The following is a 72,089-nucleotide window of genomic DNA, read 5'->3' as shown; positions in this document are numbered from 1 at the left end:
GCATAGATATAAAGTAGTGTTGTGCGCCTTGCATATTTGTATACAACACATAAATGTGGTAAATGCAAGTATTCTTGGTTGAATTATTTAACAAAAGATCGCGCTCACGAATAGCACTTGAGAGCAGTTAGCAGTGTGCACAGCACATTTTTAATAGAATTTTCTTGAAGCATGCAGGCATTCGTATAGCAGGAATTCTAATACAGAAAATGTAGCAGTTCTCCTCTGTGATCGTTCCTGATGGTTCGTATAATAATTTAATAATAATAATAAGCAAATCAATCCATAAACACATAGCGACAATAATATAACATTATTGCACAGATTTCTCTACATTATACTAGCCTAGCGATGTTACACGTGGAGTTATGGAGGCCATTATGGTGCCTCATTATAATGAGGACTTATTATATATTTAACGATATATTATAGCGACATTAACGATCTATATAGAGGTCTGTGCATTAATGTTGTAATTTCCATTGAGCAATGTAATTGCAATGTAATATGCAATAATTACATATTGTTAAATGAGAAATTATATCATTAATGTTATATTATTGTATTGCTTTGTGTTTATTGGATTGCCCATGTTCATTCTTATCATTGGTTGCGTATATAAGAGAGAGATAATTCATAAAATATATATCTTTACAAATAAATTAATTCATTTAAAAAATAACAAGAATTATATATAGAAAATATTTATGAAATATATTACTTATTTAATTAATAAAAATTTAATAAATGTATAATACTTATATACATTTAAAGAATGTATTTATATACAATTCTTACATTTTTCGACAAACCAAGTTATAAAAGTGCATGTATTATGTAAATTATTCTGTATTATATGATTTAAGAGATATACAGTAATGAAGATAGAATCGAAATTATTAATCCAATTTAAATATTATGCATAAAAGCTTGCCCATATAGAAAATTTATATAATTATATATATTTATATAAAAAGGCTATTTATATAAATGGCTATTTATATTTTTGAAATTAAATAAAAAATAATTATATCCTCTAAGTAAGCATTTTAAAAAAATTATATATACACACGGGATTTTATTATCAGAATATTTAAAATAAGATATTTATTATGGTATGCAATTTTATGTGTTTCGAGTTTTTTTTTTAAATTTACAAAATGAGCAAGTGAGTTATTTGCTCTTTCTACGCGCACAAATACAGTTTTATAAAATTGTACAGAATAATTTGATCATTATTAAGCTACCTTCCCCCTTCACCAACGTCAAATAAAATTGTGTCTATCAAATAATTTAAGGCCAATTATGTATCAACAATTAATCTTACATTGCTTCTTTTCCTCACTAATGTAATTCAAGAATTCATAAAATCACTAATAAATATATTTTAATATTAATAGTTTTCATTATAAGAGGGAGCTACTTTACAAAAGTATTTTATAAACATACTGGCAATTTCATGAAAACGTCAATTATCAATTATTTTACCACGCAACATATGCAACATCAAAACGACGCAATCTTGTATATAAGAATGATAACGAAAAAATTCTGGAATATCTGGACTATTTCGTGTAAATTTGAAAGCGACAAAAAATTAGATTATTATTGCTATAAATGCTAAAACAAACGCTAAAACTTTCAAGTGAAAAATTTATATAAATTATATTTTATAAATACGGGTATTAAATAAACAATTAATTTTCCTCCTTCTTTTTCATACATATTAATACACATAATGTTAAATTAGTAATAATGTTTAAATTTTTTCAATAGATTTCTATAAAATATCTATATTTCCTATTCTGTGTAATTTCTGTTAAAATTTTTTTCTAAAAGTACATTTCTATTTCCATTTTATTTTAATAGATATTAATATTTATAATTTGTGAATTGTCAAAACATCTTGGAGAGATAGTTTAAACGACGGTTAGAGTGAAGTAACACAAATACTTGAGGTCAATATTTTCTTGTATCTATGTATACCTATTTGTCCCAAAGCGTGTGGATAATGTGACGAGAGGCAGTTAAGGGGATGCCACACCTTCCTTTTTTACCGACAAAATTTTGAGCACGCTATACTCTTTATTAGTTGCACAGAATAATAAATGCTTTTCCACAATTAAATTACACATAGCAACAAAGATGAGAGTGAACGATTTTTTGTTCAAAATGAAAAAAAAAAATAGAAAATTACAGTTTTCTTATCGGCTTCTGACAATATCAACTCGTAACAATATTAGCTGAATATAAAAGTTTTGCAGTTTGCACGTACAAAATAAGAGCACTCTCACCTCAGAATTTCCTGAAGGAATATACATGAACAGTCAGAAATGCATTTAGAAGCGTAGTAAAAATAATTAGAGTGCACAAAAATTTCGTGCATATGTGTGTGTGCGAAATCGAGGCATGTGAGTAAAACAGTCCTGTAAATTAGTTGCTTGCTTGCATGACAGACGGCGCTATAATCGGTTTGTGTGACAAGGAGAGTCAATCTCGTACCATCCTTCTCTTTCATCTTGCGTGTAATATGATACGTTAGTATACATGTACGCGCCCACTAAAGCATTAAATTCTTGCGTTTTTTTTCTCAAATTCCGCGTAGTAGATACTTGTTGTCCCACAACGACGTAACAAGCTGCGGGAAAACAGCGTTACAACGTGTTACGTAAAAAATATTCTGTGTAAGTTATACATATATACAATATATATATATATATATATATATATATATATATATATATGTGTGTGTGTGTGTGTGTGTGTGTGTGTGTGTGTGTGTGTCGGTGTGAGTGTGTGGGTGGATGTGAGAATGTGTATGTATAGACGCATATATATACAAAAGCGAAAATTTCGTGAAGAAACAAGAAGGTAATAAGAACAAGCAAAATAAAAAGAGCGAACAAAAAATAGCATGAGCAACGAGGACTCGAACTCCAAAATCGAATCTTCCTTTCACACTATTATTTTCCTCTCGCTCGCATCTATTACTGTCTCGCTCGCTCTTATTATTGTCTCGCTCGCATCAATTACTGTCTCGATCACTCTTGATTCTTGGGTCCGTTTATCTTTTCAAGCTGTCTATCATGATTATCAAGTGTGACGGAGAAAGCAAGACGATGAGTAGAGAGCGAGCAAGATGACCTATCATCAAAGAGTTCCGAAGGCTCTTACAATCGGTTTCTTCGCTTCCTCTATCCATTTCTCTAGCAATTCACGAAGATGTAAACATCTTATAAAATAAAAATTAAAACTTTTATTTTTAATTTCATCAGTTTGAAAATAATTTCAATGAATTAATGAGATTTTTGCGATTAAAATGATATCAAACACGGCGTAAATCGGGTAATTTTTAATTAGTCTGATAATACAAGTTTTATAATTATATATTTAATTAAATTTATGCCACTTATATCGTGTTTGATCTTATTTTAATCGTAACATTCTCATTATTCTATTAAAATTACTTTTAAATGAATAAAAAATGCATTTTCTGACAAGAGACTTTATTTATAATATTTACGAATATATGTCAGAAAATAAAATGCATTTTTTATTCATTTCAAAGTAATTTTAATAGAATAATGAAAATGTTACGATTAAAATAAGATCAAACACGATATAAGTGACATAAATTTAGTTAAATATATAATTATAAAACTTGTATTATCAGACTAATTAAAAATTATCCGATTTATGCCGTGTTTGATATTATTTTAATCGCAAAAATCTCATGAATTCATTGAAATTATTTTCAAACCGATGGAATTAAAAATAAAAGTTTCAATTTATATTTTATAAGATGTTTACATTTTCGAGAATTGCAAATGAATAGAGGAAGCGAAGAAATCGATTGTAAAAGACTTCCGAACTCTTTGATGATAGGTCATCTCGCTCGCTCTCTACTCCTAGTCTTGTTTTCTCTGTCACACTTGACAATCGTGATAGACAGCTCGAAAAGATAAGCGGATCCAAGAATCGAGAGCGAGCGAGACAGTAATAGATGCGAGCGAGACAATAATAAGAGCGAGCGAGACAATAATAGATGCGAGCGAGACAATAATAGGAGCGAGGGAGACAATAATAGATACGAGCGAGAGAAAAATAATAGTGTGAAAAAAAGATCCGATTCTCGAGCTCGAATCATGGTTTCTCGTGCTATTTCTATCTCATTCGCTCTTATTGTTATTTCGCTCGTTTTTATTATCCTCGCTTCCTCATGTAATTCTTGCATCACTTTTATACATACATACGTCCATACATACACCCACACTCACACCACCCATCCACACATACATACAATACAACACACACACACACACACACACACACACACACACACACATATATATATATATATATATATTATATTATATATATATGCGTACAGATTATATATTTTACCAGATTTTACCGGTTTGCATGTGCGCTCTAGTTATTAATTAAAAAATACTTTTTAAAAAATATTTATCCCAAAGGCGATTCATTCGTGGATTGGTAGTTTTTAGAAATATTTCATACCAGATGCGGTTTGCATGTGCGCTCTGGTTATTAAAATATTTATTTCAGAGGCGATCTATTTGTGAGCTGATTATTTAAAAAATTCAGAGGCGATCTAATTCGTGTGCTGGTTTAAGAAAAACCCAGAGGTGATTTAATTCTGATGCTGGCTACTCGAAAAGTATTCCAGAGACGATTTAATTCGTGTGCTGCTTATTCAAAAAAAATCTAGAGTCGATTTAATTTGTATGTTGATTATTCAAAAAAAATTCGAGAAGCGATCTTAATTTGTGTGCTGGTTACTGTTCAAAAATGATTTATCAGTTATGATTTGCATGTGCATTCTGGAAGCGAAATTTAAACAAAATTTAATTCAGAGATTATAAAGACACTGCTTCAACTAAAAAGCATATTTGATAAGAATAAAAATCCAGATAAAATAAATCATTGAACCGATTTTTACATGTTATAAGAGGATTCTTATTTTGAAAATGTGCTATATATTCCGATAATTCTTATGTAATTGTAGCATGTCATATAGCGACAAAAGCTAACAAATTATTGGAGCAAATTACACTGATCGCTGATGACTTTTTTTGATATCACCAAGCTTCGAATGTATGATAGCCTATCCGGCTGTGTGGTGTCTATTGGTGACTAAAAAAAATTACTTTCATTGCCGTTGCCTACAAATAATATAATATTTGAAAAGCTTCAACTTGATAGCATATGCTGTGGCTTTCCTTACACTACTATAAACTATAGCCTTAGAAGGAAATCCTTGTAAGGAAAAATATTTCAATAATGTGAAATGTACAAAGCAACATTTTTTTTAAATTATAGCAGAAAGTAAATTGCCTTTTCTAAAATGATAAATTATTCATATATTTTACATTTGACATATATCTTACATTTATCATATCTGATCAAGATATTCCAATGAATATCATTAGAAAAAGACGCCTCAGTACAAATCTCATTTGCATATATACTACAAATCTCATTTGCATATATCAGAGAGACGAAAAAAATATATTATGGTTGCGTCTGCAAATGGACGATGAAATCTATTATATTATCGATATAAATCTATTATTTCGATGCTTTTAGACAAAGAATGTATTATGAAAATATTTATATTATTTATAAATTTTCTCTGCGACATTCTGTATATACAATAAAAAAGATATTTGCATATAACTTTCTACAAATTATAATTTATGCACGACGTTTGTTAAATCGATATAATCAAAAGTTAACAATATAAAATGTTTTATGCAAATTGATGTAATGTCGTATTCGTAAAATTTATAAGTACATAATATTTATAAATATTTTCACATTATATTTTTATTATATATATATAAAGAGACATAGCTAAACGAGAGCAATGATATTAGAATTATGTTTAAATATGTACGCAGTAAAGACAGATCTATGCTGTAAATTGCTTGTGCGAGACAATAGAATGAAAATGCAACATATTTTTCAATAAATACAATTAACACAATATAAAGAAAAGTTTTCATATTGCTCTTTCCAAAATATGCATGTCTTTTTATATTAGATAAGATTGTCGGTAACATAACTATAAGTGTTGGTAATGTACCGATACTTTTAGTTATGTTAAAATGAGGGCGCCTACCCGTCGGAGTTCGGCTGCGACTCCGGCACAGTGATGGTAGGCCGGGTGATTTTTTGGCGCATGCGCAGTAGAAATCGCAAAAAAGCAACGGTGTATCGGATAGCGGATTATGGGCACCAAAGTTACATGAAACTAATCACTCGGTCATTAGCAAACATAGATTGGAATCCGGACATGATTTTGACTGGTCGAAACCTAATATTTTGCATAATGAAAAATATGTTCGAAAGAGAGAAATTGCCGAGATGTTCTTTATCAAGAAATTTAATAATTTAATCAACTTACGGAAAGACACGGATAGTTTAAACAACATTTACGACAAAATAATAAAGGTCACATAATTTCGTTTTCTTCTGGTTGTGTTTAGTTTCTTGACAAAGTCTGACACGGACGCATCAATTTCTCTCAAGTTCAAATCTAGTTAAATAACGTTTTTTGTTAATGTGATTTGTACAGTTTACAAGATTATCGTCTATGCCTGTTTCCTGATTATTATTACATCGGTATAAAAATTGTTCACACTTTAATTCGTTGAGTGTATTATGTATTCAAACCGTTAATTAATTAATTTATTTATAAATCTTTTCCAGTATATACTTGATAAGGATCACACTTTTTCGACTACACTTTTTTCAATCCTTTGATATCTTTTGATATATCCTTTGATATATTATTATAATGGAGCCTACTATTTCTAAAGGAGCTATTAAAAAGCGTCGAATTAGACAATTTCAAGCTGCATGGTTAGATGAAAATGTTTTTAAAGGATGGTTGGCTCCTCATACTTCAGAAAATAAAGCGCTTTGCATGGTTTGTAATAAAACTCTCATTTGTCACAAAGCGGATTTAATTAAACATTCACAGAGGGTAAAACATATCGAGAATGTTAATTCTTCAGATTATAAAACCATCAATAATAATGATAATGATAATAATAATAATAATAATAATAATAATAATAATACATGGTCGCATAAAGATAGAGTCAAACGCGCAGAAATTAAATTAGCAGCTTTTTTCGCGGAACATAATGTCGCTTTTTCGATCGTAGATCATTTAATTCCGTTATTAAAAGATATTTGTATAGATCCTAAAATTGTGCAAGACCTTTCACTTGCTCGAAAAAAGTGTTCATCTATAATTAAAAATGTAATAGCTAAATGCGAAACAGAAAAAATTGTTGAGGATTTAAAAACTAGCAGATTTTCTATTTTAATTGACGAGAGCACAGATATATCGGATACAAAATTAATGTGTATTCTTGTTCGATACATTTCTCCTTTGAATAAAAAAATTACTACTAAATTATTAGAATTATATCCTTTAAACGCAACAGATTGTTCTGCAAGTAAAATTTTCGAGTCATTTAAAAATTGTATTGAAGAAAAAGAAATTCCAATTAAAAATATTGTCGGATTAGCATGTGACAATGCATCTGTTATGGTAGGATGCAATAATTCTTTTATGAGTCATTTAAAGTCAGAAATACCAAGATTAAGAACAATGAATTGTATTTGTCATTCATCTGCACTTGTAGCAAGTAAAGCTTGTGAAAAATTACCTTCGTCTTGTGAACATTTGATTAAAGGAGTTGCTACTTATATTTCGGGCAGTGCAAAGAGAAGTGCAATTTTAGTTGAATTTCAGGATTTTTTAAATGCAGAACGACACAAAATATTAAAATTATCTAATACTAGATGGCTTAGTTTTCACAAATGTGTCGTTAGACTTCTTGAAAATTGGGAAATCTTGAAAAATTATTTTGTTTTAGTTGTAATGGAAGATAAATTAAAATCTGCAGAGACTATTTTAAAACATTTAAATGATATTTCTATTAAAGCATATTTATTATTTTTGAAATATTCTTTGAAGTTTTTTAACAGCTTTAACGCTTTGTTTCAATCTCGTAATGTTTTAATACATAAATTATATGATAATAGTCAACAAATAATGTTTCAGTTTGCTCAAAATTTTGTAAATTTTGATGTTTTAAATAATATTTGTAATTTAGATTTAAATGATAAAAATAACTTACAACACATAGATAATGTATATGTGGGACCAGAATGTGAAAGCTTTTTAGAAAATTTATCTTTAGAATGCGCGCATGAGATTAAATTAAAATGTTTAGATTTTTATATTACTGCAGTTCAAGAAATGCTGAAACGTTTACCGTGTACAGATATATTTTTTAAACAATTAACATTTTTAGATCCTCAAATTGCTTTATATAATGAAGGTAGAAATAAAATTAGAGATTTGACTTTTATTGCAACGCGAGTAGAACAAATTAATTTAACACAATTAGCTTTTGAATGGAGGATTTTGCCATCAATTTTTGATGAACCAAAGAAAAAAGAGTTAGCTTCTTTAGAAATAGATGAGATGTGGAAAAATATATTAAGTTCTAAAAATTTTGACGGGACAAAAATATTTCCAAATTTAGAATCTTTAGTTTTGATCGTTTTTTCTCTTCCACACTCTAATGCTGAGGCCGAAAGAATTTTTTCTATAGTAACAGATGTAAAAAATAAAAAACGAAATCGTTTATCTAATGATACAGTTTCCGCGATTTGTATAGTTCGTTCTAGCTTTCAAGACGAAGGTATTAATTGTACAAATTTTGAAGTCGATGCAAGGCATTTAGAATTGCATAATACGTCATATGTAGAATAGCGCACAACTGATAGTTTTTAATTTTTTAATATTCTTATATGTTAAATATTATTTTGCATGTGAGCTTTTACATTATATATATTTCATATTTTGCCATTAGACTATGGAGCCATTTTCTTCAATGCATGCTGCATATATGTTATTAATTGTTATTATTTTTCAGAGTTTATATATTTATTTTCTATATTAATGTAAATCCTTATATTTCTGTACAATATTTATGTGCAACATTTTTATTTTCTTTATGTTGAGTTTTTATTGAGTTTTATTTTTAATAAATTTTTATTTTCTTTATGTTGAGTTTTTATTGAGTTTTATTTTTAATAGATTTTAAAAATGTTATGTATAACTTAATTTATAACTAAAATTATTTAACAAATGTGATATGTGTAATTAAAATGTGATAAATTAATGTGATAATTAATATAATGGAAATTATTAGCATTTTAATTTTAGAAATTTAATATTATATTTAAGATTATAATTATAATAATAATTATAGTTTAAAAATTAATTATAAATATTCTTATATTATTTTATAAAGTTAATTAATTTTCTGTTTTTGTATATTATTAAGTACATTTTTTAATATATATATAACATATTATTTTTTTATATTTATACATAAAAAAGATATTTATTTATTTATTTTATAAATGTATTTTTGTTTTATGAATACTGATAAGATTTTTGGCAGCTTTCCTTATCCTTGCAACAAATATTGGTATTCTATGATATTTCTGCCAAATAAATTATGTTTTGTTAATATAAAAATTGTGTTTTGTTTTTGTATCTTTTTCTTTTTTAGCTTAATTAAATGTTTGAAAATAATATATATGATAGTGTGGTGTTGGTCGCTCGTAAAAATTTTCTAAAAATTTCCCTTCAGAAATTTATTTAAGGGCGACGAGTGACACACCTTTTTACTTCTACTAGATACTTCGGTAACGCCGCGCGGCGCATGCGCGAAAAAATCACCTGGCCTACCATCACTGCTTCGGCATCCCCTTAATAGCAGTTGCGAGTGAGAAGCGACACGTTACACATATCGAAAATCGTGTATTAACAGAGGTAATAGATAAAGAGACGAGTTTCAAAAACAAGAAGTGTGAAAATATTATATATTTTTATCTCTTACATAATTTACATATAAATTATATTCTATATTCGTAATATTTTTATTAATATTTAATTTCATTTAATTCAAAAATTTCAGGGTTCAACGAAGCTTGAAGTTTATCGAATTTTATAACGTAACACATAAAGAAAAATTTTTAATTAATCAATGAAATAACAGAAGACAATATTATCAAGAACTGCGATTATGCGTGAGGTTTTAAGTGAAAATAATATAAAACTATAGCTCTTCTTTATCTCCAAACTCCAAGTATCACTCGCGTTTCAAAAGATCATACATCAACAAGAATCTAGTTTCAATAAATTAAATTTTAGCCATAAAAGAATGTAACATCAACAAGAATCTAGTTTCAATAAATTAAATTTTAGCCATAAAAGAATGTAAATACTTTCAGTAAATTCAACTTTCCATAAAAAGAAAATTTTAATATATTATTTGATTATATACACAATAACCTTTCATTTATAAAAGCTATACATACCGAAAAAGAATCGGTCACTCGACTTCATCATAAAAAGGTTAATGTATAATTCGGAACGGTTTGTCAATATTTATGTAATTTTGTTCCTATTTACAGAATCAGATTTTGACAAGAATCCGATTTTGGCAAAAAAATTCTAATTAAAATAATTAACAAAATACAAAAATATACTATTAAAGAAAATAGACACAATGAGTAAAAATACAAAAACGGATAAAGAAATAGACAAGACGACTGAAAATACAGGAGCAGAAGGAGAAATAGGGAGAATGAGCAAAAATATAGAAGCAGGAGAAAAGAATGAAGAAGACGCAAGTAAGTAAAATAACATTTTTGAAGTCAAAAATCTAGATATAAGAAGAACAAACTGTACATACAATATTACGGCATTAATATTTATTAGCATTAAAAATAATATTAAATATGCGTACATGTGTTTTGTAAAGATAAATTTTATAGATAATTGTTTTTAATTTCTTTCTTCCTTTGATTCAATAGGAGGAGATGTAAAAGAGAGTCAAGCGATGAATAAGAATACAGAAGTGGACATAAAGATCGAGAAAATGAGCGAAAATGCAGAAACGAGCAAAAAAATACCGCAGATGAGTGGAGAAAGAACAGAAGATGAAAAGTACGAAAAAGATGAGGATGACGAAAGTAAGTAACAAGAAAATATATTTGCAAAGCAAGATCCACACATACATATACACACACACGCACACATACAAGTATAGAAGGACGAAATGTACATACAACATTATACGTAGAATATCTATTTTTCTTTTCATCAAAGATAGCATTAAGTATGTGTGTATATGTGTCTCATCAAAATAAATTTTACAGTTTATATTTCTGAATTGTGTTGCCATTTCGTGTTAGTACCAGAAAATATAGAATCGGACAAGGAAAATAGCGAAGAGAAAAGTAAGTAATATATATATGTTTTTGCATAAAAAGATATTTGGTATAATATATATAAAAGATATATATAAAAAGAGCGAAATGTATATTATGGAATTAATATTCGTTAATATTAAGTATAATATTACGTATATTAGGTGTACAACTTTGCTTCCGCCGTTTTCCTGTAGATGACTTTAGCGGTAGGTGGTGGTCGAAATAAATAGATCATAGATGTCATACAATATACTTGGGCATCTGTCAACATAACCCCATAGAAACATTAGTCGATTTGTGTCTCCATCATAAAGTTATTCTAATTGAAGATGTCAGTTTACGAGCCAAATTCTCGTCATTTGTGGGAGGTTTTAATTTTCTGCTTCAATATATATTTTGAAGAAATCTGCGGCTGAGGCTCATCGAATGCTCTCAAATACTTATGGTGAGGCTGCTATTAGTGAAAGAACGTGTCGTGAGTGGTTTCAACACTTCAAGAACGGTGATTTTGACATCGAAGACCGGCATAGCGGTGGAAGAAAGAAGGTTGTGTTAAGCTGTTAAAACCGACTGAAACAATCATAAGCGAACGGTATCGAACGCAATTGATGCGTTTGAGCCGAACATTGAAAGACAAACGGTCGCAATACAAGAGAGACACGATAAAGTGATTTTGCAGCATGACAATGCTCGACCCCATGTTGCGAAAGTGGTCAAGACATACTTGGAAACGTTGAAATGGGAAGTCCTACCCCACCCGCCGTATTGTCCAGACGTTGCTCCCTCTGACTATCACTTGTTTCGATCAATGGCATACGGCCTGGCTGACCAGCACTTCTAGTCTTATGAAGAAGTAAAAAATTGGATCGATTCGTGGATCGCCTCAAAATATGATCAGTTTTTTCGACGCGGGATTCATACATTGCCCGAAAGATGGGAGAAAGTAGTGGCCAGCGATACTTTGAATCATAAATGTATAACTAGTTTTTTACAATAAAGCCTCGAATTTCGGAAAAAAAACGGCGGAAGCTGTACACCTAATATAATATTAAGTACATGTGTTTTGTAAAGATAAATTTTATAGATAATTTTTCTCTTTTTTCAATTCAACAGGAGAAAAAATAAAAGAGAGCGAAGGAACAAAGGAAGTGAGTAAAGATACAGAAAATAAAAAATACGAGAGAGATAAAGAGGATAAATATGATAAGCAGGACGAAGTTAAATAAAAAAAATATTTTTGCAAAGCAAGATCCACACATGCACATACACACACACACACGCACGCAGACACACAAGTATAGAAGAGCGAGATGTATACATACAACATTATAAATTAATATTAATTTCCATTAAAAATAACATTAAGAATGTATGTGTCTCATCAAAATAAATTTTATAGTTTACATTTCTGAATTGTATTGCCATTTCGCGTTAGTATCAGAAAATATAGAATCGGATAAGGAAGATAGCGAAGAGAAAAATAAGTAAAATATATGTGTGTGTGTGTGTGTGTGTGTGTGTGTGTGTGTGTGTGTGTGTGTGTGTGTGTGTGTGTGTGTGTGTGTGTGCGCGCGCGCGCGCGTTTGCATAAAAAGATATTTGGCATATATAAAAAGAGCGAAATGTATATACATATAGAACTAATATTCGTTAACATTAAGTATGCGTACAGGGTGTTGCACTTGAATACACGGCAGTATGACGGATTGCCTATCCCGTCAAAATCCGATCGGTCGAGAAATACGCGTGTCGATATTATCGATGAATGCGTGTGCGGATTAAACAGAACAAGCGGGCATGCTGTATACGGCGCGAAGCCTACGAGTCCTAAGTTGTTTATCTTATAATCTGTGAACTCTCAATGCGCCTGTGCTAAATCCTTTTTTAATGTAGTAACAGTGAGCTGAGGAAATAGTGAGAACTTAAAAGTGTTAGAATCTTGTTCACAGTTTGAAGGAAATAATGTCACAAATAATATAAATAAATATAAATATAAATAATAATATAAATAATAATATTAATATAAATATAAGTATTAATATAAATATAAATATTAATATTAATATAAATAATAGTAAAATAAGTAACGTAATAAATATTAGCATAATATTACTATGTTTGTTATAACGCGTTGCGTAACACGGCTGCACATGTCGAAAAGCGTGTTGAGATGTTAAACTAAATCTTTGATTTTAGATCAAGGAAATGTTTGTAGCGAGGACAATATGAAGAACTTATTCGATGGAAAAAATGACGGAGGTAGAGAGGAAGATAAGAAAAATGCGGAGTTTTTGAGACATTTCACGTTCATATGTCGGCTTAGATTCATTTTGAAAAATTAGATTACAAGATTCAATACTATTTATTAAATTGCTCATCATTGTAATTTGTGAACTGTATTTCAAGATCGACAAAAGTGCGAGAGGAAAGCAGATATAAATAAGGACAACACGTTTGGCGTTGTTTATATTATAGCTTGTTGTTATATTATAAATACATTTATTTATAACAAATGCTCAAAATAATCACCGTTATTCTCCAGACAAATAGTCACTCGGCGCATAAAATTTTCGCGTATTTTTGATAACATTGCAGGTGTTATCGTAGCGCTTGTTCGTCGGATACGATCGATAAGTTCTTCTCTAGTACGCGGTAATGTTAAATATATTAGATCTTTAAGGTAACCCCACAAAAAAAATCGGAGTTATATATCCGGAGAACGCGGAGGCCATTTAAACAAAGGACTTCGAATGCCTATCCATCAATTGGGGAAAGTGCGATTCAAATGAGTCCGCGTCAAATATGATGTATGAGTCGGGTGACCATCTTGTTGAAATATTATACGTCGACGGATATCTAACGGGACATCTTCTAGCAACCCGGGTAGATGATCTTCTAAAAATGCTGAATAACTTTCCGCATTAATAGTCTCGCAAAAATGTGGGCCGATGACACACTCATCAACGATGCCTATCCATACATTAACGGCGAACCGTCCCTGCACGTGCACCTCTTTGCGGCAGTGTGGATTTTCTACGTATGAAAATGCCATAGTGATACAGATAATTGCTCCTGTGTCCGATAATCACGTTAAAGAGGAAAGTACAAAAAGAAGTGTAATGGCTCGATACGGGAACGGCGAACTTACTGACATGGTGTTCATTTACGCGCAATGTGAACGCAATGAAAAGCAAGTTGCAGCACTCTCTGCAGCGCGTTTTCCGGAAAGGCGCTATCCATACTATAGCATTTTCAGACAATTAGAGCAACAGATGCGCAGATGGGTCACTACATGCACCAAATCTAAGAATCAACGTGCGTCGTAGAAATGACGAAACAATTAATGCAGTCAGGATGGCAGTGCTTGATAATCCGCATACAAGCACAAGGGCTATTGTAAGAGAACTGCAAATGAATCACACGACGGTACATTGTACTATAAAAAAAATTTGAGAATGCAAGCTTACAAACGTCACACAACTCAATTGTTACATCGTGAAGATTTCCTTCGTAGAGAAGCCTTCTGTAACTGGATATCTGAGCAGGTGAGCAAAGTGCATCGAAATTATGTCAGTATAAAAGAAAAGAATTTAGCTAATGTAATGTAATGTAATGTAATAATGATTTATTTGCAGGTTGATATAAATAATATCGACAATGATACTTTCTTAAGACAAATTTTATGGACAGACGAATGCACCTTCCATAGCGACTGTAAAGTGAATCGTCACAACGAGCATCATTACGTCGTAGAAAATCCACACTGCTGCAAAGAGGTGCACGTGCAGGGACGATTCGCCGTTAATGTATGGATGGGCATCGTTGATGAGTATGTCATCGGCCCACATTTTTGGGAGACTATTAATGCGGAAAGTTATTCAGCATTGTTAGAAGACCATCTACCCGGGTTGCTAGAAGATGTCCCGCTAGATATCCGTCAACGTATAATATTTTAACAGGATGGTTACCCGGCTCATACATCATATTTGGCGCGGACTCATTTGAATCGCACTTTCCCCAATCGATGGATAGGCATTCGAACTCCTTTGTTTGAATGGCCTCCGCGTTTTCCGGATGGATTTTTTTTGTGGGGTTACCTCAAAGATCAAATATATTTAACATTACCGCGTACTAGAGAAGAACTTATCGATCGTATCCGACGAACAAGCGCTACTATAACACCTGCAATATTAAATCCGCGCACGCATTCATCAATAATATTGGCACGCGTATTTCTCGACCGATCGGACTCCGACGGGATAGGCAATCCGTCATATTGCTGTGTATTCAAGTGCAACATGCCCTGCACATGTGTTTTGTAAAGATAAATTTTATAGATAATTTTGTACCTAATTTCTCTCTTTTTTTCAATTCAACAGAAGAAAAAATAAAAGAGAGCGAAGGAACAGAGGAGGTGAATAAAGATATAGAAAATAAAAAGTACAGGAGAGATACTCTTTATCTTTCTCTTAATAAAGATGATAAGCAAGACAAAGGTGAGTAAAAAGAATATTTTTGCAAAGCAAGATCACACAATAAATTAATATTCGTTTCCATTAAAAATAACATTAAGAATGTATATTTCATCAAAATGAATTTTATATCTTCTATATCATATCTTTATTTCAGAGTATTCAAAACCAATAAGCGCAAAAAGGGGCGAGCAAAGTGAAGAAGGCACAAGTAAGTAAAAAAATATATGTTTTTGTATAAAAGGATCTTGAAATAAAACAGCGAAATATATGTACATATCATGGTATTAACGTTAGCATTAAAACTAATATTAAGTATGTATACATGTGTTTTGTTATATTCATGCACACACACGCACGCACACACACAAGTACAGAAGAGCGAAATGTATACGTACAACATTATAAATTAATATTCGTTTCCATTAAAAATAACATTAAGTATGTATATATGAATTTTAAAAGAAATTGTACAGCTTGCATTTCTCAAATGAACTCCCACTTCAAATTAGTATTACCAGTTTTTGCATAGAAAAATCTAGGTAACATATAAAATCTAGGTAATATATAAAAGAGCAAAATGTACATACAATGTTATTTCCATAACATTTGTTAGCATTAAAAATAATGTTTAAAAGTATGTGTATATTCGCATTTTGTTAAAATAAATTTTATAAACTATTTTTCATTTCTCGCTTTTTTCAATTCAGTTGGACAAAATATAGAAGTAACCAGAGAAACAATAAAGACAAGTGAAAATACAAACATTGACAAGAAAATAGAAGAAATCTGTGAAAAACAGAACAAAATAGAAGAAATGAATGAAAAACAGAACAGAAAAATAAAAGATATGACTGAAAAATTGAGTAAAATAATGTCAATTTTAAAGAATACGAGCAAACAAGAAACGACGACACATAAATGCGATAAAAACTTCAAAGGTAAATAATAAAAATATATTTTTTTGAACAGATCCAGCTATAGAAGAGCGAAATGTGCATGCAATATCATAGAATAATATCATAGAATATCATAGAATAATATCAGAGAACAATATCATAGAATAATATCATATTAATATTTGTTTGCATTAAAAATAACATTATGTGTACATGTGTATTGTTTAAGATAAATTTGATAGACAATTGTTCTTTTCTTCCGATTTAGCCGAGGAAATTACAACAGCAGGCAAAGAGAAGAAAAAAAATACAGAAGCGGCCAAAGGAATAAAAAATATAAGTGAAAGTACCGATATGGACAAAAAGATGAAGATATTGAATGAAATTATAAAAGTGCAAATTAAAACAATATTCGACATAATTACAAATACAGAAGATATAAAACAAATTTAACTTTTAACTTTTTAATTACTTTTCATAGTTAACCTAACTTTTAATTAAATTAATTTTATTATAGGTTAACTTGTATCTTAACTAAGTTAAATTTTCAAGACTATTAACTTTAACTTAACTTAGTTTAAAAAAAACATAACTTACCCAACTCTGCATTTTGTGAATATTTTTAGCAATTTAAGAGACCATGCAATATCAATTAAAGGAAAAAAATACTTTATAATAAAAAAATAACGAGTTCATTCAAATATATTGCAGTTATTGATTCGAAAACAATCTTTAGAAATTAATATATATATATGCACATTTTCTTAGAAATAATAATTTTTAAAATCCATTCGTGTGGAGTTTGATTTTTATGATAAATTTATATGTATCTCGCTTATTTTGCTATAAATACAATAAAGCCTTATAAAAATACAGCTTTATATATTCAATAAATTTAATAGGCATGCTATATTGTTGTCACAACTCTATACATGATATATTTATCTTTTTATTCTACTAATACCCTACTCGATTCCTTAAACAATAAACAGGAACTCCCATCTTTTATTGTTAATCCTATACAATTAATTAAACTAGCTTAGTGTGTGTAACTGTTGAAAATATGAAATTAATTAGAAAATAATTCCAAAACCCGACGAATCACACGACTAGCTTAAATAAATTACGAATTTATATTTGAAAGCCACAGAATTTACTCTCCAGACTCGTCATTAACGATTCACGCATATCATGTTTGTTCGGGATAAAATATGGTTGGAAATATTTTCAAAAATAACGAAAAAAAAAAGAAAAATAGAAGTTTTAATACATTATTTATTTTATTGTGCCCGAAACGGCACGTGGTGTGGGGTCCAGTCGGGAAATGTGAATATCTCAGACCGCCGAAGGAGAGGAACTGAGGAACGGCTGCTTTCTTTTAACAATTATTACTCTTCTTTTCTTTAGAAAGTTTCATCAAATAAGTTGTAGTTTTAATACAAGTATCTATTCGTTAATACAAAGCTTGTCTTATTTAATGTCCTTATTTAGTTGAATTCCTTTTCTGTCCTTGCCTCTTCCGCGTAGACTCAGTAAATGTTCTAAGTTTCTCGTACGCGTACTTAGTTCGATCCGCAGTTACACTTGGTTACGTTACACTTGGTTTTTCGACTGTCCGTCATGCTCTTGCGGTGGTTCGTATTTAAACCCTTGTTTTGGGAGAGTTTTTGAGAGGGGACCGCTTAGTAACATGGCCATACGGGGTCATGGTACGGTCAAGTTGAAATGCAAGCGAAGGTGATTCGATGTCGAAATCCTTCGTTGCACTTCCGTGTTTCCGGCGAATTCGCGCGTGGTACGCTGAGACAGTGATTCTATGAGATGAATCTTCTATATCGCATTTACCAATAATATTTTATGCTGACACTTAATACTTTAATTATGTATAGGTTATAGTCTGTGAGATTATAACACCCCTCCCCCGTTAAAAAAGAAAAACGGAGTTTGCACATAAAAAAGGAGTAATTATTGGCTCACAGACAAAATTTTCAAATTGTCACATCCTAGATATCATGAAAAGAATTTCAGCATCATCTCTGAGATCCTTTCCAACAATGGTTATCCGGCGAATTTCATTTTCAATACCATCACAGGTAGAGTTAAGTTCCTGATTCATAATCATTCTGTGCCTCATGCTACATCCTCCACCCTTCCTTCTCCATCGTGCACTCAATCATTTTTTGTTATTCCGTACATCAAGAGAGTTTCCGAACATTTCAGAGACATTGCTTGCAAACTCAATAAATCTTTGGCCCATGTTGTCTTGAATAAATTAAATTGCTTTATTAAAACGCATAAAGATCCTCTTCCAATGGATTGTCACACAAACGTAGTATACAAAATTTCTTGTTCGGACTGCTCAGCATCATATGTAGGATAGACGAGCAGAAAGATTTCGACTCGTGTCCGCGAGCATCGATCCAATATTGATCGACCCTCAGTAGGAGTATAGGGAGAGTTCTAACTCAGGTCCTCTCAGGGGGAGTGAGGCGCGCGGGGGATTACGGTGGCGCGGGGGAATGACGTCACGCGGGACGGAGGGGATTTCGGCGGCGGCGCGTGTCAAATGTTTTATGGTAATATTATATTACATGCCCGGCTGATAAACAGTATTGCGTACGGATATGTTCGGTTTATAAATAATATAAACATCAGCATTTTTTGAATTGAGATTATGATCGTATAATATAGATGTGACATTATCGCCATATCGTCGTAAACGCCTCGTAAAAAGTACGCGCGGTCCCATATATTTATCGAAAGTATAAACAATATTGTGTCGCATGCCCGGTTGATAAATAATATAAACAAATAGTACCTCAGAATCGTCTTTCACGATTTTTTCTCGGAAGAATTTTTAACATATCAACGCCGATGTTTGGCTGCTTTGTACCCTTGCTTCCACCGCTCGTATATCAGCGCTTTCGCGGTACACCCCTCACCCCCGATATAAGTAATTTTAGATTTTTTTCGTTCGACGTATCCTTATCACTCTTTCTTTCCTAGTGTTTGCTCTCTCATGATAACTCTCTCTCTCGCGAGGAGCTATGCATGAAAGCTGGGATGGGCAAACGCAAAGAAAGTACACCACGATATAGTAAACATAAAACTCTTTATTCAAGTTTTTATATATTTTTTTTTGTCTTACATATTATATGGACTAAAAGCTAAAGCCGCCAGCTCGCAATCGACGAGTTGATGCTTGTTGAAAGCGTCACTCGCGTATTACATTTGATACTTCTTTAGGATCCATTACAGTGGACGCGATATTGGAGAATTGCGTAAATTTGACATCGACTGTCTCGATCACTTTATTCAATCGATCAAAAGTTACATCTATGCAATCATCGAGATCGAACATACGATGTAACGTCGATTCGACCATCATCATGCATACGTTCGAAGATTCGAGATTTATGAGTTTGGCATCGTTAATCGTACGAACTCGCACTGTTAGCGGTCCAACGCTTATAAAATTATACATGTCGTGAGAGTCGTTCCGAAGGAGATTTAGAATATTGCGTCGTTGCTCGCAGAGTCCCTTCCACGTTTCGAGAGATAATATCAGTCCCTTTCCCCGATGATCTCCTATGACAATCTCCACGTAACTCGGCGGACCCACGTTGATACCGATTTCGAGGAATTTGAATTCCGTAGCTGTCAATGCGTATCGCATTATGCGAACCGCACGATGCTCCGACGAAATGCTACGGGAAAAATTAAAATTAAGTAATACTAATAATACAATTTGTAAAAATAGAAAAATAGAAAAATAGAAAAAAATGTTAAACGAAACTTACTCGTCGTATTTGTTCTCAAACAATGGAGTTTTATCACGACTCGGCACGTAATTATTCACGTGTCTTCCGATGCCGCTGCTGCTTCTATCATCGTACATTTCTCAGGGAGGTTATGAAAAGTGAATCCACGAGCGGTTAACGCGACACTGGTCGGAATTACAGGAATTAATCGGTTATACTCGACGCTCATCTACCAAAAGTATAATGTAATGGTGGGGGATCAATGCTTCTAACGCATTGAAATTTAGGATAAGAGGGAGGCGGCGCTCGAACAAAAGAATTCTTAGAAACGCATGCAAAGGATTAGGGTGGGGAAATAAGAGAGATAACGCATATTAATGTTTACATATTTTATTTTTCTCACAATTCTTTCTGGCGTCGCGACCACCAATTAAATATTTTGAATACATTTTGTAATGCGCAATTCTTAACATGTTTTCCGCATCGCATACTATTCGTATCGTCTAATTTATTTAGAGCATCGATATCTTCGTAATCCGCATCCAAGGTTTCAATAATATAGCCGTTCCTCGCATCGTCTAGTATATCGGCCAGCCATTTTCGCTTTTCAAGTCCTTTGACGTACACGACAGACGATTCTTCTTCTTCTTCTTCATGTATCGTACCAACGACAGCTGTTGTAATCGCACGCTGAGCCAAGCCATACGGAACGTTTCCGTCTTCCCATTGTAATCCGTGATGATTTCTAATCAGCCATGAGACTTGACATCGCTCAGATTTTGTAAACGTGTGCCACGGTACGGGACTTGCGAAAAAGTAATGCGATAGAACGTATCCCTTTTTCAAGACTGCCGCTTCCTTCACGACAAAATTTTTCCCAACGATAAATCCTTGCAAATCCACAAACGTTGGTACGGACATGACGAGATCTCTCTCTCTCTTCGATACGCCAGTCGAGAGGAACGACAAACTCTAAAACCATCTCGCAAGACTTTGATTTATATCACGCTCCTCTTCCCCCTGTCTCTTGCGTCGATGTTGTCGCAAACACTTAGGTGATTTTGCGTACAACGTTGGTCAACGGATTGTACTGGATCACGCGATCGTGTATGATGAGACAATACGCAGTGGTATTCGGCGGCACGTTCTCCTTACACTCGAATTCCAATCTCACATCCACAATTGCGATCTTGACCGATTCATTTTGTCGAGAACAATCGATAATCACGAACGGACCGTGTTGTAGAAACTTCAGGACGTTGAGACTCGGCTCGAGATACTCGTATCCGTAATAATTCTTGCAGAAGCGTGTGTACGTATCATACAGAATGGAATATCTGTTTTTATCTAAATCCAGATTCATATCGTCGTACGGATAATATTCCGAATTCAGATAAAGTTTAACGTTGATCAGTTTGCAGTGGTCGAATCGACTCGTATCCTTAGGCATGACATTCTTCCGACCTGTCTGCAGAGCGAAGATAACGTATCGTGGTTTCTCTAGCTGAGTCGCAGTCTTAATGGCCCACGAATGCTTGGTTGTAAGCTGCAATAGCGGATACTCGTACAGATCCCACGAGCGAAAAGCCATGCTGAGATATCGTCCGCTTTCCAGAGCACGCAGCATCGACAACTTTTTGATTTCGCTCAACAGCACGTGAGGCATTCGCCATTGTATCTTGAATATGTCGATCATAGGCTCCTGCGCCGAATTTCCATGCAGACAATTGTTGTCGTTGCGCGATCGTATCAAGATCAATTCGTGACGAGCGTTAATCACCACGCGTCTGTAATCCTCGCAAAATCCCAGCAACATGTAGAGCGGTACGCAAAAATTGAAATGTCCATTCGTGTAGGTAAACGGCTCCCAGCCAGCATTTTTCAAAATCGTGTCTCTATCGGATGATACTGTTACATAGTTTTTGAGCGTAGTAGTTATTCCTACGTTTCTATTGCGATCAATCTCAACGCCGTCGAGTTCGTATCGAATCTCGTCGAACATGAATGCGACGCAATTATTTCCCATTATCACATCATTTTCTCCTTCAGCTGGTGGTTTGTTTTTCGTTAGTTGTCCCTCGATGTATAGGAAACTCTCATGCGGCAGCGTATACAGATCCTGTTGTTGTATGGGTATTCTTATCTCGTCATTGTGTCCGAACGTTGTATTGGCGAATGGATTGTACGTGTGAGTCTCGATCTTGACGATACGATCGTCAAAGATAGGTTCGTCACCGATGTTGAGGATGTCGGTCATCGTTCAGCTGTTTCGCATCGCGAATCCCAAAGATTGCAAAAACGCAACGTTCGATGCGCTGAGTTTCTTTTTCTCGGATGATTGGATATTAGCGAACGTCGACGTTGATGTTGTCGGTGTCGCTGATTTCGTAAAGATTGCGTTATCTCTCGCGCCTTTCGATCCGTTCAACACGAGCATCTCATACGTCGCATACGTACGTTATCGCCGCAACCGTCGTACGTGCAATCTTACTGTGATCTCTTCTCCTCGAAAATCGAGCAATTGTCCGTTCTAGTCGACAACGCGTAACGTTAAATCCGTAATGCTCCGCGCGATTATCGGAAGGTAAATGATCTGCGCCAGCGTTTCCGATATCTTATATCCCGGCGGTACCCTTGGTTAAAATTCGTGTATCGTATGAACGAGTTTGCCGTTGTTGTACGCGCCCGCGGTCACGTTACATTCTACGCGGATAATATTAACGTTGATAATGTTAATCGGCATGTTCGATTCGTACCATTTTCCCGGCTCGAGAATACGATTCGAGAATCCTAGCACCGATCCAATGTTGTCGGGTTTGCTAAAATTTAATCTGTATGCGCATTTGATCTCGCTTCTCATCGTATTGTAATTAGCGCGGAGCACTATCGGATATTCGCCATCTTCGTAGTCATCGCCGTCAATGTGTTTCTTATCGCGATGTTTCCGTGAAATTGCACGTTTCAAAAATTCATGTATATCTCGCAACTCGTACGATCCCTCGGAAATCGTAATTTCCACGTCGTCTTTGCCAAAGTAAACTTTATTATTCGAGGAATTCACATTCGGTATCGTGTGATAAGTCTCAAAATCCGTTAGACCGAGTTCGTATTCATCGTCGCTCAAATCTACAGTGGGAAAGAAGTTTACCACGAGAACGCTACTCTTCCCAGTCAACGTGAATGTCATAGACATGTCGACGAAACTGTTTAACGAATACTGAGTTAAATAGCGCGATATCCGTCTTTAAATTCGCACGCATCGACCGTTTGAAGAAACTGCAAGCACAATTGTCCGCAGATGCTCTGATCGTGAGTTTGAACAGGCGTGTGATTGTACTGTATCTTCGTTACGTTTCGTCCGAAATATCGCACAAGTTCCTTGGGAGGTCGAAGATTGCCAAAACTGTCGAAATATACGACGCGATTCCCCTCTTTGCGTACGCTACGCAATGAGTACCCGATCCTTCGACGCTATCTAAATTTACGATGCCGTTCTCGTTTTGATAAATACCACCGATCGGTAAAGAGTCGCGCATGAAAACACCTCTAAAATATGGAATGCGCATACGTTTCGCCAGTTGTAGCAATTGTACGTTGGTAGTTGCGCCCTGCGGCATTTTTAACGTCTCTTTGACGTTTTTTTTTTCTTCTTCTCGTTGAGACTCCTCGTCCGTATTTGTAAGGAGCGAGATAAAATCCGCGACCTTCCATGGCGCGATTGTGACGTAGTATCTCCTGCAACTGACGTTGCGCGGCTTTTCCGTCGTTCACCACCTTCGCTACACCCGCCGCTCCGTCGATCAGGGATCCGAACGCACCCAGCATTGGTAGAATCGGCAATACGCCGCCGCATTTCGCAACCGGAAGTATCCGTTTCTTCGCAGTTTTCTTCTTCTTCGTCTTCGTCCTCTTCAGGCCCATACCGAGCTTCGTCTTGGCTTTCATCGCCGCCCAGACAGCTGTGGCGGCGGCTCTCTCAGCGAGAGTCGAATCTCTCGCACCGATACGATTTCGCGCTTTCTCGGCGAGTATCCTATCCGCCACGTGTCTCGGTGAGATCGTTGCTCCGAGAGTACGCTATATCGTGTTCGCGACACGCCGCGTCCAATAAATTTATACTTCGATCGCCTCTGGCTAATCGCTTCCGCAACCGCGTGCCTGGGCCGCAAAACTGATAGCCGGGAATATGGAATTCGATCGGAAGCGCGTTTATCGCACGATTCAAGAGAGCTGCCTCTTACGATTCTCGCTGACATACGTAGCAATATTTTATCAACGGAGGCGGACCGTCAATGTGCGTTCGCTGCCACGGCTGGTTGTAATGTCGCATGCACGAACGATATTGTCGAACCTCCGGACCAGCTTTTATATATTCTGGAAGTTTGTCCCACAATAGTTCGACGTAATCACCGAAATTTTGCAGTAAAAGAATCTTCGGAATATACTGCAGCTGTTTGGCGGTAAGTCCGAGAATGTCTCTCGTCCGACAGAAGGAGAAACATTTTTGATACTGAGCGGTTTCGAGTCGCGACACCTCTATAAATAGGCCTCCTCCTCGCGATCATTCACAAAATTGTTTCTAAACAGAAAACATGCGGTTCGTACGACAGCCTTTGACGATATGCGTGACGAATTGCGACGACAGATTATGCTCGATGGGGGACAACGCGGAGATGCGCAGACACGGTACGATGTTACCGACTACTATACGCGCGATCGTTTGCGGTCCCTCAAATTGTGGTAAAACCAACGTTTTGATAAGTCTACTGGAAAGTCCACACGGTGTACGTTTCGAGAACGTGTACGTGTACTCAAAGTCGCTGCAACAGCTGAAATATCGATATCTGGAGAATTTATTGACGCCGATCGACGAAATCGGCTATTTTACGTTCTCGAATAATAGTGACGTCATTTCACCGAGCGAGGCACGTCCAAACTCGATTTTTATCTTCGATGACGTGGCGTGCGACAAGCAAGATACGATAAGAGAGTACTTCTCAATGGGTCGTCACTCGAACTCGACTGCTTCTATCTTTGTCAGACGTACGCGAGAATACCGAAACATCTTATACGCGACAACGCGAACCTGCTGATCTTGTTTAAACAGGACGGTACAAATTTGAAACACGTACAACGATCACGTGAATACCAATATGTCGTACGAGGATTTCAGTGAATGCCGTACTTGTTGGCAGCAAAAGTATGGATTCCTAGTGATTGATAAGGACAGCGCGCTTACGAACGGGCGATACAGAAAAGGATTTAACGTGTTCGCGATACCTCGAAACGATTAATCGCTGTCGACATTCTGTCCAGAAGGGTGAAACGCTCGACGTTCCGTCAACATGGCTGGAAACGATAATATTCGCGAGCGTGAAAAGATTGCGTGGGAGATTGAGAAAACGAGCGAATCGATCCGCAAGAAACATCGCGCTTTGAAGACCGGTTAGATCGACGAAGATATCGCGGTCACTGCCTATTTTAGACCTATTATTGAGCCACTGCAAAAGATCGTCGACAACTCTAGCACAATCGCGATGAAAAACGAGCCGGAGAGTAACGCTATAATTAAAACGTTACCCATCAAGCGATACAAGGAGGAAGAGGAGGAGGAGGAGGAGGAGGAGAAGGACGCGACACCGAAAAAGAGGAAACGATCGGTGAAGGCGAAACGTTTATCGATGTCGCGTATATCCGATCTATCGGAGACTTTATCGGATGAACCGCCGATAACCTCTACACCGTTCGCGCCGAAAATCGCGCAACCCGAATCACTCGCGATCGAAGATGTTTTCGAAACCACGGGCAATCCTCCCGAAACATCCGTTCAAAACATGTTACAAACGTCGGAAGGTCAAGAAGTGTTACGAGAGAACTTGGGACCACTGGGGCAAAAATACATGGGCGCTCTTCTTAGCGGTGACGAAAGAAAAAAAAAACGCGATCGATGACGTGTACGGCGTCTATTTCGACGAGAATGGAATGTGTCTCGGTCACAAACGATTCGGCATTGACAAAGATGACTCTATAATCATAGACAATATGAGATACATCGGTACACCGGGATTATACGAGTTGATCTTCATGAGAATTCCCAATGACGCCATATACACTGAGGACGATGCGCAAAAATATAAGAGCATATTGATGGCGACGAGTGCTCATAAACGTCGATATAATGCGCAAGGTCAATTAAAGAGCAACAAGGGATACAAGTTTAAACAAATAATCGCGCCGTTGATGTCAATCGAATCGAAAAAGAAAAAAACGGGAATGGGAGTATTCACGCCTCGCGCGATGACGCTAACCGACAATAAGATCGATTATGTGCATTGGGACGATCCCAACGAGCTAGTGGATCGCCTGCGATTGCTCGATGCTTCGCGTCGAGCTGGCCACAACGTTCACGACAACGAGATCTTGTCGATCATAGAGGAACTCCGCGAAGCCGGCATTATTATAAATTAAACGGCGCCTCGACGAAATTAATCAGTCGAGCGACGTCACTCGCATCGAAAAACAATGCCTATCAACAAATTTGGATTATTCGAACGGAGAAACGAAGAAATCAGCACGAGCGATCATTGAGGTAAATTGGTGACGAGTTACTTGCGTCAAAACGCTCTGTGTCGCGTCGCAACGGATTATGACGCGAGGTCGCGCAAGATTCGCCGTGTAGCGCAACCTGAGGCTGATACCGATGCGGTCAACAAACTGTACGTGGAAGAATACGTTAAAACGTTGAAAAATCAACGGAAAGAATCAGACGAGAAGCTGACTGCGTTCGAGAAGGACCTGCGAGCTTTGCAGGCTGCGATAAACGAGCTTCGTCGTACGATTAACGCTAATTCAGAAACGGCTGTCAACCTGTAATGTGCTGTAGTGAACAGTTTAGGAGCGGCTGTTGTACACTTATGAAACATCTAGAAAGGTTTACCGAACGGCTACGAACGATTATCCGACGATTATCGAGCTATAATGAGTGGCAGTGGTCGAAGAGGAAACGGTCTCGAACGAGACTACGAACGATTCAAGAACAACTGCGAATGAGGCTACGAGCATCTCAAGGACAGCTGCGAACAAGGCTATGAACACGTCAGGAACGGCTACATACGAGGCGATATACAAGTCCACAACGGCTACGAACAAGTCAAAAACGATTGTCAACGAGGCTACGAACAGGTCAGAAACGATTGCGAACGAGGCTACGGACTGCTTAAAAACGACTATCAACAGGGTCAATCGTGACAACAAAGGGATCAAGAACGGCAGTGAACGGTAATTGAACGGTTATTGAACGGCTACGAACGGCTATTGAACGGCAATTGAACGGCAGTGAATGGCTAAGGAACGGCAATTGAACGGCTACTGAACGGCTATTGAACCCCTACGGACGGCTATTGAACGGTTAATTCGATCGACGAATCGAAATAACGATGAGCTGACGATCGGGAATAACCAGGGAAGCGAAGAAACAACATAGTTTAGAGAAACGGCAGTTGGTGAACGAACTGCACGCACCGGCGAGAAAAAATTTCCCCCGAAGACACGTAATAGTGCGGGGATACGATGATCTGTGGCAAGCCGACATTGTCGAGATGCGTCCGTACTCTCGTTTCAACAGAGGTTACAACTACAAACTCACAATAATCGATGCGTTGAGCAAGCACGCGTGGGCCGTACCGCTCAAGAGTAAAGGCGGAAGCGAGACAGCTGACGCTATCGCCGAGATAATTCGAGATAGCGAGAGGTGTCCGAAAAACATACAGACCGACATGGGGAAGGAATTTTATAACGCCGACGTGCAACGGCTCATGCAAAAACACAGCATAAATCATTATTCTACGTATTCGGTATTGAAGGCATCGATCGTCGAGCGATTCAATCGTACGCTAAAAGAGGCCATGTGGAAGATGTTTACGCTGAACGGATCTTACAAGTGGGTTAACGTGTTGCCGGGACTCGTATCGGATTACAACGCGCGCAAGCATCGAACGATCAGTATGCGACCCGTCGACGTTATCCCCGCGATCGCCGAGAGACTCTTGGCTACTGTATACAACCGTGTAAATATCGCGGGTCCGGCGAAATTCAAAGTAGGTGACTCGGTACGCGTTAGCAAGTACAAGACAGTTTTCGAGAAGGGTTACACGCCAAATTGGACAACCGAGGTGTTTAAAATTGTAAAAGTGCAGCATACTAATCCCGTGAGTTATCTACTCGAGGATTATCGCAAAAAACCTATCGCTGGAGCGTTCTACGAGCACGAGTTGCATCGCGCGAATTATCCCGACGTGTATCTCGTGGAGAAAGTACTGCGCAGGAGAGGTGACGAAGTTTACGTGAAATGGCTAGGATTTGACAATTCGCACAACTCTTGGATACATAAGGACAATATGATTTAATTTATATACAGTGTTTATTAATATTTCTTTCAATAATACTATATATATATACAGGGTATCCCATTTTAATCCATCCAGTCGAATATCTCGAAAACCAAACCCAGGAGAGAAAGATGTTTCAGACAAAAGTTGTTTGGTTTCGAAGGAGCCATAAGATGGTACCATTGGTTTGATCTTGAAGAGTCATTTGAAGGTCACATGAAGGTCAACTCAATTTTTTTAAATGGCACCCCCTATTTTTTATTACATATTCTTGTAGCTGACCTCGAAAACTTTCCAAAACGCTATAATAAAATATTTTTTTATAGAATATTTTTCGAGTTATGAGGCTTGAAATCATTTCTTAATTTTACATAAACCGTAATATATCTAGTAAAATATTCATTTTTCGATTATCTTGCCTTAATACTTTTATGCACAAAATAATGTGAGAAATCGATTGGTGTAAAGAAAACACATAGTTATTTTTAAGAAAAAATATGTAATTTGCAATTAACAATTACATATTTTTTCTTTAAAACAACTATGTGTTTTTTTTTACACCAATTGATTTCTCTCATTATTTTGTACATAAAAGTATTAAGGCAAGATAATCGAAAAATGAATATTTTACTAGATATATTACGGTTTATGTAAAATTAAGAAATGATTTCAAGCCTCATAACTCGAAAAATATTCTATAAAAAAATATTTTATTATAGCGTTTTGGAAAGTTTTCGAGGTCAGCTACAAGAATATGTAATAAAAAATAGGGGGTGCCATTTAAAAAGATTGAGGTGACCTTCACGTGACCTTCAAATGACTCTTCAAAGTCAAACCAATGGTACCATCTTATGGCCCCCTCGAAACCAAACAACTTTTGTCTGAAACATTTTTCTCTCCCGGGCTTGGTTTTAGAGATATTCGACTGGATGGATTAAAATGGGACACCCTGTATATTCTTAATATAAGTATGTAAGATATGCGTTACATAAAATATAAATGTGTAAGATGTGTATTATATAAAACTACATGAAATACAAAATATATACAATAATAAATAAAATATATACATGTATTTACAAAGGTATCCTATAATGTCCCCATGGTAACGTGTCAGTCGAATCAGGTACGATATATCGCTTGTCATCGTACGGACTCAGAGCAATTTTCGTCTCGCGGACGGCATACACTTTGTGCAATCTCGATCTTATACACGACTGCTGTCGCGTCATTTCGATCTCTTCGTTTAAACACCGCGTGTAATCTTCGAAAGTTATATTACGCGCTACGACATTACTTTTGACGCCTTTAACTTTCTTCGTGTCTTTCTTTCCGTCCACTCGTAACGCGTACATCTTTGCCCTGAGCCCGATGAATTCGGTCATTATTGCACCGTTATTTTCATCCTTCATCAGACCCGGTACTTTTTTATTTACAAGCGGTATATCGTACGCATTGTCCATCGCATAATCGCTCGTGTCAAATCTGGCGATATCGCGCTTCATGTTCACACAGACATCCGCGCACTCAATGTGATATACGAGACTGTCCGTATCGGTGTACATGATCTTACATTTGTCGCGATACAGAGGAAATATGTACTCGTGATGAAATTCGTACAGACACGTCTTGGATATGTCGAGTATGCACATACCCACGTAAATCGGTTTGTAAAATTTCACCTCGAGTTTACGCAATTCTACCGCAATCAGATTTTCCGAAAAAACGCTTCTGCTGTGGAAATTCGGTTTCGCGATCATCGCTTCCGCGCCGTATCGTCCGTCCCATTTTGTTAATAATTTTACATCGACACGATTCCGCACATTTTCCATCGTTTTACCAAACTCAGCATTATTCATTAATTTGTATAAATTTTTCTCGAAATCATTTTTCGCGAGTGTTCCGAAATGTGTATTTAATTCTATGTAATTTCGAAGCCACGGAGATTGAGAAAACTGTAAAATTCTATGTATTTTTGTCACACGAAGACCGTGATGCGTACACTGCTGTAGGTTACGGTAGTATATCACGTAACGCTTCTTATCGTATAACGTTGCGAGCAGTTTGAATTCCCGCTTACCGGGCGGCTTGTCGCGCGTCGGGCAAAACGGTAGGTCGGTGTGGGTATCGTGAAGATGTTGCGGGTACTCGAGATCGACTTCGAGGATATACCCCGTGGGCGAATCTAACGCTATAGATGATACGTCAAAATTCGACGCGTCGTCGACCCATCGAAAATCGGCGTAAGGCAACGGTTGACACATTGCCCATCCGTATAAATTATTAACGTCAAAATACATCAAGTACGACGATGATTTCGATGGATCGTACGATTGTCGCATGTACTTGTTATTAGCGCGCGCGTATCTGTTGGAACATTGGCTCAGACCACCACGTTGTGACGTGACGCTTTTTGAGCTCCGTCACGGGTTCCCTGCCGAGGAAAACAGCGTGCGCGGGGTCGTCTCTCGCGCCTGAGAGGAGACTACCGTTGTTTATTGTTCAATTGTTTAGCCCTATCTTTAGCGAAATTTAAGACCCGCGACTCGAATACGGCTACCGTGCGTGCGTGCAAGATCGACAAGTTGTAAAGCAAGCTACCGCTAGATATCGAGGATACCGAAGATACCGAGGATACCGAGGATACCGAGGATACCGCAGTAATAAGGTCAAGTAGTAAGATCCCGCGCCACCGCGCTTTATAATGTAATAGGAGATTGAATCTGCATTATTTCAGATTGTAAAAGAAACGGCAAACAATTCCGACGACGGTGATGAAGGCAACTATCCAGGCAGCTGACTGGGAAAAACGGAAACCTCGGAAGGAGACGCGGAGACGGCCTGGCCAGCCGGCCGTGTCCCCGAGGATCGGCATCCCGAATTACCGTCGTTCACAAGTACTGGGCCCCTGTGCAAGGGCAACGCCGTACAACAGCAGCAACGTTCGAGGGGGCGGAGAATCAACCCCGTTTCCCCGAAATCGACAAGATGTGCGGAGGATCGGCGCGGGATTCGAGGGCCTTACAAGCACAGACGAAGATCGTCACTGTACGGCGAACTAGTGACCTGTGCACAACAACCAGGATCTAGAAGAGACGACCCTGAGGGAGCAGCCACCGGAATAAAAGTGTAAGCCGTCGCACAGGTAGCCGGTTAGAAATTTCCATCCGGGATCAGCTGGTGCCATCGTGCCGAGATACCGTCGCAGGGCGGCTATCATATCGTAGTAAGGATTACCGTTTGATATTTGTACCGTAGTTGTCGGACGCCAGCTGTCCCCGGAGTCGCGGATTTGTCCCTCTCAGGGGTGCTCGTGCCGTCAGTCCGTGGTTTCATGTAACGTTTCCGTGTAAAATTGTATCGTTCCCGTTGACGTTTTTGTTGTATCGATACTCCGGGCGTGACGCGGAAATTTTTGATCGAGTATATCGCATACCGGAAAGCGGGATTTGAGCGGGTAATTTCTTCGCGAGCGTGTGTTACCGGAATTAAGAGAACGGCTCTGCAGGAATATTGTTCTACGCGAAATCTCCGCCGAAAAGTATTTAACGTACCGCTTGTTCGAAATTTCCGTTACGCGGACGTCGTGCTATTGTTAACGAAACGAAAGGTCGTGCTGCGACCGTTACATCGGGTAAACAATTTCCGTCTATCTCCTTGAAACTACCGTTAGAGAAAGCTTTTGTTTCTTTATCAAGACTTTGTCGACAGTCACCGTTAATTGCCGTAAGAAAAGGTTCGATTCGAGTTATATCGAACTTTATTAAAATCCGTATACCGTCTATTTCGGGTTAAAATTCCGCTTATTTCGTCGTTATCTATTGTTCTTTACCGTTAATTGTCGTTGAGCGTAGAAGTTACCGTCACCATTGTGTGAAAATTCAGGTTCGATTTATATCGATATTGAGCACGAGGCTCGCGCCTCCAAGGGTGTTCGTAAACCGTCCGCGTATAATCGTCTGTTCGTAAAATCCCCGTACACTCTGGTTACCGTTAATTACGTGGATTACCGCCAATAAACTAGTCGAGAATTGTACCGAAATTTGTTAGCGAGACGAACGTCTCGGCGTGTGAGCCGAAATCAGACGTAATTCGTCCTCGAGTTGGGTAAAGATTTCGCCGCTAATGTTCTCGGCCTTCGATTACCGTCATTATTGAAAGACTAAAACTATTCTAATACCGTTTTTTCCTTGTCTTTTTTTTTTTTTTATTTCCGACTCAAAGTCAGTATTTCAAGTAACCTCTCTGAGATTATTGTATCTGACCTGCGCATCAGTCGTTATAATGTGTCCATTGTTTCCGCGGTTTATAAGATAACCGTTATATTTCAAAATTAATCTGCTTTCTTGTATTATTTTATCTTGTGCCTTGCGTTCTTGTATATTTACCGGTATATTTACCGAGTTTATCGCTATTATATTGAATTTATCGCTCTGATATCAAATTTACCGTTATTATATTAACTTTATCGTTATTATATTAAATTTTATCTATATTATATTAAGGTCGATTATACTGTTCATGGTGTGTGTATTTTAACATTTCAATATATGTAATTAATTGTGATCAACTAACTGAGTAATCATTTCTCTCTCCTAACGATATTCTAGCGCTCTCTTTCCCGTACGATAAATACTTCGCAAAGAACTCTGCCCCTCTGCCATAAACTGAGCTTGCCGTTACCGTTTCGATATCGTGCGGAAATACCGCGCCTGGCGCCCATATTCTATCTCCTTTTTGTTGGAGAGTCTGTTACCGTATTTTACCGCCATTTTAAGATACAGTTACCGCCATTTTAAGATCCCGATACCGCCAATTACCGACACCGCCAGATTTGCACGCTACCTCCTCGGGAGCGGCGTTCCCGAGGCGGGCGACGGCGTCGCAACGTATACCGCGTTCTATAAACATGACCATGTCGATATCTGTAAGCAACTCGAACGTGATCTTTGTATGCTTTAACATGGCGTCCCACGTGTATCCGGGGAGAGTATAGTAATACGCGGGGTCGAGTCCGTAACTTTTGATGCAGCTATCGCGAAAATTTTCGAAAATATCTGCTAATAACAATACGTTGATTTTGAGATACATGTCGCTATATTCGCCCAGCGTTCGAGCGTGGAGAATCGCGTCCAGATGTTCTCGGCGTGCGCGTAATCGCTTTCGGATATAGTTTCACCGGTCAAGGAACTGTAAAACGATTCGCGCGGTGATAAACGCGTATCTCGTAACCTATCTACCGAGTCGACGTATTCGTATGGAAAGACGCCTTTCCGTGTTAATAAACTGAAATTTTCCGCGGATAAATTTTCAAATTTCGATTTTAAAATTTTGAGCTTATCTCTGTCTAGATAAGATGCTAATTTGTCGAGACTCGATGTAAGAAATTTGTACGAATCGATGAAGCGTAATTTTACATTATTTTTCCAATCGCCTTCCTTAAGTCCTTAAGCCTCCTAAGGTCGACATTTTTTGTAAAAGAAATATCTCTTTCGTTATCGGAAGTAACTCGACGCTCCCTTCGAATGCTGTGGCTATTTCCTCGATAATAAAGTGTGAATCATAACCGGATAAATTGTGGAAAACTATCGGAATACAAAAAGATTCTTTGTAATTTAAATTGCAATTTGAATGCGCGGGACCTCTGTACCGCCCGGTCAGATGACAATGATCGCGAACGCGTGTATCGTCTTGCGCGAACGGCTTTTCGCATATATGGTATTGAGTGGCGTTGTGAAATTTTTCACACTCTTCGGACGTTAAATTAACCATGGGGACATTGGTCGTTAAAATATTCTTAACGCGAATCGCTAAATTTTTAAGATCTTCGACGAACCACGCTATACAATCGACGCTACGACGCGAATGATACGCCGATAAAGATTCATCGTACGAACAATGCATATAATACGCTATACTAAATACCCGATGATGCTGGTACAATTTTTGTTGTTGTTCTTCTTCCGTTTTGGTCAGAACGCATTCCAGATCGGCGTACACGACGAATGGAAACCGTTCTTTCCTGTTGTAATTGTTGAACTCGAGCCACTTGTCCTTGTCGCTCGGCAACCGGATAGCGCAGTCATTCATCTCCCCGCAGTCGACCGTATGCGACTGCAACTTGTCATCTGAACTAAAATAATGCAGGCATCCGTAAAAGAAAAATTTTTTAATTAAAATTAAAACAATTTGTTATATAAATTATAATTATTTTATATTAATATATACATACCGATCGCAGATATATCTTTGACCGTTGTGTTTGCTCAGTTGCGAGCTCACGAGCCTGAATAAATTTTTTATCCACGCGAAATGTCCGACACTGTTGCCGTCTTCCACGTATAGCAGATTCACGTGCTTATCTCGCTTCTGCTCCGAAAGACGTATCGGGACGATACTGTTCTTGTCTTCGATGCCGTACACGTTGATCGAGATATTGTTCGCGAGTTCAAATTTTTTAATTTGATTTAAAGTTACTGGAAACTCAATGTCCCGGAGATTCAGCACTGTCGCGTAAGGTGGATACGATGATTCTCGTTCCGCGTTCCTTTCTGCGGGATATAGAGCGGCGACCACTGCCCACGCGAAACACGCATTGTCCTTAGACTGTACGTTAACCACCGCTCTTTTCATCATAATCTCCCGCGACAATTTAATGTGGCATCCCGTGCGCATTGGATTATATTTATTTACATTAACAGTCAAATTCTGTATTCGCGACAATGCCCAGCCGCTATCGTGTTCCTGAAACTCTTCCAGAGACGCTAAAGTGGGCTCGATAACGCGGCGCTCGAACCACTCGCGTAAATCCGATGTGCGAAAGAGTTCACAGTTTCTCGTATTTATACTTTTATTCGCGCGCTTATCACCCGACACAAATTCACCGTTGAATATAGTATTTACTTTTACACTGTTGTGTCTTTTTAGAACGTTTTGCACTTGCTCGAGCACGATGTCTTCGGCATCCTCGAGAAATTGACGAGGTTCGATATAGTTTGCGTTAATCACGGCACCAGTCAGAATACGGCTGTCGAACGCCGTATCGATCTCTCGCCAAACGAGTCTTTCCGCGTTATTGTCACCGCTGTAATCACCACCACTGGGAATAAACCGTCTTTGCAATCGAGTCTTCGCACTTTCTAGTCGCGCGATTTTAGTCACCAGAGATTGTCTATTTCCGATCGAGAGCCGCGGACGCTTGACACGACTGCGTTCTTCGAGCTCTTTGATCAATTCCTCGCAACGCTGCAGCCACGCGAAATACTCGCCCAAGGTGGCAATCCCTCGGCGAGATCCCTCCACCAGATCGCGTTCGGTCGGCTCGATGTTTTCCATTTTCCTATCTTTTTCGCATTCACACTTTTAAAACACTATGTCACAGTTTTCTACGGATGACTTTTGCACGCGATAAACAATACCGTTCGCTATCTTGAACGTGAAATAGGCGCAAAAATCTTTCTAACGGGACACCGCTATACTTTTTTTTTTACTGCCGACGCGTCGATGGGCGTTCAAATCACATACTATGATGATTTGATGCGCTTCAATCATTCTTATATATGAAGGAGAAAACAAAGCAGCCAAACATCGGCGCTGATACGTTAAAAATTCTTCCGATAAAAAAATCGTAAAAGATGATTCTAGGAAGTGCCGTTTATATTGTTTATAAATTTATGTGCTGTGTAATTCAATGAGAGAGATAAGGATACGTCGAACGAAAAAATCTAGAATTACTTATATCGGAGGTGAGGGGTGTACCGCGAAAGCGCTGATATACGAGCGGTGGAAGCAAGGGTACAAAGCAGCCAAACGTCGGTGCTGATACGTTAAAAATTCTTCCGAGAAAAAATCGTGAATGACGATTCTGAGGTACTATTTGTTAATATTATTTATCAACCGGGCATGCGACACAATATTGTTTATACTTTCGATAAATATATGGGACCGCGCGTACTTTTTACGAGGCGTTTACGACGATATGGCGATAATGTCACATCTCTATTATACGATCTCGTTTCGAGATCTCGCTGCCTTGTCAGAAAGAGTTTGGCAGTGTGCGAGTCGAGAAATCGAAAGTGAAGAAGTGAATATTTTTTTTCATCGTTCTTGTGTATTTTATAAAATGGCCGAAGAAAATATCATTATCATTAATGATGACGATGATAATGTTATGATCATCGATGATGACGATGTGATGATCATCGAAAATAATAATGTGAGGATCATTGAAAATGATAATGTAATGAATATTGATGAAGATGACGAAGATGACGAAGATGACGCCGATATCGAAGTAGAACCCTTTGCGGACAGCGATTACGAGAGTGTCAATAATGATGACAGTGATGAACTATTACAAATAAAAGAACGAAATTTAGACTTACCGAGAATATTGACGATGAACGATACAATAAAAATATGTTGTATTATGTGGAATGTGGACATATCGTTCTATTATGTGGAATGTGGACTGAAATATTGTGCGGAATGCTTCCTGGAACTATCGTTTTTATTTCTAGAAGCTAGTGCTGTACGGGAACATCGCTGCATATATTATCAACATTTAAGCAATATGTCTTGCAAAGAGTGCAGAAGATCTTTGAATCAAATACTGCCGTGCGACATGTGCCCCATGTGCACACATTAAAACATTGTAAGTACTATTTTTTAAATCTTAACTCTCTCTAACTACGCTTGTATTAATTCAATATCTTTTTTCTGTTACAGGAGCAACCATCCCCCAGACCCGGCGACCCCCCCTTCCCCTCTTCCACCAAATATATTATATTTTTTTATATTTTTATATTTTAAAATTTTATTAGAATTTTAATTTTAAATACACACACACACACAAATGTATAATACACACATTTTATTAAATTTTATATTTTTTTAATTGGAAAAAAAATATGATTATTTACAGACCTCTTCTTGCGTTCCCACCCCTGCGCTAGTTATAAGTATCGTTCTCTCTCATGCGTTAATCTTAAGTCTCTCTCTCGCACGCGTTGTTCTCGCGCCATCACCTCCTCTCTCAAGCGTCGTCTTTCAAGCGTTGCCTTTCAAGCATTGTCTTTCAAAAGAAAGCTGCTGTTTTTTTTTATAGTGCAGTTGTTTGTAGACTCAATTCTTTTGTTTTTACGATGCGTTTTGGAGATGGCTGCATATGGTGTCTCTGCTACGACTTCGGACCGAGATCTCGTCATATAGTTCAGAACTGTGAACGTGAGTTCATCGCTCCACGTTATATGTATACCATAAAACGGTGAAAGAGTTTTTGATAAAACGGTGAAAGAGTTTTTGATAAAATGTATCAACACCTTACGTGGTTTAAATTGTGGAAGAATAGCTTTATTAAGTTATTCTTTAGTGTAATTTTAAAAATTACATTTGATTGGCGTTTGGAGGTAAGTAGCGTTTGCATGTACGTGTGATTTTTTAAATTAGATTATTAAAATAATTATTTATTATTTATTATTTAGTTTCAGAGAGAAGTTGAACTTCCAGGATTCATAAACATACAGCGTGTGTCAAAAGTTCCGGGACGGCTGGATAATTTGAAAAATACACACTTTTTAAGAAAAAATATGGAATTGTTAATTGCAAATTACATATTTTTTCTTAGAAACAACTATGTGTTTTCTTTACACCAATTGATTCCTCTCATTATTTTGTACATAAAAGTATGAAGGTAAGATAATCGAAAAATGAATGGTTTACTAGATATTTTATGGTTTATGTAAAATTAAGAAATTATTTCAAGCCTTATAACTCAAAAAGTACTTAATAAAAAGATACTTAATTATAGTGTTTTGGAAAGCTCTCGAGATAAGCTACAAGAATATGCAATGAAAAATAGGGGGTTCCATTTAAGAAATTGAAGGTAATCTTTATGTGACCTTCAAATGACTATCCAAGGTCAAATCTAAGGTCACCGTCGGATTGCCCAGGAAAAATCCTACAACTTTTGTCCAGGTCATTTTCCTCTGTGATGCGTATTTTTCAAATTATCCAGCCGTCCCGGAACTTTTGACACACGCTGTATATCATAGACAGTGGGTGCGGATGATACGTCGAGCTCGACGGGAAGATATTTTAGATATATGGGGCGACACTCCGGACAGTCGCCATCGTCAGGTCGAAGATGTCTTCGATCTGCGGCGGCTTTTCGGGGAAGAGCCCTATCTGAAAATCATCCACGAAGAAGAGTGGATCCTAGGTGGAAACGTGTGGATGCCACAGGACGATTTGATGGCTCTAGCAGGTTAATGTAAGTACTATTTTTATATTAAATAAATTATTAAATGTTTTATTAAAAACTAATAAAATGTATATCTTTTTTTTTGTTGCAGGTGCGGCCTCTCTCAGCTCGGCGCATTCCCCTCCCCATATATTTTGTATTATTTCTTATTTCATATTTTTTATATTTTTTATATTTTTTATTTTCTTTTTATCATTACTTTTTATTCTTAAATTTAAGTATACATACATACACACACACACACACACACATAAAAATGTATAAACACACATACACATTTTTAATAAATTTTATACATTCATTTAAAAAAAAAATATTTATTTACATTATCTCCCTCGCACGCGTTCCCTCTCTCTCGCGCCATCGTTCCCTCTCCCTCGCACGCGTTCTTCTCGCGCCATCGCTCCCTCTCCCTCGCACGCGTTCTTCTCGACCTTTCGAATCTCTATTCAGCCTACTGTCCTATCCCAAATCACCCTGCCCTCTTGACCTAGTTTTTTTTGCGTTACTTTTGTTAGTCCGGTTGATAGAAAAAAGGATTTAAGTTTCCTTTCCTTTTTTTTCTTTTTCTTTTTTTCTTTCTTTTCTTTCTTTCTTTTTTTTGTTTTTTGTTTTAAGTCTCTCTCTCTCTCTCTCGCACGCGTTCTCATCTGGAAATCATCCATGACGAAGAGTGGATCCTAGGTGGAAACGTGTGGATGCCACAGAACGATTTGATGGCTCTAGCAGGTTAATGTAAGTACTATTTTTATATTAAATAAATTATTAACGCCCGTTTCCTCCAACGTGGTTCAAAATTTGAACCTAGTTTAATCTGTGATCAACGGCATTTTACGTTCCATCAATTTTTTAGTAAAAGTTCAAATCAATTAAACTGCGTTCATCGTAAACGCCCATTTTTGGCCGGTTAACGAGTTTGAACGACGTTTAAGCAGAAGAAATTACGAAACGTCAGTATTTCAGGTTATATTTTGTACTTGATACTAGTGTACACAAAATTTTATGTATAAATTGTTAATATTTTAGTATGGCGTATTATAATATTTTATCATCATCCGATGATGAAGATATTATAAGACATATCGACAGAAAGCCCAGAAGATTTAAATTACGTATGAATTATTTTGATGATCTGGATGACATTGAATTTAAAATGAGATTTCGTCTAAACAAAAATTGTGTTTTATTAGTATTAAATAACATAGAAGAAGAATTAACATTTCGATCCAATAGGTATGTATATTTTTTATTATAATTATCTTTATGCCATATATATATATTTATTAGAAACTGATTAATAATATTTATTTTTACAGAAATAATCCTATAACTCCAATGCAACAATTTCTCTTAACACTCAGATTTTTTGCAACAGGATCTTTTATAATATCTGCAGGTGATTTCGCTGGGGTCAGTACTACTAGTGCTCACAGAATTATTCACCGTGTTACTAATGCAATCGCCAGACTTCGGCCACATTTTATAAAATTTCCTATCGCAAATAATGAAATTAAAAAGGAACAATTGGAATTTTATAAAATAGCTCGATTTCCAAGAGTTATAGGTTGCATAGATTGTACACATGTTCGAGTTCAATCGTTTGGTAAGCAGTTTTGTTTAAAATCTGTTTGTATTGACAAACTACAAACTACATAAATATGCTCGAAATTATCAGGTTTTAAACCAGTTTTATTTATTGTATTGTAGGTACTGAGAATGCAGAACTGTTCAGAAATAGGAAGGGATATTTTTCTTTAAATGTGCAAGTTGTGACAAATAGTAATTTGGAAATTACTGATAGCTCGATGGCCTGGATCAGCACATGATAGTACCATTTTTAATAATAGTCGATTGCGAGGAACATTTGAACAAGGAGTGTATGGGGATGGACTTTTATTAGGAGATAGTGATTACCCTATAAAATCATATCTAATGACACCGTTGTTAAATCCACGAACTTTTGCGGAGCAACTTTACAATGAATCGCACATACGTACCCGAAATATAATTGAGCGGCTCTTTGGAATTTGGAAAAGACGATTTCCAATTTTAGCATTAGGGCTACGTGTACAATTAGACAAAGTAATGGCTATAATAGTAGCCACTGCTATTTTACACAATATTGCTCGCCAAAATGGAGATGAAGAACCACCAGAAGATCCTAATCTAAATTTTCCAGCACCTTGGAATGAAATAATTAATTATGGCAACATAAATCCTGCTGATAATGCAGACAACAGAAATAATGATAATGCATCCGAGAGAAGAATACTTATTAATGACTATTTTCAAAGGTAAACCAAAAAAATAAATAATAAATATAATTGTACAAAGTATTGTACATAATATATTAATAATTCTGTTTGTTTTACAGTTTACTATAAGCTTGGGAAAAATGAAAGAAAAAAATTGCTACTGAAAGGAGAATATAAATATATGCATTTGCTACTGTTACATATTTAATTTTATTAAACTTATATTTGTTTTCTAAGTAAACTACTTACATAGTACTTTTTGTATCACAAATAAAAACAATTAACATTTATGATAAATAAATACAATTTCTTTCCTTATCACAACTCTAGCAAAACTGGTAACAATCTAAATTTTTATTTAGCACTAACTATATATGAAGCTATGAGTGCGATAATAGTATCTCAACTCAAATAATGTAGAGTACTATTGCATTTATGACTTATATAATACATACACAAACGAACAATAATATAAGCTTATATGTTAAACAAAAAAGATTCAATCAGGAACAATTTCAGGAACTTTTGGTTTTATCTTTGGTTTTTCAAAGAACTTATAGCTAAAAAAATTATAATAATAGAATATAAAAATAATAAACATTTTTGGAAATAAACTTCAAGATAAATAAGAAATAAAAAATGTTATTTCCATTTATAAAAATAATCAAAACTTAAAAATTCTTAATTTATTATAAAAAGATATTTATATATTAGATTTATGTTAAGTTATTTTTTAATCTTCGCTGTTCTTTTTCTAAAATCAAAGTTCTTAATTCTAATTCTTTTTGCATTATTTTAACTTGTAAATCTTCTTTTTGTAATTGCATTTTTAAAATGTCAATTTCAAATTCGTGTTTCTCTTTCCCGTTATTCATAATTAAATTTAGTAACTCTTTTTTATTATCCGCTAATGTATCCAATTTTACAAGCTTGTTATTGCTGTTATTATTCTTTTCTTTTAGTATATTTTGTGTTTTTTTGGTAATTTCCTTAACTACTAATGGCACGGAATCATTTTCTTTTAATCTTTTATTTTTGCTATTGGCTGAATGATCTACAAATGCTGCAGACTTTCTTTTATTCACAGATGTTCTGAGTGGCGCACTTATCTGTGTTAGTAGTTTTTGTGGATTCTAATTTTTCCAGTTTGTTTTTTCCTTTTGAAGAAAATTACAATCAAATATAAATAATTACAATTTATCCCATTTTTTTACTTATTGTTATTAATAAAATTAATTATTATAAACATACGTATAATACATCTTCTCCCGTATCAAATTTATTATCATTTTTCCTATCACCTTCATCATCAATATCATCCTCGTCTTTTTCTACATCTTCTGTAACACCTTCTGTAACACCTTCTTCTAACCATTCTTCTGCGAATTTTCCATTTCTGTCAAAATTGTCTGTAATATGAATAAATAATATTAATAAAATATGTAATAAGTATAATAAAAATGTATATAAGAAGAATAGCTTAATTAGATTATATCAATTGAATTTAAAGATTACTAGTATGTGAAAAATATTTTATGGCATTAACTAAATATTACAAAAATAAAATAAGATATAATTCATTATGTATATATACTTTCAAATTCTGCGACGCAATCATTGTCAAAAGTATTTGATAAACCTTCTACTGCTGGTCTTATTATTTCTCGAACTTGATCTGCTATAGGATCACTTACAGCTTCATATTGCCCTCCGCCTACAAAAATGCATTTTGTATTATATATGTATTATATAAACTAAAATTATTAATAGAAATTAATAGTTATTAAAAATATGTACTTTTTAAAAATTTTGCGTTAAAATAATTAAAATATTATTTAATTCTTATCAAAATACATAGTTTCTTGTAAAGTGTGTATATATACTATGTAGCAAATAAAGATATCAAACCTGTTTTATAAATTGCCTGTTTCTCTTCAGCATATTGTTTTTTGGTCCTTTTTTTAATATTTTCCCAGCATGTTTTTAGAGATTGTACAGTTCGTATAACTCCTTTGGAACGGGACATGAAATTCATTCTCAAATTCTCCCAACAATCTTCTTTTTCTTTTATAGAAACATTGTTTGTTGTTTTATTTTCTAATATTCTACGTCTTTCCTGTACTAATTCGATAAGAAGCATTTTTTCTGCTTCTGTGAAATTTTTTGTTCTTCCTTTTTTTTCTTGCTCCATTTCTTAATTATTATGCCTATTCTTTTTACACAAATATCATAAATTAGAATAAGGGGTTTGTACTGTTGAATCACCGGTTGGTGAAATAACGCCTTCAATCTCGTATTGAGGTTATATGACGTATAAATTAGAATAAACAAATTTTTGGGTTATGACACGCTCATCAGCTATGCACCAATCACATCACTTGATACAAATATAGTTTGAGTTAGCACACATAAGATATACGTTCAGTTGATCGGTACGAAGAATGAGTTGAAGGAAAGTAAAAGAAATTGACTGAAGATTAAACAGAGTTCAAAATTAAACGCAGTTCACAGAAACTCTGAATTGAACCATGTTGGTGGAAACGGGCATAAATGTTTTATTAAAAACTAATAAAATGTATATCTTTTTTTTTGTTGCAGGTGCGGCATCTCTCAGCTCGGCGCATTCCCCTCCCCATATATTTTGTATTAGTAGTTAGTACTAGGCGGGTTCTAACTCAGGTCCTCTCAGGGGAGGTGAGGTGCGAGGGGATCTCAGCGGAGCGGGGTATGACGTCACGCGGGGATTGCGGGGTGGGGGATGCACGTGTTGGATGTTTTATGACATGCATAAACAAAAAAAAGGGCGATATTCTTTTGAAGATGATTTTGGGCCTAACCAAAAAAATCATTTTTTATCATCTTATTTTATTTTATTTTATCATCTTATTTTTATATTTTATCATCTTATTTTATTTTATTTTATTTTTTATTTTATTTTTTAAGGAAAAATTTTAACAGCGCCAATGTTCGACTGCTTTGTCTCCCCCCGCTCCCCCGTTTACATATCAGCGCCGATCTTCGGCTGCTTTGTACTCTCGAGGTACACCCCCTAATATAGATAATTCCAGGTTTTTTTTCCCGTTCGACGTATGAACAATAGAGATTAAGCGGACAAGCTTTCAGAGATTGTCAGGGGGACAAAAAAATTTTTTTTTTGCAAATGGGATATTGTAAAAAAAAACCTTTTATACCCTTATATATATTTTTAATAACTTTATTTCATAAACTTATATTTTTGAGATATTTCGGTCCAACCTTTTCAAGCAATCTGTGTATCGACGTAATATAATAGCGCATTTCCTACGATAGGTACATTTACAAAAAAATTTTTGTCCCCGACAATCTCTGAAAGTTTGTTAGTCGAATATAAGGATTGAAGCGCATCAGATCATAGTACGTGATTTGAAAGTGCATCGACACGTCAGTAACAAAAGTGTTCTCTCAGAAAGTGTTCTCTCAAAAAGTACAGTGTTCTGTTAGAAAGTGTGATATATTGTGTGATAATATATATAAAATGGAAAACGAAGACGAAGATCACGTGTTGTCGTCCGACAGTGGCTGTATTAGTGACTGTAGTGAAGATAGTGACTCTGCACTAGTCAGAGCAAAAATAGTATCTATCGCAGAAATTAATGCATTAAGCGGACAAAAAAAATATTGCACGATATTCTTTTATTATTCGACTGGCGGCGCTTTAGCAGTATGTGCGTCCTGCATGATTAGGCTGCAAGGTGTAGACGCCCAAATGATGTATGCCGTACGAAAACATGTAATTCAGACATTGGATGCAACGGATGGACGATACTGTTCCAATTGCAGAGATCCGTTATATCTAACATTTCCGTGCAATATGTGTCCACAGTGCACGTGAAAAAAAATATTAAAAAAGTGTCCACAATGCACGTTGTGAAAAAAAAACATTAAAAAAGTGAATAAGACTAAAGTGTGCGAGCAACGGAATAAAAAATTAATGAACATGTCGGTGGTGGAATATTTAAGAAATCGCGAACTTGGCGGAAGAAATTCTCCAATCGCGACTTCCCATCTAAAATCGTATATAAAAATTAGAAAGAGGGATATACGGATTAGAAAGAGGAACAAATTAGAGGCAGCCATTTGCCGAGATTGCTGTTTGCCAGGTGGAAATCGAGAAGCATGTTCCGAAAGGATGCGAGGAATCCATCAGCATAACTATCTTGAATATATGATCAGTTATGATTCTGATTCGGATTCTGATATGGATGCTGATCAATAATTGGAGGTAGGTCGCATGTGTAGGTATTTATTTTCAAAATTATTCAAATAATTAATAAATTTTTTTTATGTGCAGAAAGAGTCACCACTCTTCCACCGGCCGCCCCACCATCGCCTCTCATCGACACCACCACCACCACCACTACCCCCACTACCACCATATCGTCGTCGCCATCGCCCTTCTATTATATTATATTATTCAATTATATATTAATCATTTATATTTTGTATTCTTTTTTATACTTTTATAATTGTATTATATATATTATATAATTGTATACATTGTATATTTTAACTTCTTTTAAATTTTGTTCATACATTATCTTTTACACATTTATATTTTAAATTCTTTTAAATTTTTCTTACAGTATCTTTTTTTACACACTTTATATAATATACATTTATATTTTAAATTCTTTAAAATTTCTTTTGCACACTATGTATATAATACACATTTATATTTTGTATATTTTAAATTCTTTTGCACACTATGTATATAATACACATTTTATTTTCTTTATTAAAAATTAATTAATTAATATAAAAAAAAATCTGATTTATTTTCCAAATTCCTCTCTCCCCCTCTCTTTTCATTGCTCCATTTATTACTAAATTATAAGAAAACTATTAAAAAATTATATTAAATTATCAAAAATAATTTCATTGCGTGATATCTCTTCTCTCACGTGCGCCGTATCACTTCTTCTGTCTCTTTCTTTCCTAGTGTTTACTCTCTCATGATAATTCTCTCGCAAGGAGCTATGCATGAAAGCTGGGACGGGAGAGCACGCCAAAACGCAAAGAAAGTACACCATAATATAGATTTATAACTATTTATTCTGCTTATATATTTAGTATACAAATATAATTTTTGTCTTACATATTAAGAATTAAAAGCTAAAGCTGCCAGCTCGCAATCGACAAGTTGATGCTTGTTGAAAACATCACTCGCGCGTATTACATATGATACTTCTTTCGAATCCGTTACAGTGGACGCGATATTGCAGAATTGCGTAAATTTAACATCAACTGTTTGGATAATTTTATCTAATCGATCAAAAGTTACATCTATGCATTGATCGAGATCGAACATACGATGTAACGTCGATTCGACCATCATCATGCGTACATCCGAAGATTCGAGACTTATGAGTTTGACGTTGTTAATCGTACGAACTCTCACTGTTAGCGGTCCAACGCTTATGAAATTGTAGTCATCTTTAGAGTCGTTCCGAAGTAAATTTTGAATATTGCGACGTTGCTCGTAGAGTCCTTTCCATGTTTCGAGAGATAATATCAGTTCCTTTCCTCGATGATCTCCTATTGCAATCTCCACGTAACTCGGTGGACCCACGTTGATACCAATTTCGAGGAATTTGAATTCCGTAGCTGTCAATGCGTATCGTCTACCTAGTATACGAGTCGCACGACGCTCCAACGAAATGCTATAGAAAAATTAAAATTAAATAATAGTAATAAAATTATAAAAATAGAAAAAAGTTAAATGAAACTTACTCGTCACATTTATTCTCAAACGATGAAGTTTTATTACGACTCGGCACGTAATTATTATTCACGCGTCTTCCGACGTCGCTGCCGCTACTGCTTCTTTCGACGTAGTACATTTCTTTGAAGGTTATGAAAAGTGAAACACGAGCGGTTACTGATGCGAGACTGATCGTACAGGAATTAACCGGGTATACGTGACGCTCATCTTCCAAAAGTATAATGTGGTGGGGGGATCAATGCTTCTAACGCTTTGAATTTTAGGAGAAGGATGAAATAACGCTCAGATAAAATATTCTTAGAAACGCAAGGAAAGGTCTAGGGAGGGGGGAAATAAGAGATAAAACACATTAATGTTTACATATTTGTTTTATTTTCTTACAATTCTTTCTGGCGTTGCGACCACCAGTTAAATATTTTAAATACATTTTGTAATGCGCAATTCTTAACATGTTTTCCACATCGCATACTATTGATAATATCTAATTTATTTAAAGCATCAATATCTTCGTAATCTGCATCCAAGGTTTCAATAATATAGCCATTCCTCGCATCGTCTAGTATATCGGTCAACCATTTTCGCTTTTCAAGTCCTTTAACGTATATGACAGATGATTCTTCTTCTTCTTCTTCTTCGTGCATCGTACCAACGATAGCTGTTGTAATTACACGCTGAGCCAAACCATACGGAACGTTTCCGTCTTCCCATTGTAATCCATGATGATTTCTAATCAGCCATGAGACTTGACATCGCTCAGATTTTGTAAGCACGCTCCACGGTACGGGACTTGCGAAAAAGTAATGCGATAGAACGTATCCCTTTCTCAAGACTGCCGCTTCCTTCACGACAAAATTTTTCCCAACGATAAATCCTTGCAGATCCACAAACGTTGGTACGGACATGATGAGATCTCTCTTTGATACGCCAGTCGAGAGGAATGACAAAACTCTAAAACCATCTCGCAAGACTTCGATTTATATCATGCTCCTCTTCCCCCTCTCTCTTGTGTCGCCTAGGTGAGTTTGCGTACAACGTTGGTCAACGGATTGTACTGGATCATGCGATCGTGTATGATGAGACAGTACGCAGTGGTATTCGGCGGCACGTTCTCCTTACACTCGAATTCCAATCTCACATCCACGGTCGCGCTCTTGACCGATTCGTTTTGTCGAGAACAATCGATAATCATAAACGGACCGTGTTGTAGAAACTTCAGGACGGTGAGACTCGGCTCGAGATACTCGTGTCCGTAATAATTCTGGCAGAAGCGTGCGTATGTTTCATACAGAATGGCATATCTACTTTTTTCGAAATCCAGATTCATATCGTCGCACGGATAATATTCCGAATTCAGATAGAGTTTCACGTTGATCAAATTGCAGTCGTCGAATGCACCCACATCCTTAGACATGTCATTCTTCCGACCTGTCTGCAGAGCGAAGATAACGTATCGTGGTTTCTCCAGCTGAGTCGCAGTCTTAATGGCCCACGAATGCTTGGTTGTAAACTGCAATAGCGGATACTCGTACAGATCCCACGAGCGAAAAGCCATGCTGAGATATCGTCCGCTTTCCAGAGCACGCAGCATCGACAACTTTTTGATTTCGCTCAACAGCACGTGAGGCATTCGCCATTGTATCTTGAATATGTCGATCACAGGCTCCTGCACCGAACTTCCAAGCAGACAATTGTTGTCGTTGCGCGATCGTATCAAGATCAATTCGTGACGAGCGTTAATCACCACGCGTCTGTAATCCTCGCAAAATCCCAGCAACATGTAGAGCGGTACGCAAAAATTGAAATGTCCATGCGCGTAGGTAGACGTCTCCCAGCCGGCATTTTTCAAAATCACATGTCTATCGGTTGATGCTGTTGCATAGTTTTTGAGCATAGTAGTTATTCCTACGTTTCTATTGCGATCAATCTCAACACCGTCGAGTTCGTATCGAATCTCATCGAACATGAATGCGACGCAATTTTTTCCCAGTAACACTTCATTTTCTCCTCCAGCTTGTGGTTTGTTTTTTGTTAGTTTTCCCTCGATGTATAGGAAACTCTCATGCGGCAGCGTATACAGATCCTGTTGTTGTATGGGTATTCTTATCTCGTCATTGTGTCCGAACGTTGTATTGGCGAACGGGTTGTACGTGTGAGTCTCGATCTTGACGATACGATCGTCAAAGATAGGTTCTTCACCGATGTTGAGGATGTCGGTCATCGTTCAGCTGTTTCGCACCGCGAATCCCAAAGATTGCAAAAACGCCACGTTCGATGTGTTGAGTTTCTTTTTCTCGGATGATTGGATATTAGCGAACGTCGATGTTGTTGTTGTTGTTGTTGTTGGTGTCACTGATTTCATAAAGATTGTGTTATCTCTCACGTCTTTCGATCCGTTCAACACGAGCATCTCATACGTCGCATACGTACGTTATCGCTGCAACCGTCGTACGTGCAATCTTACGGTGATCTCTTCTCCTCGAAAATCAAGCAATCGTCCGTTTTGATCGACAACGCGTAACGTTAAATCCGTAATGCTCCGCGCGATGATCGGCAGGTAAATGATCTGCGCTGGCGTTTCCGATATCTTATATCCCGGCGGTACCCTCGGTGAAAATTCATGTATCGTATGAACGAGTTTGCCGTTGTTGTACGCGCCCGCGGTCACGTTACATTCTACGCGGATAATATTAACGTTGATAATGTTAATCGGCATGTTCGATTCGTACCATTTTCCCGACTCGAGAATACGATTCGAGAATCCTAGCAGCGATCCAATGTTGCCGGGTTTGCTAAAGATTAATCTGTATGTGCATTTGATCTCGCTCCTCATCGTATTGTAATTAGTGCGGAACACTATCGGATATTCGTCATCTTCATTGACACCGTCGTCATCTTCATTGACACCGTCGTCAATGTGTTTCGTATTGTAAATAGTGCGGAACACTATCGGATATTCGCCATCTTCATTGACACCGTCGTCAATGTGTTTCGTATCGCGATGTTGTCGTGAAATTGCACGTTTCAAAAATTCATGTATATCTCGCAACTCGTACGATCCCTCGGGAATCGTAATTTCCGCGTCGTCTTTGCCAAAGTAAAATTTATTATTCGAGGAATTCACATTCGGTATTGTGTGATAAGTTTCAAAATCCGTTAGACCGAGTTCGTATGCATCGTCGCCCAAATCTACGGCGGGAAAGAAGTTTGCCGTGAGAACGCTACTCTTCCCACTCAACGTGAATGTCATAGACATGTCGGCAAAACTGTTTAACGAATACTGAGTTAAATAGCGCAATATCAGTCTTTAAATTCGCACGCATCGACCGTTCGAAGAAACTGCAAGCACAATTGTCCACAAATGCTCTGATCGTAAGTTTGAACAGGTGTGTAATTGTACTGTATCTTCGTTACGTTTCGTCCGAAATATCGCACCAGTTCATTCGGTGGTCGAAGATTGCCGAAACTGTCGAAATATATAACGCGATTTCCCCTCTTTGTGTACGCTACCCAATGAGTACCTGGTCCTTCGATGCTATCCAAATTTACGATGCCGCTCTCGTTTTGATGAATACAACCGATCGGTAAAGAGTTGCGCATGAAAACACCTCTAAAATATGGAATGCGCATACGTTTTGCCATTGCAGCAATTGTACGTTGGTAGTTGCACCCTGCGGCATTTTTAGCGTCTCTTTGACGTTTTTTTTTTTTTTCTCGGTGAGGCTCCTCGTCCGTGTTTGTAAGGAGCGAGATATAATCCATGACCTTCCATGGCGCGATTGTGACGTAGCATCTCCTGCAACTGACGTTGCGCGACTTTTCTGTCGTTCACCACCTTCGCTACACCAGCCGCTCCACCGATCAGGGATCCGAGCGCTCCCAACATTGGTAGAATCGGCAATATGCCGCCGCATTTCGCTACCGGAAGTATCCGTTTCTTCACCGTTCTTTTCTTCGTCTTCGTTGTCTTCAGACCCATACCGAGCTTCGTCTTAGCTTTCATTGCTGTCCAGACAGCTGTAGCGGCGGCTCTCTCACCGAGAGTCGAATCTCTCGCAACGATGCGATTCCGCGCTTTCTCGGCGAGTATTCTATCCGCAGCGTGTCTCTCGGTGAGATCGTTGCTTCGAGAGTATGCTATATCGTGTTCGCGACACGCAGCGTCCAATGGATTTATACCTCGATCACCTCTGGCTAATCGCTTCTCCAACCGTGTACCTGGCCCGCAAAACTGATAGCCGGGAATATGTAATTCGATCGGAAGTGCGTTTATCGCGTGATTTAATAGGCCTCTACCTATTTTCGTTGACATTCGCTGCAATTCTTTATCAATGGCGCCGGACCGTCGATGTGCGTTTCCTGCCACGGCTGATTGTAGTGTTTGTAACAGCGACGATACGTCTGAACCTCCGGATCCGCCTTTATATATTCTGGAAGCTTGTCCCACACGTAGTGAACGTGATCACCGCACATTCGCAACAGAACTGCTTTCGACACAAATTGTAGCTGTTCGACGCTCAAATCGCAAATGTCGGAAGGACTTGATAGCAGAATGAACATTTTTTCTCTACTGAGCGACTCGTGATTTCGCGCACCTATAAATAGGCAGGCGTTCGATCCAATCAACATTGTTGAAAAAATGAGATTCGTACAACAACCTTTGACGATTTACGTGAGAAATTGCGATAGCAGATTACGATTAATGGGGGACAACGCGGAGATGCGCAGGCACGGTACGATGCTACCGACTACTATACGCGCGATCATATGCGGACCCTCGAATTGTGGTAAAACCAACGTTCTGATAAGTCTACTGGAAAGTCCGCACGGTGTACGTTTCGAGAATGTGTACGTGTATTCGAAGTCGTTGCAACAGCCAAAATATCAATATCTGGAGAATTTGTTGACGCCGATCGACGAAATCGGCTACTTTACGTTCTCGAATAACAGTGACGTCATTCCACCGAGCGAGGCACATCCAAACTCGATTTTCGTCTTCGATGACGTGGCGTGCGACAAGCAAGATACGATAAGAGAGTACTTCTCAATGGGTCGTCACTCGAACGTCGACTGCTTCTATCTTTGTCAGACGTACGCGAGAATACCAAAACATCTTATACGCGACAACGCGAACCTGCTGATCTTGTTTAAACAGGATGGTACCAACTTGAAACACGTGTACAACGATCATGTGAATACCGACATGTCGTACGAGGATTTCAGTGAATTATGTCGTACTTGTTGGCAACAAAAGTATGGATTCCTAGTGATAGATAAGGACAGCTCGCTTACGAACGGGCGATACAGAAAAGGATTTAACGTGTTCGCGATACCGCAAAACGATTAGTCGCTGCCAACATTTTGTCGAGAAGGGTCAAACGCTTGACATTCCGTCAATATGGCTGAAAGCGATAATATTCGTGAGCGTGAAAAGATTGCGAAGGAGATTGAGAAAACGAGCGAATCGATCCGCAAGAAACATCGCGCTTTAAAGACCGGTAAGATCGATGACGATATCGCGGTCAAGACTCATTTTAGACCTATTATCGAGCCACTACAAAAAATCGCCGACAACTCTAGCTTTAACACGGTGAAAAACGAGCCGGAGAGTAACGCTGACGCTATAATCAAAACATTACCCATCAAGCGGTACAGGGAGAAGGAGGAGGAGGAGGAGGATGCGACACCGAAAAAGAGGAAACGATTGAAGGCTAAACGTTTATTGACGCCGCGTACATTGGATGAACCGCTGCTAACCTCTACACCGCTGATAACTTCCACACCGTCCGGGACAACGAGAACCGTACAATCCAGGATACCCAAATTACTTGATGAGATCGAAGAAGTTCTCGAAAAATCTCAAAAAAACCTGTTTCAAGAGGAAGTTTTCGAAACCTCGGGCAACCCGCTCGAAACATCCGTTCGAAACAGATTACAAACGTCGGAAGGTCAAGAAGTGTTACGAGAACACTTGGGATCACTGGGGCAAAAATACATAGGTGCTCTTCTTAGCGGTGACGAAAGAAAAAACACGATCGATCACGTGTACGGCGTCTATTTCGACGAGAATGGAATGCGTCTCGGCAACAAACGATTCGACATTGACAAAGATGACTCTATAATCATAGATAAAGTGAGGTATATTGGTACACCAGGATTATACGAGTTGATCTTCAAGAGAATTCCCGACGACGTCATATACACTGAGGACGATATGCAAAAATATAAGAGCATATTGATGGCGACGAGTGCGCATAAACGTCAATATGATGCGCAAGGTCAATTAAAGAGCAACAAGGGATACAAGTATAAACAAATAATCGCACCGTTGATGTCGATCGAATCGAAAAAGAAAAAAACGGGAACGGGAGTATTCACGCCTCGCGCGATGACGCTAACCAATAATAAGATCGATTACGTGCACTGGGACGATCCCAACGAGCTAGTGGATCGCCTACGATTGCTCGACGCTTCGCGCCGAGCTGGTCACAACGCTCACGACAACGAGATCCTGTCGATCATAGAGGAACTTCGCGAAGCTGGCCTTATTATAAATTAAACGGTGTCTCGACAAAACTAATCAGTCGATCGACGTTACTCACATCGAAAAAAATGCCTATCAACAAATTTGGATTATTCGAACGGAGAAATGAAGAAATCTGCACAAGCGATCATTGGAGTAAATTGGTGACAAGTTACTTGCGTCGAAACGCTCTGTGTCGCGTCGCTACGGACTATGACGCGAGGTCGCGCAAGATTCGTCGTGTAGCGCAACCTGAGGCTGATACCGATGCAGTCAACAAACTGTATGTGGAACAATATGTTAAAACGTTGAAGAATCAACAGAAAGAATCAGACGAGAAGCTGATTGCGTTCGAGAAGGATATGCGAGCTTTGCAGATTGCGATAAACGAACTTCGACGTGCGATTAACACTAATTCAGAAACGGCTATCAACCTATAATGAGCTGTAGCGAACAGTTTAGGAGCAGCTATTGTACAATTATTAAACATCTACAAAGGCTTATCGAGCGGCTACGAAGGATTATCGAACTACAATGAGTGACAGCGATCGAAGAGGAAACGACCTCGAACGGGTCAGCAACGGCTATTGAACGGCTATTGAACGGCTATCAAACGACAGTGAACGGCTACGAACGGGTCAGCAACGGCTATTGAACGGCTGTCGAACGGCTATTGAACGGCTATTGAACGGCTATTGAACGGCTACGAACGGGTCAGCAACGGCTATTGAACGGCTGTCGAACGGCAGTGAACGGCTAAAGAGTGATAACGAATAATAAAACGCATGGTGATACGTATCGTTTATTTGATCGACGAATCAAAACAACGATGAATCGACGATTGGGAATAATCGAGGAAGCGAAGAAACAACATAGTTTAGAGAAACGGCAGTTGGTGAATGAACTGCACGCACCGGCGAGAAAAAATTTCCCCCGAAGACACGTCATAGTGCGGGGATACGATGACCTGTGGCAAGCCGACATCGTCGAGATGCGTCCGTACTCTCGTTTCAACAGAGGTTACAACTACATACTCACTGTCATCGATGCGTTGAGCAAGTACGCGTGGGCCGTACCACTCAAGAGTAAAGGTGGAAGCGAGACAGCTGACGCTATCGCCGAGATAATTCGAGATAGCAAGAGGTGTCCGAAAAATATACAGACCGATATGGGAAAGGAATTTTATAACGTCGACGTGCAACGGCTCATGCGAAAACACGACATCAATCATTATTCTACATATTCGACATTAAAGGCATCGATGTTGAGCGATTCAATCGCACGCTGAAAAACGACATGTGGAAGATGTTTACGCTAAACGGATCTTACAAGTGGATCAACGTGTTGCCGGAACTCGTATCGAATTACAACGCGCGCAAGCATCGAACGATCGGTATGCGGCCCGTCGACGTTACCCCCGCGATCGCTGAAAGACTCTTGGCTACTGTGTACAACCATGTAAATATCGCGGGTCCGGCGAAATTCAAAGTAGGTGACTCGGTACGCGTTAGCAAGTACAAGACAGTTTTCGAGAAAGGTTACACGCCAAATTGGACAACCGAGGTGTTTAAAATTATAAAAGTGCAGCATACTAATCCCGTAAGCTATCTACTTGAGGATTATCGCAAAAAATCTATCGCTGGAGCGTTCTACGAACACGAGTTGCATCGCGCGAATTATCCGGACGTGTATCTCGTGGAGAAAGTACTGCGCAGGAGGGGTGATGAGGTTTACGTGAAATGGCTGGGATTTGACAATTCACACAATTCTTGGATACATAAAGACAATGTGATTTAATTAATCATACAGTGTTTATTTTTTAATTTTCTGGAAAAAATATATATGTATAACATTATAATATTTGAAAAAAAAAATAAATAAAAATATACATAAAAAATCCTTATCAATATTCCTTTCTATAGTACATGTATTTTTAATAAGTTATAATAAGATGTATGAGATACACATAAAAATATATGAAATATAAAAAATACAAAAAATCCTTATTAATATTCCTTTCGATAGTACATGTATTTTTTTTTAATAAGATAATAAGATGTATGAAATATACATTACATTACATAAAAATATATGCAATATAAAAATTTTTATTAATAATTCTTTTAATAGATAATTTATCGCACACATTTTACATTTTATATATTTTACATATTACATATATTACAATGGTATCCTATAATGTCCCCACGGTAATGTATCTGTGGTTTCGGGTACGATATACCGCTTATCGTCGTACGGACTCAAAGCAATTTTCGTCTCGCGGATCGTGTATACTTGGTGCAGTTTAGATCGTATACACGACTGCTGGCGCGTCATTTCAATTTCTTCTTTCAAACACCGCGTGTAATCGTCAAACGTTATCGTTCTCGCGACAATGTTGCTCTTGACGCCTTTAACTTTTTTTGTATCCTTTTTCCCATCGACTCGTAATGCGTACATCTTTGCTCTGAGTCCGACGAATTCGGTCATTATGGCACCGTTATTTTCGTCCTTCATCAGGCCCGGTACTTTTTTATTTTCAAGCGGTATACCGTACGCATTGTCCACCGCATAATCGCTCGTGTCAAATCTGGCGATATCGCGCTTCATGTTCTCATACACATCAACGCACTCAATGTGATATATCAAACTATCTGTGTCGGTATACATAATCTTACATTTATCGCGATACTGAGGAGACATGTACTCGTGATGAAATTCATACAAACATATCTTGGATATGTCGAGTATGCACATACCCACATAAATCGGTTTGTAGAATTTCACCTCGAGTTTGCGCAATTCTACCGCAATCAGATTTTCCGAAAAAACGCTTCTGCTATGGAAATTCGGTTTCGCGATCATCGCTTCCGCGCCGTATCGACCGTCCCATTTTGTTAATAATTTTACATCGACACGATTCCGCACATTTTCCATCGTTTTGCCAAACACAGCATTATTCATTAATTTATATAAATTTTTCTCGAAATCGTTTTTCGCGAGTGTTCTAAAATGTGTATTTAATTCGATATAACTGCGAAGCCATGGAGATTGCGTAAATTGTAATACGCGATGTATTTTTGTTACACGAAGGCCGTGACGCGTACACTGCTGTAGGTTACGGTAGTGTATCACGTAACGCTTCTTATCGTATAACGTTGCAAGCAGTTTGAATTCCCGCTTACCGGGCGGCTTGTCGCGCGTCGGACAAAACGGTAGGTCAATGTGCGTATCGTGAAGATGTCGCGGGTATTCGAGATCGACTTCGAGGATATAGCCTGTAGGGGAATCTAGCGCGATAGATGACGCGTCAAAATTCGACACGTCGTCGACCCATCGAAAATCGGCATAGGGCAACGGTTGACACATTGCCCATCCGTATAAATTATTAACGTCAAAATACATCAAGTATGACGATGGTTTCGTTGGATCGTACGATTCTTTCATGTACTTGTTATTAGCGCGCGCGTATCTGTTGGAACATTGGCTCAGACCACCGCGTATACCGCGTTCGATGAACATAACCATGTCGATGTCTGTAAGCAGCTCGAACGTGATTTTCGTATGCTTCAACATGGCGTCCCATGTGTATCCGGGGAGAGTATAGTAATAAGCGGGGTCGAGTTCGTAACTTTCGATACATTTATCTCGAAAGTTTTCGAAAATATCGGCTAATAACAAGACGTCGATTTTCAGATACAAATCGCTATATTCGCCTAGCGTCCGAATGGAGAATCGCGACCAGACGTTCTCGGCGTGCGCGTAATCGCTCTCGGATACAGTTTCGCCGGTCAAAGAACTATAAAATGATTCGCGCGGTGGTAAGCACGTATCTTGCAATCTGTCGACGGAATCGATGTATTCGTACGGAAATACACCTTTTCGCGTTAACAAATTGAAATGTTCTGCAGATAAATTTTGAAATTGTGAATGTAAAATTTTGAGTTTATCTTTCTCTAGATAAGATACCAATTTGTCGAGACTTGCCGTAAGAAATTTATACGAATCGATAAAACTTAATTTTATATAATTTTTCCAATTGTCCTGTGCGACTTTAACAGTTTTTGTAAACGAAATATATTTTTCCTTGGTTATCGGAAGTAATTCGATTTTCCCTTCGAACGCCGTAGCAATATCTTCGATAATAAAATGTACATCGTAACCTGATAAATTATGAAATACTATCGGAATATATAATGATTCTTTGTAATTTAGATTGCAATTTGAGTGTGCTGGACCTCTATACCGACCGGTCAGATGGCAATGATCGCGTACGCGTGTATCGTCTTCTTGCGTAAACGGTTTTTCGCATATATGACAATACGTTGCGCTGTGAAATTTTTCCCACTCTTCCGATGTTAAATTTACCATAGGGACATTAGTCGTTAAAATATTCTTAACGCGAATCGCTAAATTTTTAAGATCTTCGACGAACCATGCTATACAATCGGCGCTACGACGCGAATGATACGCCGATAAAGATTCGTCGTACGAACAATGCATATAATACGCTATACTAAATACCCGATGATGCTGGTACGCGTTCTTTTCTTTCTCTTCCTCCATCTTGGTCAAAACGCATTCTAAGTCAGCATAGACCACAAATGGAAGCCGCTCTTTCCTGTTGTAGTTGTGGAACTCGAGCCACTTGTCTTTGTCGCTCGGCAATCGGATAGCGCAGTCGTTCATCTCCCCGCAGTCGACCGTATGCGACTGCAACTTGGCGTCCGAACCAAAATAATGCAAGCATCTGTAAAAGAAAGAAAAATTTTAATTAAGATTTAAACAATCCATATTGTAATTATATAAATTATAATTATTCAAATAATATAAAATAAACTTACCGGTCGCAGATATATTTGTGATTCTTGTGTTTGCTCAGTTGTGAGCTCACAAGCCTGGATAAATTTTTTATCCAAGCAAAGTGTCCCACGCTGTTGTCATCTTCAATGTACAGCAAGTTAACATGCTTGTCCCGCTTCTGATCCGAAAGACGTATCGGGACAACGTTCTTGTCTTCGATGCCGTACACGTTGATTGAAATGTTATTTGCATGTTCAAATTTCTTAATCTGATTCACAGTCGCTGGAAACTCAATGTCCCGGAGATTCAGCACTGTCGCGTAATGCGGGTACGATGATTCCCGTTCCGCGTTCCTTTCGGCGGGGTATAGGGCGGCGACCACTGCCCACGCGAAACACGCATTGTCTTTCGATTGCACGTTTATCACCGCTCTCTTCGTCGCAATCTCTCGCGGTAACTTGATGTGACATCCCGCACACAAAGGATTATACTTGTTTATATTTACATTTAAATTCTGTATTCGCGACAAAGCCCACCCGCTGTCGCGTTCCTGAAACTCTTCCAGAGATGCTAGGATGGACTCGATAACGCGCCGTTCGTACCACTCGCGTAAATCCGATGTGCGAAAGAGTTCACAGTTTCTCGTATTCACACTTTTATTGGCGCGTTTATCTCCGGCCACAAATTCACCATTAAACACAGTGTTCACTTTTACAGTGTTGTGTTTTCTTAGAGCGTCCTGCACATGTTCTATCACAATGTCTTCGGCATCCTCGAGAAATTGACGAGGTTCGATATGGTTTGTATTAATTACAGCACCGGTCAAAATTCGGCTATCAAACGCGGTATCGATCTCTCGCCAAACGAGTCTTTCCGCGTTATTGTCATCGCTGTAATCGCCACCACTGGGAATAAATCGCCTCTGCAATCGAATTTTTGCACTTTCGAGTCGCGCGATTTTGGCTACCAGGGATTGTCTACATCCGATCAAGAGTCGCGGACGCTTGACACGACTGCGTTCTTCGAGCTCTTTGATTATTTCCTCGCAACGCTGCAGCCATGCAAAATACTCGCCCAAGGTGGTAATTTGGTGAGATCGCTCCATCAGATCGCGTTCAGTCCGCTCGATGTTTTCCATTTTCTTCTTATCTTTTTTACACTACGTCACACTTTTCTACGGAGCATTTGCACTTTTTGCACACGATAAATAATACCGTTCGCTTGAACGTGAAATCGCGCAAATATCTTTCTAACAGGACACCACTATACTCTTCTACAACCGGCGTGTCGATGCGCTCAAATCACAGTGACTTGATGCGCTTCAATCATCCCTGTATTTCGTCTAAATCTTTTTATCTTTGCGTAAAATAAATAAGTATGGTGTATCGTAATAATCATTTTTTATTTACATCTCAGAAAAAATTCGTTCTCTCTCACACGCGTGGTAAGAGCACAAAGCAGCCAAACATCGGCGCTGATACGTTGCAATTCTTCCAAGAAAAAATATGGAAAATAATTTTGGGCCGGCCCTAACATCCAATCCTCTTCAAATACCGCTCTTTTTTGTTTATGCTAGTCATAAAACATCCAACACGTCCCCAAACATCCCCCGCGCCTCCGTACTATGATTTGACATGTTTCAATCCTCCTCCTTCTCCTTATATATATTTCATCCAATCCTTTCTCATCTTTTGAATGTGGGAAGGTACAACGCAGAAAGAGCATGAACATCGATAGAAAAAAGAAAAAGAAAAGAAAAGAAAAAAGGTTGTGCCCTAAGATGCAATCCTCTTCCAAGGAATACAGCTGTATATTGTTTTATGTTAAAAAATATATAAAAGGAAAAGGAGCTGCACTAGAGTATCATTTTTTCTTTCGTTGCTCTTCTGTGTTTTTTGTTCTCTTCTGTGTTTTTCTTTCGTTGCTCTTCTGTGTGTAATCTTGTGCAATGGCTGAAGTAATTATTATCGATGATGATGATTACGATATGGATCTGATTGTGGCTGAGAGGATGGAGATAGAGAGAGAGGAGAGAGAGATGAATATTGGTGATCACGAATTATCAGACGAGGATGGGCTTGATGATGAAATGTTACTTGATGTAATAGAACCGTTGACGGATAGTGACTATAATAGTGATGATAGTGAGGATGGTGATGAATTATGGCAAAAAAACAACGACACCTAGAACTACCTGAAATATTGACATTGAATGAAACGCTAAAAATATGTTGCATATCGTGTATTATGAAGAAAATGGAGAAAATTCGAAATATTGCACCGAATGCTTTATCCAACGAGCGTTTTTATTTGTAGAGGCTAAATCTGTTCGAGAACATAGAACCACAACTTATTGCAATATAGAGGCTATGTCATGCAGAGAGTGCAGGAAATCTTTACATCAAGTAATGCCATGCGACATGTGCCCTGTTTGCAAACATTAAAATAGATGAGTCATGGATAACATTGTAAGTATCTTTTAATTTATTATATCAAAAGTATCTTAAAATAAATTATTAAATAATTTAAACTAATGAAATGTATATTTTTCTTTTGTTTCAGGAGCAATCCCCTGCGACCATCATATTGATATTTTTAATTTGGATGTTCATGCTCTTTCTGCGTTGTACCTTCCCACATTCAAAAGATGAGAAAGAATTGGACGAATAATATATATATAGAAGGAGAGGAGGAAGTAAAATATATATGTATAAATCCTTGTACATGTCTTAAAAAAATTTTTTTCGCGAACAATTTATGTTTGAAAATTACGCACGAAAATTTATGTATGAAAATTTAATTTCTTTATCAATTCTTTATATTGTATACTTTTTTATTAAACTCACACATTTGAATAAATTATATATATATTTTTAATTATAACAAAAAAATGCAATTATTTACATGTCTTTCCCTTATGCTCTCAATCCTTTTGCGCTCTCGTCTGCATTAATTATATATCTTATTATTATAAGTATGTGTCTCTCTCACAACACGCGACAAGGTCGTACAAAGCAGTCGAACATCGAGGCTGATATGTAAACGGGGACAAAGGCTGGACCGAAATTCATCAGATCCTTCAAATAATAAGTTTATGAAATAAAGTTATTAAAAATATATATAATGGGTATAAAAGGTTTTTTACAATATCCCATTTGCAAAAAAAATTTTTTGTCCCTTTGACAATCTCTGAAAGCTTGTCCGCTTAATCTCTATTGTTCATTACGTCGAACGGGTGAAAAAAAACCTGGAATATCTATATTAGGGGTGTACCTCGAGAGTACAANCGTACGGAAATCTCATTTTTCAACAATAGTTGACTTGGATCGAACGCCTGGGGCCTATTTTATAAGGTTTATTCTTCTTTCTTTTGACAAACCTTTGACGATTTACGTGAGAAAATTGCGATAGCAGATTACGATTAATGGGGGACAACGCCGGAGATGCGCAGGCACGGTACGATGCTAACGACTACTATACGCGCGATTCATATGCGGACCCTCGAATTGTGGTAAAACCAACGTTCTGATAAGTCTACTGGAAAGTCCGCACGGTGTACGTTTCGAGAATGTGTACGTGTATTCGAAGTCGTTGCAACAGCCAAAATATCAATATCTGGAGAATTTGTTGACGCCGATCGACGAAATCGGCTACTTTACGTTCTCGAATAACAGTGACGTCATTCCACCGAGCGAGGCACATCCAAACTCGATTTTCGTCTTCGATGACGTGGCGTGCGACAAGCAAGATACGATAAGAGAGTACTTCTCAATGGGTCACTCGAACGTCGACTGCTTCTATCTTTGTCAGACGTACGCGAGAATACCAAAACATCTTATACGCGACAACGCGAACCTGCTGATCTTGTTTAAACAGGATGGTACCAACTTGAAACGTGTACAACGATCATGTGAATACCGACATGTCGTACGAGGATTTCAGTGAATTATGTCGTACTTGTTGGCAACAAAAGTATGGATTTCTAGTGATAGATAAGGACAGCTCGCTTACGAACGGGCGATACAGAAAAGGATTTAACGTGTTCGCGATACCGCAAAACGATTAGTCGCTGCCAACATTTTGTCGAGAAGGGTGAAACGCTTGACATTCCGTCAACATGGCTGAAAGCGATAATATTCGTGAGCGTGAAAAGATTGCGAAGGAGATTGAGAAAACGAGCGAATCGATCCGCAAGAAACATCGCGCTTTAAAGACCGATAAGATCGACGACGATATCGCGGTCAAGACCCATTTTAGACCTATTATCGAGCCACTACAAAAAATCGCCGACAACTCTAGCTTTATCGCGATAAAAATGAGCCGGAGAGTAACGCTGACACTATAATTAAAACATTACCCATCAAGCAGTATAAAGAGAAAGAGGAGGAGGACGAGGAGGAGGAGGATGCGACACCGAAAAAGAGGAAACGATTGAAGGTTAAACGTTTATTGACGCCGCGTACATTGGATGAACCGCTGCTAACCTCTACACCGCTGATAACCTCCACACCGTCCGGGACAACGAGAACCGTACAATCCAAGATACCCAAATTACTTGATGAGATCGAAGAAGTTCTCGAAAAATCCCCAAAAAACCTGTTTCAAGAGGAAGTTTTCGAAACGGGCAACCCGCTCGAAACATCCGTTCGAAACAGATTACAAACGTCGGAAGGTCAAGAAGTGTTACGAGAACACTTGGGATCACTGGGACAAAAATACATAGGTGCTCTTCTTAGCGGTGACGAAAGAAAAAACACGATCGATCACGTGTACGGCGTCTATTTCGACGAGAATGGAATGCGTCTCGGTAACAAACGATTCGACATTGACAAAGATGACTCTATAATCATAGATAAAGTGAGGTATATTAGTACACCAGGATTATACGAGTTGATCTTCAAGAGAATTCCCGACGACGTCATATACACTGAAGACGATGTGCAAAAATATAAGAGCATATTGATGGCGACGAGTGCGCATAAACGTCAATATGATGCGCAAGGCCAATTAAAGAGCAACAAGGGATACAAGTATAAACAAATAACCGCACCGTTGATGTCGATCGAATCGAAAAAGAAAAAAACAGGAACAGGAGTATTCACGCATCGCGCGATGACGCTAACCGACAATAAGATCGATTACGTGCACTGGGACGATCCCAACGAGCTAGTGGATCGCCTATGATTGCTCGACGGTTCGTGCCGAGCTGATCACAACGCTCACGACAACGAGATCCTGTCGATCATAGAGGAACTTCGCGAAGCTGGCCTTATTATAAATTAAACGGTGTCTCGACAAAACTAATCAGTCGATCGACGTTACTCACATAGAAAAAAAATGCCTATCAACAAATTTGGATTATTCGAACGGAGAAATGAAGAAATCTGCACAAGCGATCATTGGAGTAAATTGGTGACAAGTTACTTGCGTCGAAACGCTCTGTGTCGCGTCGCTACGGACTATGACGCGAGGTCGCGCAAGATTCGTCGTGTAGCGCAACCTGAGGCTGATACCGATGCAGTCAACAAACTGTATGTGGAACAATATGTTAAAACATTGAAGAATCAACAGAAAGAATCAGACGAGAAGCTGATTGCGTTCGAGAAGGATATGCGAGCTTTGCAGATTGCGATAAACGAACTTCGACGTGCGATTAACACTAATTCAGAAACGGCTATCAACCTATAATGAGCTGTAGCGAACAATTTAGGAGCAGCTATTGTACAATTATTAAACATCTACAAAGGCTTATCGAGCGGCTACGAAGGATTATCGAACTACAATGAGTGACAGCGATCGAAGAGGAAACGACCTCAAACGGGTCAGCAACGGCTATTGAACGACCTCGAACGGGTCAGCAACGACTATTGAACGGCTATTGAACGGCTATCGAACGACAATGAACGGCTACGAACGGCTATTGAACGGCTATCGAACGACAGTGAACGGCTACGAACGGCTATTGAACGGCTACGAACGGGTCAGCAACGGCTATTGAACGGCTGTAGAACGGCTATTGAACGGCTACGAACGGGTCAGCAACGGCTATTCAACGGCTGTCGAACGACAGTGAACGGCTAAAGAGTGACAACGAATAATAAAACGCATGGTGATACGTATCGTTTATTTGATCGACGAATCAAAACAACGATGAATCGACGATTGCGAATGATCGAGGAAGCGAAGAAACAACATAGTTTAGAGAAACGGCAGTTGGTGAATGAACTGCACGCACTGGCGAGAAAAAATTTCCCCCGAAGACACGTCATAGTGCGGGGATACGATGACCTGTGGCAAGCCGACATCGTCGAGATGCGTCCGTACTCTCGTTTCAACAGAGGTTACAACTACATACTCACTGTCATCGATGCGTTGAGCAAGTACGCGTGGGCCGTACCACTCAAGAGTAAAGGTGGAAGCGAGACAGCTGACGCTATCGCCGAGATAATTCGAGATAGTAAGAGGTGTCCGAAAAATATACAGACCGATATGGGGAAGGAATTTTATAACGTCGACGTGCAACGGCTCATGCGAAAACACGACATCAATCATTATTCTACATATTCGACATTAAAGGCATCGATCGTTGAGCGATTCAATCGCTGAAAAACGACATGTGAAAGATGTTTACGCTAAACGGATCTTACAAGTGGATCAACGTGTTGCCGGAACTCGTATCGAATTACAACGCGCGCAAGCATCGAACGATCGGTATGCGGCCCGTCGACGTTACCCCCCGCGATCGCTGAAAGACTCTTGGCTACTGTGTACAACCATGTAAATATCGCGGGTCCGGCGAAATTCAAAGTAGGTGACTCGGTACGCGTTAGCAAGTACAAGACAGTTTTCGAGAAAGGTTACACGCCAAATTGGACAACCGAGGTGTTTAAAATTATAAAAGTGCAGCATACTAATCCTGTAAGCTATCTACTTGAGGATTATCGCAAAAAATCTATCGCTGGAGCGTTCTACGAACACGAGTTGCATCGCGCGAATTATCCGGACGTGTATCTCGTGGAGAAAGTACTGCGCAGGAGGGGTGATGAGGTTTACGTGAAATGGCTGGGATTTGACAATTCACACAATTCTTCGATACATAAAGACAATGTGATTTAATTAATCATACAGTGTTTATTTTTTAATTTTCTGGAAAAAATATATATGTATAACATTATAATATTTAAAAAAAATAAAAATATACATAAAAATATACATAAAAAATCCTTATCAATATTCCTTTCTATAGTACATGTATTTTTAATAAGTTATAATAAGATGTATGAGATACATATAAAAATATATGAAATATTAAAAAATACAAAAAATCCTTATTAATATTCCTTTCGATAGTACATGTATTTTTTTTTAAGATAAAAAGATGTATGAAATATACATTACATTACATAAAAATATATGCAATATAAAAATTTTATTAATAATTCTTTTAATAGATAATTTATTGCACACATTTTACATTTTATATATTTTACATTACATATTACAATGGTATCCTATAATGTCCCCACGGTAATGTATCTGTGGTTTCGGGTACGATATACCGCTTATCGTCGTACTGACTCAAAGCAATTTTCGTCTCGCGGATCGTGTATACTTGGTGCAGTTTAGATCATATACACGACTGCTGGCGCGTCATTTCAATTTCTTCTTTCAAACACCGCGTGTAATCGTCAAACGTTATCGTTCTCGTGACAATGTTGCTCTTGACGCCTTTAACTTTTTTTGTATCCTTTTTCCCATCGACTCGTAATGCGTACATCTTTGCTCTGAGCCCGACGAATTCGGTCATTATGACACCGTTATTTTCGTCCTTCATCAGGCCCGGTACTTTTTTATTTTCAACCGGTATACCGTACGCATTGTCCACCGCATAATCGCTCGTGTCAAATCTGGCGATATCGCGCTTCATGTTTTCATACACATCAACGCACTGAATGTGATATATCAAACTATCTGTGTCGGTATACATAATCTTACATTTATCGCGATACTGAGGAGACATGTACTCGTGATGAAATTCATACAAACATATCTTGGATATGTCGAGTATGCACATGCCATAAATCGGTTTGTAGAATTTCACCTCGAGTTTGCGCAATTCTACTGCAATCAGATTTTCCGAAAAAACGCTTCTGCTATGGAAATTCGGTTTTGCGATCATCGCTTCCGCGCCGTATCGACCGTCCCATTTTGTTAATAATTTTACATCGACACGATTCCGCACATTTTCCATCGTTTTGCCAAACACAGCATTATTCATTAATTTATATAAATTTTTCTCGAAATCGTTTTTCGCGAGTGTTCTAAAATGTGTATTTAATTCGATATAACTGCGAAGTCATGGAGATTGCGTAAATTGTAATACGCGATGTATTTTTGTTACACGAAGGCCGTGACGCGTACACTGCTGTAGGTTACGGTAGTGTATCACGTAACGCTTCTTATCGTATAACGTTGCAAGCAGTTTGAATTCCCGCTTACCGGGTGGCTTGTCGCGCGTCGGACAAAACGGAAGGTCAATGTGCGTATCGTGAAGATGTCACGGGTATTCGAGATCGACTTCGAGGATATAGCCTGTAGGGGAATCTAGCGCGATAGATGACGCGTCAAAATTCGACACGTCGTCGACCCATCGAAAATCGGCATAGGGCAACGGTTGACACATTGCCCATTCGTATAAATTATTAACGTCAAAATACATCAAGTATGACGATGGTTTCGTTGGATCGTACGATTCTTTCATGTACTTGTTATTAGCGCGCGCGTATCTGTTGGAACATTAGCTCAGACCACCGCGTATACCGCGTTCGATGAACATAACCATGTCGATGTCTGTAAGCAGCTCGAACGTGATTTTCGTATGCTTCAACATGGCGTCTCATGTGTGTCCGGGGAGAGTATAGTAAGCGGGCTCGAGTTCGTAACTTTCGATACATTTATCTCGAAAGTTTTCGAAAATATCGGCTAATAACAAGACGTCGATTTTCAGATACAAATCGTTATATTTGCCTAGCGTCCGAATGGAGAATCGCGACCAGACGTTCTCGGCGTGCGCGTAATCGCTCTCGGATACAGTTTCGCCGGTCAAAGAACTGTAAAATGATTCGCGCGGTGGTAAGCACGTATCTTGCAATCTGTCGACGGAATTGATTCATACGAGAAATACACCTTTTCGCGTTAACAAATTGAAATGTTCTGCAGATAAATTTTGAAATTGTGAATGTAAAATTTTGAGTCTATCTTTCTCTAGATAAGATACCAATTTGTCGAGACTTGCCGTAAGAAATTTATACGAATCGATAAAACTTAATTTTATATAATTTTTCCAATTGTCCTGTGCGACTTTAACAGTTTTTGTAAACGAAATATATTTTTCCTTGGTTATCGGAAGTAATTCGATTTTCCCTTCGAACGCCGTAGCAATATCTTCGATAATAAAATGTGCATCGTAACCTGATAAATTATGAAATACTATCGGAATATATAATGATTCTTTGTAATTTAGATTGCAATTTGAGTGTGCTGGACCTCTATACCGACCGGTCAGATGGCAATGATCGCGTACGCGTGTATCGTCTTCTTGCGTAAACGGTTTTTCGCATATATGACAATACGTTGCGCTGTGAAATTTTTCCCACTCTTCCGATGTTAAATTTACCATAGGGACATTAGTCGTTAAAATATTTTTAAGGCGAATCGCTAAATTTTTAAGATCTTCGACGAACCATGCTATACAATCGGCGCTACGACGCGAATGATACGCCGATAAAGATTCGTCGTACAAACAATGCATATAATACGCTAAATATACTAAATACCCGATGATGCTGGTACGCGTTCTTTTCTTTCTCTTCCTCCATCTTGGTCAAAACGCATTCTAAGTCGGCATAGACCACAAATGGAAGCCGCTCTTTCCTGTTGTAGTTGTGGAACTGGAGCCACTTGTCTTTGTCGCTCGGCAATCGGATAGCGCAGTCGTTCATCTCCCCGCAGTCGATCGTATGCGACTGCAACTTGGCGTCCGAACCAAAATAATGCAAGCATCTGTAAAAGAAAGAAAAATTTTAATTAAGATTTAAACAATCCATATTGTAATTATATAAATTATAATTATTCAAATAATATAAAATAAACTTACCGGTCGCAGATATATTTGTGATTCTTGTGTTTGCTCAGTTGTGAGCTCACGAGCCTGGATAAATTTTTTATCCAAGCAAAGTGTCCCACGCTGTTGTCATCTTCAATGTACAGCAAGTTAACATGCTTGTCCCGCTTCTGATCCGAAAGACGTATCGGGACAACGTTCTTGTCTTCGATGCCGTACACGTTGATTGAAATGTCATTTGCATGTTCAAATTTCTTAATCTGATTCACAGTCGCTGGAAACTCAATGTCCCGGAGATTCAGCACTGTCGCGTAACACTGTCGGGTACGATGATTCCCGTTCCGCGTTCCTTTCGGCAGGGTATAGGACGGCGACCACTGCCCACGCGAAACACGCATTGTCTTTCGATTGCACGTTTATCACCGCTCTCTTCGTCGCAATCTCTCGCGGTAACTTGATGTAACATCCCGCACACAAAGGATTATACTTGTTTATATTTACATTTAAATTCTGTATTCGCGACAAAGCCCACCCGCTGTCGCGTTCCTGAAACTCTTCCAGAGATGCTAGGATGGACTCGATAACGCGCCGTTCGTACCACTCGCGTAAATCCGATGTGCGGAAGAGTTCACAGTTTCTCGTATTCACACTTTTATTGGCGCGTTTATCTCCGGCCACAAATTCACCATTAAACACAGTGTTCACTTTTACAGTGTTGTGTTTTCTTAGAGCGTCCTGCACATGTTCTATCACAATGTCTTCGGCATCCTCGAGAAATTGACGAGGTTCGATATGGTTTGTATTAATTACAGCACCAGTCAAAATTCGGCTATCAAATGCGGTATCGATCTCTCGCCAAACGAGTCTTTCCGCGTTATTGTCATCGCTGTAATCGCCACCACTGAGAATAAATCGTCTCTGCAATCGAATTTTTGCACTTTCGAGTCGCGCGGTTTTGGCTACCAGGGATTGTCTACATCCGATCAAGAGTCGCGGACGCTTGACACGACTGCGTTCTTCGAGCTCTTTGATTATTTCCTCGCAACGCTGCAGCCATGCAAAATACTCGCCCAAGGTGGTAATTTGGTGAGATCGCTCCATCAGATCGCGTTCAGTCCGCTCGATGTTTTCCATTTCTTCTTATCTTTTTTACACTATGTCACACTTTTCTACGGAGCATTTGCACTTTTTGCACACGATAAACAATACCGTTCGCTTGAACGTGAAATCGCGCCAAAATCTTTCTAACAGGACACCACTATACTCTCCTACAACCGACGTGTCGATGCGCTCAAATCACAGTGACTTGATGCGCTTCAATTATCCCTGTATTTCGTCTAAATCTCTTTATCTTTGCGTAAAATAAATAAGTATGGTGTATCGTAATAATCATTTTTTATTTACATCTCAGAAAAAATTCGTTCTCTCTCACACGCGTGGTAAGAGCACAAAGCAGCCAAACATCGGCGCTGATACGTTGCAATTCTTCCAAGAAAAAATATGGAAAATAATTTTGGGCCGGTCCTAACATCCAATCCTCTTCAAATACCGCTCTTTTTTGTTTATGCTAGTCATAAAACATCCAACATGTCCCCAAACATCCCCCGCGCCTCCGTACTATGATTTGACATGTTTCAATCCTCTTCCTTCTCCTTATATATATTTCATCCAATCCTTTCTCATCTTTTGAATGTGGGAAGGTACAACGCAGAAAGAGCATGAACATCGATAAAAAAAAGAAAAAGAAAAGAAAAGAAAAAAGGTTGTGCCCTAAGCAATCCTCTTCCAAGGAATACAGCTGTATATTGTTTTATGTTAAAAAATATATAAAAGGAAAAGGAGCTGCACTAGAGTATCATTTTTTCTTTCGTTGCTCTTCTGTGTTTTTCTTTCGTTGCTCTTCTGTGTAATCTTGTGCAATGGCTGAAGTAATTATTATCGATGATGATGATTACGATATGGATCTGATTGTGGCTGAGAGGATGGAGATAGAGAGAGAGGAGAGAGAGATGAATATTGGTGCTCACGAATTATCAGACGAGGATGAGCCTGATAATGAAATGTTACTTGATGTAATAGAACCGTTGACGGATAGTGACTATAACAGTGATGATAGTGAGGATGGTGATGAATTATGGCAAAAAAAACAACGACACCTAGAACTACCTGAAATATTGACATTGAATGAAACGCTAAAAATATGTTGCATATCGTGGTATTATGAAGAAAATGGAGAAAATTCGAAATATTGCACCGAATGCTTTATCCAACGAGCGTTTTTATTTGTAGAGGGTAAATCTGTTCGAGAACATAGAACCACAACTTATTGCAATATAGAGGCTATGTCATGCAGAGAGTGCAGGAAATCTTTACATCAAGTAATGCCATGCGACATGTGCCCTGTTTGCAAACATTAAAATATTGGGTTGTCCGGAAAGTTCGTGCGGATTTCTCAATAGATGTCGTTCAAAGGCGAATTTTACAAGTTTATGTCGATGTGATATGTCAAATGCTTTCGTGTTTTGATTAGTGACATTTCAACGCATACTTAGTGATATTAATTATCCCAATAAATTAAAAACTTTTTACTTGACATTAGTTTAGAGATGGAAGGAAATAACGTGTTTTTTCGATGCATAATGCTTTTTTATTTCCGTAAAGGAAAGAACGCGACACAAACTCGAAAAAAAATATGTGCCGTATACGGGGAAGATGCCGTAAGTGATCGCATGTGTCAGAAGTGGTTTGCTAAATTTCGTTCAGGAGAAATGAATATTGAAGATGCTCCTCGCTCTGGTCGGCCAGTCACCACTGATGTCGACCAAATAACAGCTTTAATCGATTCCGAGCGGCAGAGCACAGTTCGGGAAATCGCAGCGAGGTTAAACATTGGCAAATCAACTGTTTCCGAACATTTAAACAAGCTCCAGATGGTAAAAAAGCTTGATGTTTGGGTGCCGCACGACTTAACTGAGAAAAATCGTATTGACCGCATTTCCATCAGCGATTTGCTATACAAACGCAATGAATACGATTCATTTTTAAAACGCATCATAACAGGCGACGAAAAGTGGATAATTTATAATAATGTCGAGCGTAAAAGGTCGTGGAGCAAGCGAGGTGAACCGCCATTAACCACTTCGAAGGCAGGCTTACATCCGAAAAAGGTAATGCTCTGCATTTGGTGGAATTGGAAGGGGATAGTATATTATGAGCTACTACCGGACAACGAAACCATCGATTCGGACAAGTACTGTTCACAGTTGGATAAATTGAAGATAGAAATCGCCAAAAAGTGTCCGGAATTGATCAATAGGAAAGGCGTCGTTTTTCATCATGATAACGCCAGACCTCATGCAAGTTTGCAGACTCGCCAAAAATTATTGGCGTTTGGCTGGGATGTTTTGCCTCATCCACCGTATTCCCCCGACATTGCACCCTCGGATTTTCATTTATTTCGATCGCTACAAAACTCAATTAATGGTTTGAACTTTGCTTCTTTGCAACTCC

The 72,089-nt window shown here is 37.9% G+C and overlaps 2 protein-coding genes and 1 pseudogene across 2 annotated transcripts in view; 2 read left to right on the top strand and 1 right to left on the bottom strand.

Annotated features, from left to right (window-relative positions):
- Positions 1-31,914: 31,914 nt before the first annotated feature.
- On the bottom strand, positions 31,915-35,531 carry LOC112638509. Its single transcript, XM_025410384.1, has 3 exons — positions 35,090-35,531; positions 34,798-35,008; positions 31,915-32,128 (listed from the first exon to the last, which is right to left on the bottom strand). Exons 1-3 carry the CDS (start codon positions 35,529-35,531, stop codon positions 31,915-31,917), a joined length of 867 nt encoding a protein of 288 aa, XP_025266169.1.
- A 3,390-nt stretch (positions 35,532-38,921) lies between these two features.
- Positions 38,922-41,501, top strand: LOC112638508 (annotated as a pseudogene).
- A 28,997-nt stretch (positions 41,502-70,498) lies between these two features.
- LOC112638507 (histone-lysine N-methyltransferase SETMAR-like) overlaps positions 70,499-72,089 on the top strand; it is a 1,716-nt gene continuing 125 nt past the window's right edge. Inside the window, exons 1-2 of the mRNA XM_025410383.1 lie at positions 70,499-70,703; positions 71,343-72,089. The exon at positions 71,343-72,089 is cut by the window's right edge and continues 125 nt beyond it. Of these exons, the coding sequence (XP_025266168.1) occupies positions 70,499-70,703; positions 71,343-72,089 (952 nt within the window). The remainder of the gene's footprint in view (positions 70,704-71,342) is intronic.

Source organism: Camponotus floridanus, unplaced genomic scaffold (assembly GCF_003227725.1).
Source record: "Camponotus floridanus strain SB8 unplaced genomic scaffold, Cflo_v7.5 scaffold310, whole genome shotgun sequence".
NCBI lineage: Eukaryota > Metazoa > Arthropoda > Insecta > Hymenoptera > Formicidae > Camponotus > Camponotus floridanus.
The sequence above is the reverse complement of the archived record's forward strand: the minus strand, read 5'-3'. Positions and strand labels throughout refer to the sequence as shown.

What these genes read in the sequence shown, in the direction of transcription:
- LOC112638509 (XM_025410384.1), bottom strand. Translation starts at nt 35,531, where the DNA reads ATGCGCACGGGATGCCACATTAAATTGTCGCGGGAGATTATGATGAAA. An exon ending in TCAAAGATATATCTGCGATC is followed by an intron (nt 35,009 to 35,089) that starts GGTATGTATATA and finishes TTTTCTTTTACG; the next exon opens with GATGCCTGCATTATTTTAGT. An exon ending in GAAGAACAACAACAAAAATT is followed by an intron (nt 32,129 to 34,797) that starts GTACCAGCATCA and finishes CTCCGGGGACAG; the next exon opens with CTGGCGTCCGACAACTACGG.